Source organism: Equus asinus, chromosome 20 (genome assembly GCF_041296235.1).
Source record: "Equus asinus isolate D_3611 breed Donkey chromosome 20, EquAss-T2T_v2, whole genome shotgun sequence".
Classification (NCBI taxonomy): Eukaryota; Metazoa; Chordata; class Mammalia; order Perissodactyla; family Equidae; genus Equus; species Equus asinus.
In genome coordinates, this window is record NC_091809.1 from 82,935,391 (window position 1) to 83,006,271 (window position 70,881).

Consider the following 70,881-nt stretch of genomic DNA (forward strand, 5'->3'; position numbering starts at 1 on the left):
TGGGGTTTTGTGATTCCACCTCACCTCCTCCTTTTTAGTGGTTGCCGTAGGGTTTACAAAGCACATTTTGGGGTTTTGTGATTCCACCTCACCTCCTCCTTTTTGTGGTTGCCGTAGGGTTTACAAAGCACATTTTGGGGTTTTGTGATTCCACCTCAACTCCTCCCTTTTAGTGGTTGCAGTAGGGTTTACAAAGCACATTTTGGGGTTTTGTGATTCCACCTCACCTCCTCCTTTTTAGTGGTTGACGTAGGGTTTACAAAGCACATTTTGGGGTTTTGTGATTCCACCTCACCCCCTCCTTTTTAGTGGTTGCCGTAGGGTTTACAAAGCACCTTTTGGGGTTTTGTGATTCCACCTCACCTCCTCCTTTTGAGTGGTTGCCGTAGGGTTTACAAAGCACATTTTGGGGTTTTGTGATTCCACCTCACCTCCTCTTTTTTAGTGGTTGCCGTAGGGTTTACAAAGCACATTTTGGGGTTTTGTGATTCCACCTCACCTCCTCCTTTATAGTGGTTGCCGTAGGGATTACAAAGCACATTTTGGGGTTTTGTGATTCCACCTCACCTCCTCCTTTTTAATGGTTGCCGTAGGGTTTACAAAGCACATTTTGGGGTTTTGTGATTCCACCTCACCTCCTCCTTTTTAGTGGTTGCCGTAGGGTTTACAAAGCACATTTTGGGGTTTTGTGATTCCACCTCACCTCCTCCTTTTTGGTGGCTGCCGTAGGGTTTACAAAGCACATTTTGGGGTTTTGTGATTCCACCTCACCTCCTCCTTTTTAGTGGTTGCCGTAGGGTTTACAAAGCACATTTTGGGGTTTTGTGATTCCACCTCACCTCCTCCTTTTTGGTGGCTGCCGTAGGGTTTACAAAGCACATTTTGGGGTTTTGTGATTCCACCTCACCGCCTCCTTTTTAGTGGTTGCCGTAGGGTTTACAAAGCACATTTTGGGGTTTTGTGATTCCACCTCACCGCCTCCTTTTTAGTGGTTGCCGTAGGGTTTACAAAGCACATTTTGGGGTTTTGTGATTCCACCTCACCTCCTCCTTTTTAGTGGTTGCCGTAGGGTTTACAAAGCACATTTTGGGGTTTTGTGATTCCACCTCACCTCCTCCTTTTTAGTGGTTGCCGTAGGGTTTACAAAGCACATTTTGGGGTTTTGTGATTCCACCTCACCTCCTCCTTTTTAGTGGTTGCCGTAGGGTTTACAAAGCACATTTTGGGGTTTTGTGATTCCACCTCACCTCCTCCTTTTTAGTGGTTGCCGTAGGGTTTACAAAGCACATTTTGGGGTTTTGTGATTCCACCTCAGCTCCTCCTTTCTAGTGGTTGCCGTAGGGTTTACAAAGCACATTTTGGGGTTTTGTGATTCCACCTCACCTCCTCCTTTTGAGTGGTTGCCGTAGGGTTTACAAAGCACATTTTGGGGTTTTGTGATTCCACCTCACTTCCTCTTTTTTAGTGGTTGCCGTAGGGTTTACAAAGCACATTTTGGGGTTTTGTGATTCCACCTCACCTCCTCCTTTTTAGTGGTTGCCGTAGGGTTTACAAAGCACATTTTGGGGTTTTGTGATTCCACCTCACCTCCTCCTTTTTAGTGATTGCTGTCGGGTTTACAAAGCACATTTTGGGGTTTTGTGATTCCACCTCACCTCCTCCTTTTTAGTGGTTGCCGTAGGGTTTACAAAGCACATTTTGGGGTTTTGTGATTCCACCTCACCTCCTCCTTTTTGGTGGCTGCCGTAGGGTTTACAAACCACATTTTGGTGTTTTGTGATTCCACCTCACCTCCTCCTTTTTAGTGGCTGCCGTAGGGTTTACAAAGCACATTTTGGGCTTTTGTGATTCCACCTCAACTCCTCCTTTTTAGTGGTTGCCGTAGGGTTTACAAAGCACATTTAGGGGTTTTGTGATTCCACCTCAACTCCTCCTTTTTAGTGATTGCTGTCGGGTTTACAAAGCACATTTTGGGGTTTTGTGATTCCACCTCACCTCCTCCTTTTTAGTGGTTGCCGTAGGGTTTACAAAGCACATTTTGGGGTTTTGTGATTTCACCTCACCTCCTCCTTTTTAGTGGCTGCCGTAGGGTTTACAAACCACATTTTGGTGTTTTGTGATTCCACCTCACCTCCTCCTTTTTAGTGGTTGCCGTAGGGTTTACAAAGCACATTTTGGGGTTTTGTGATTCCACCTCACCTCCTCCTTTTTAGTGGTTGCCGTAGGGTTTACAAAGCACATTTTGGGGTTTTGTGATTCCACCTCACCTCCTCCTTTTTAGTGGTTGCCGTAGGGTTTACAAAGCACATTTTGGGGTTTTGTGATTCCACCTCACCTCCTCCTTTTTAGTGGTTGCCGTAGGGTTTACAAAGCACATTTTGGGGTTTTGTGATTCCACCTCACCTCCTCCTTTTTAGTGGTTGCCGTAGGGTTTACAAAGCACATTTTGGGGTTTTGTGATTCCACCTCACCTCCTCCTTTTTAGTGGTTGCCGTAGGGTTTACAAAGCACATTTTGGGGTTTTGTGATTCCACCTCACCTCCTCCTTTTTAGTGATTGCTGTCGGGTTTACAAAGCACATTTTGGGGTTTTGTGATTCCACCTCACCTCCTCCTTTTTAGTGGTTGCCGTAGGGTTTACAAAGCACATTTTGGGGTTTTGTGATTCCACCTCACCTCCTCCTTTTTAGTGGCTGCCGTAGGGTTTACAAACCACATTTTGGTGTTTTGTGATTCCACCTCACCTCCTCCTTTTTAGTGGCTGCCGTAGGGTTTACAAAGCACATTTTGGGGTTTTGTGATTCCACCTCATCTCCTCCTTTTTAGTGGTTGCCGTAGGGTTTACAAAGCACATTTTGGGGTTTTGTGATTCCACCTCACCTCCTCCTTTTTAGTGGTTGCCGTAGGGTTTACAAAGCACATTTTGGGGTTTTGTGATTCCACCTCACCTCCTCCTTTTTAGTGGTTGCCGTAGGGTTTACAAAGCACATTTTGGGGTTTTGTGATTCCACCTCACCTCTTCCTTTTTAGTGGCAGCCGGAGGGTTTACAAAGCACATTTTGGTTTTTTGTGATTCCACCTCATCTCCTCCTTTTTAGTGGTTGCCGTAGGGTTTACAAAGCACATTTTGGGGTTTTGTGATTCCACCTCACCTCCTCCTTTTTAGTGGTTACCGTAGGGTTTACAAAGCACATTTTGGGGTTTTGTGATTCCACCTCACCTCCTCCTTTTTAGTGGTTGCCGTAGGGTTTACAAAGCACATTTTGGGGTTTTGTGCTTCCACCTCACCTCCTCCTTTTTAGTGGTTGCCGTAGGGTTTACAAAGCACATTTTGGGGTTTTGTGATTCCACCTCATCTCCTCCTTTTTAGTGGTTGCCGTAGGGTTTACAAAGCACGTTTTGGGGTTTTGTGATTCCACCTCACCTCCTCCTTTTTAGTGGTTGCCGTACGGTTTACAAAGCACGTTTTGGGGTTTTGTGATTCCACTTCACCTCCTCCTTTTTAGTGGTTGCCGTAGGGTTTACAAAGCACATTTTGGGGTTTTGTGATTCCACCTCACCTCCTCCTTTTTAGTGGCTGCCGTAGGGTTTACAAAGCACATTTTGGGGTTTTGTGATTCCATCTCACCTCCTCCTTTTTAGTGGTTGCCGTAGGGTTTACAAAGCACATTTTGGGGTTTTGTGATTCCACCTCACCTCCTCCTTTTTAGTGGTTGCCGTAGGGTTTACAAAGCACATTTTGGGGTTTTGTGATTCCACCTCACCTCCTCCTTTTTAGTGGTTGCCGTAGGGTTTACAAAGCACATTTTGGGGTTTTGTGATTCCACCTCACCTCCTCCTTTTTAGTGGCTGCCGTAGGGTTTACAAACCACATTTTGGTGTTTTGTGATTCCACCTCACCTCCTCCTTTTTAGTGGTTGCCGTAGGGTTTACAAAGCACATTTTGGGGTTTTGTGATTCCACCTCACCTCCTCCTTTTTAGTGGTTGCCGTAGGGTTTACAAAGCACATTTTGGGGTTTTGTGATTCCACCTCACCTCCTCCTTTTTAGTGGTTGCCGTAGGGTTTACAAAGCACATTTTGGGGTTTTGTGATTCCACCTCACCTCCTCCTTTTTAGTGGTTGCCGTAGGGTTTACAAAGCACATTTTGGGGTTTTGTGATTCCACCTCACCTCCTCCTTTTTAGTGGTTGCCGTAGGGTTTACAAAGCACATTTTGGGGTTTTGTGATTCCACCTCACCTCCTCCTTTTTAGTGGTTGCCGTAGGGTTTACAAAGCACATTTTGGGGTTTTGTGATTCCACCTCACCTCCTCCTTTTTAGTGGTTGCCGTAGGGTTTACAAAGCACATTTTGGGGTTTTTGATTCCACCTCACCTTCTCCTTTTTAGTGGTTGCCGTAGGGTTTACAAAGCACATTTTGGGGATTTGTGATTCCACCTCACCTCCTCCTTTTTAGTGGTTGCCGTAGGGTTTACAAAGCACATTTTGGGGTTTTGTGATTCCACCAAACCTCCTCCTTTTTAGTGGCTGCCGTAGGGTTTACAAAGCACATTTTGGGATTTTGTGATTCCACCTCACCTCCTCCTTTTTAGTGGTTGCCGTAGGGTTTACAAAGCACATTTTGGGGTTTTGTGATTCCACCTCACCTCCTCCTTTTTAGTGGTTGCCGTAGGGTTTACAAAGCACATTTTGGGGTTTTGTGATTCCACCTCACTTCCTCCTTTTTGGTGGTTGCCGTAGGGTTTACAAAGCACATTTTGGGGTTTTGTGATTCCACCTCATCTCCTCCTTTTTAGTGGTTGCCGTAGGGTTTGCAAGGCACATTTTGGGGTTTTGTGATTCCACCTCATCTCCTCCTTTTTAGTGGTTGCCGTAGGGTTTACAAAGCACATTTTGGGGTTTTGTGATTCCACCTCACCTCCTCCTTTTTAGTGGCTGCCGTAGGGTTTACAAAGCACATTTTGGGGTTTTGTGATTCCACCAAATCTCCTCCTTTTTAGTGGCTGCCGTAGGGTTTACAAAGCACATTTTGGGGTTTTGTGATTCCACCTCACCTCCTCCTTTTTGGTGGTTGCCGTAGGGTTTACAAAGCACATTTTGGGGTTTTGTGATTCCACCTCACCTCCTCCTTTTTAGTGGTTGCCGTAGGGTTTACAAAGCACATTTTGGGGTTTTGTGATTCCACCTCAGCTCCTCCTTTTTAGTGGTTGCCGTAGGGTTTACAAAGCACATTTTGGGGTTTTGTGATTCCACCTCATCTCCTCCTTTTTAGTGGTTGCCGTAGGGTTTACAAAGCACATTTTGGGGTTTTGTGATTCCACCTCATCTCCTCCTTTTTAGTGGTTGCCGTAGGGTTTACAAAGCACATTTTGGGGTTTTGTGATTCCACCTCACCTCCTCCTTTTTAGTGGTTGCCGTAGGGTTTACAAAGCACATTTTGGGCTTTTGTGATTCCACCTCACCTCCTCTTTTTTAGTGATTGCTGTCGGGTTTAGAAACCACATTTTGGGGTTTTGTGATTCCACCTCACCTCCTCCTTTTTAGTGGTTGCCGTAGGGTTTACAAAGCACATTTTGGGGTTTTGTGATTCCACCTCACCTCCTCCTTTTTAGTGGCTGCCGTAGGGTTTACAAACCACATTTTGGTGTTTTGTGATTCCACCTCACCTCCTCCTTTTTAGTGGTTGCCGTAGGGTTTACAAAGCACATTTTGGGGTTTTGTGATTCCACCTCACCTCCTCCTTTTTAGTGGTTGCCGTAGGGTTTACAAAGCACATTTTGGGGTTTTGTGATTCCACCTCACCTCCTCCTTTTTAGTGGTTGCCGTAGGGTTTACAAAGCACATTTTGGGGTTTTGTGATTCCACCTCAGCTCCTCCTTTTTAGTGGTTGCCGTAGGGTTTACAAAGCACATTTTGGGGTTCTGTGATTCCACCTCAGCTCCTCCTTTTTAGTGGTTGCCGTAGGGTTTACAAAGCACATTTTGGGGTTTTGTGATTCCACCTCACCTCCTCCTTTTTAGTGGTTGCCGTAGGGTTTACAAAGCACATTTTGGGGTTTTGTGATTCCACCTGACCTCCTCCTTTTTAGTGGTTGCCGTAGGGTTTACAAAGCACAGTTTGGGGTTTTGTGATTCCACCTCACCTCCTCCTTTTTAGTGGCTGCCGTAGGGTTTACAAAGCACATTTTGGGGTTTTGTGATTCCACCTCACCTCCTCCTTTTTGGTGGTTGCCGTAGGGTTTACAAACCACATTTTGGGGTTTTGTGATTCCACCTCACCTCCTCCTTTTTGGTGGTTCCCGTAGGGTTTACAAAGCACATTTTGGGGTTTTGTGATTCCACCTCATCTCCTCCTTTTTAGTGGTTGCCGTAGGGTTTACAAAGCACATTTTGGGGTTTTGTGATTCCACCTCACCTCCTCCTTTTTAGTGGTTGCCGTACGGTTTACAAAGCACATTTTGGGGTTTTGTGATTCCACCTCACCTCCTCCTTTTTAGTGGTTGCTGTAGGGTTTACAAAGCACATTTTGGGGTTTTGTGATTCCACCTCACCTCCTCCTTTTTAGTGGCTGCCGTAGGGTTTACAAAGCACATTTTGGGGTTTTGTGATTCCACCTCACCTCCTCCTTTTTAGTGGTTGCCGTAGGGTTTACAAAGCACATTTTGGGGTTTTGTGATTCCACCTCACCTCCTCCTTATTAGTGGTTGCCGTAGGGTTTACAAAGCACATTTTGGGGTTTTGTGATTCCACCTCACCTCCTCCTTTTTAGTGGTTTCCGTAGGGTTTACAAAGCACATTTTGGGTTTTTGTGATTCCACCTCACCTCCTCCTTTTTAGTGGTTGCCGTAGGGTTTACAAAGCACATTTTGGGGTTTTGTGATTCCACCATACCTCCTCCTCTTTAGTGGCTGCCGTAGGGTTTACAAAGCACATTTTGGGGTTTTGTGATTCCACCTCACCTCCTCCTTTTTGGTGGTTGCCGTAGGGTTTACAAAGCACATTTTGGGGTTTTGTGATTCCACCTCACCTCCTCCTTTTTAGTGGTTGCCGTAGGGTTTACAAAGCACATTTTGGGGTTTTGTGATTCCACCTCACCTCCTCCTTTTTAGTGGTTGCCGTAGGGTTTACAAAGCACATTTTGGGGTTTTGTGATTCCACCTCACCTCCTCCTTTTTAGTGGTTGCCGTAGGGTTTACAAAGCACATTTTGGGGTTTTGTGATTCCACCTCACCTCCTCCTTTTCAGTGGCTGCCGTAGAGTTTACAAAGCACATTTTGGGGTTTTGTGATTCCACCTCACCTCCTCCTTTTTGGTGGTTGCCGTAGGGTTTACAAACCACATTTTGGGGTTTTGTGATTCCACCTCACCTCCTCCTTTTTGGTGGTTGCCGTAGGGTTTACAAAGCACATTTTGGGGTTTTGTGATTCCACCTCATCTCCTCCTTTTTAGTGGTTGCCGTAGGGTTTACAAAGCACATTTTGGGGTTTTGTGATTCCACCTCACCTCCTCCTTTTTAGTGGTTGCCGTACGGTTTACAAAGCACATTTTGGGGTTTTGTGATTCCACCATACCTCCTCCTCTTTAGTGGCTGCCGTAGGGTTTACAAAGCACATTTTGGGGTTTTGTGATTCCACCTCACCTCCTCTTTTTTAGTGATTGCTGTCGGGTTTAGAAACCACATTTTGGGGTTTTGTGATTCCACCTCACCTCCTCCTTTTTAGTGGTTGCCGTAGGGTTTCCAAAGCACATTTTGGGGTTTTGTGATTCCACCTCACCTCCTCTTTTTTAGTGATTGCTGTCGGGTTTAGAAACCACATTTTGGGGTTTTGTGATTCCACCTCACCTCCTCCTTTTTAGTGGTTGCCGTAGGGTTTCCAAAGCACATTTTGGGGTTTTGTGATTCCACCTCACCTCCTCCTTTTTAGTGGCTGCCGTAGGGTTTACAAACCACATTTTGGGGTTTTGTGATTCCACCTCACCTCCTCCATTTTAGTGGTTGCCGTAGGGTTTACAAAGGACATTTTGGGGTTTTGTAATTCCACCTCACCTCCTCCTTTTTAGTGGTTGCCGTAGTGTTTACAAAGCACATTTTGGGGTTTTGTGATTCCAGCTCACCTCCTCCTTTTTAGTGGTTGCCGTAGGGTTTACAAAGCACATTTTGGGGTTTTGTGAATCCACCTCACCTCCTCCTTTTTGCTGGTTGCCGTAGGGTTTACAGAGCACATTTTGGGGTTTTGTGATTCACCTCATCTCCTCCTTTTTAGTGGTTGCCGTAGGGTTTACAAAGCACATTTTGGGGTTTTGTGATTCCACCTCATCTCCTCCTTTTTAGTGGTTGCCGTAGGGTTTACAAAGCACATTTTGGGGTTTTGTGATTCCACCTCATCTCCTCCTTTTTAGTGGTTGCCGTAGGGTTTACAAAGCACATTTTGCGGTTTTGTGATTCCACCTCATCTCCTCCTTTTTAGTGGTTGCCGTAGGGTTTACAAAGCACATTTTGGGGTTTTGTGATTCCACCTCAAGTCCTCCTTTTTAGTGGTTGCCGTAGGGTTTACAAAGCACATTTTGGGGTTTTGTGATTCCACCTCACCTCCTCCTTTTTAGTGATTGCTGTCGGGTTTACAAACCACATTTTGGGGTTTTGTGATTCCACCTCACCTCCTCCTTTTTAGTGGTTGCCGTAGGGTTTACAAAGCACATTTTGGGGTTTTGTAATTCCACCTCACCTCCTCCTTTTTAGTGGCTGCCCGTAGGGTTTACAAACCACATTTTGGTGTTTTGTGATTCCACCTCACCTCCTCCTTTTTAGTGGTTGCCGTAGGGTTTACAAAGCACATTTTGGGGTTTTGTGATTCCACCTCACCTCCTCCTTTTTAGTGGTTGCCGTAGGGTTTACAAAGCACATTTTGGGGTTTTGTGATTCCACCTCACCTCCTCTTTTTTAGTGATTGCTGTCGGGTTTAGAAACCACATTTTGGGGTTTTGTGATTCCACCTCACCTCCTCCTTTTTAGTGGTTGCCGTAGGGTTTACAAAGCACATTTTGGGGTTTTGTGATTCCACCTCACCTCCTCCAGTTTAGTGGCTGCCGTAGGGTTTACAAACCACATTTTGGGGTTTTGTGATTCCACCTCACCTCCTCCTTTTTAGTGGTTGCCGTAGGGTTTACAAAGGACATTTTGGGGTTTTGTAATTCCACCTCACCTCCTCCTTTTTAGTGGTTGCCGTAGGGTTTACAAAGCACATTTTGGGGTTTTGTGATTCCACCTCACCTCCTCCTTTTTAGTGGTTGCCGTAGGGTTTACAAAGCACATTTTGGGGTTTTGTGAATCCACCTCACCTCCTCCTTTTTGCTGGTTGCCGTAGGGTTTACAGAGCACATTTTGGGGTTTTGTGATTCCACCTCATCTCCTCCTTTTTAGTGGTTGCCGTAGGGTTTACAAAGCACATTTTGGGGTTTTGTGATTCCACCTCATCTCCTCCTTTTTAGTGGTTGCCGTAGGGTTTACAAAGCACATTTTGGGGTTTTGTGATTCCACCTCATCTCCTCCTTTTTAGTGGTTGCCGTAGGGTTTACAAAGCACATTTTGCGGTTTTGTGATTCCACCTCATCTCCTCCTTTTTAGTGGTTGCCGTAGGGTTTACAAAGCACATTTTGGGGTTTTGTGATTCCACCTCAACTCCTCCTTTTTAGTGGTTGCCGTAGGGTTTACAAAGCACATTTTGGGGTTTTGTGATTCCACCTCACCTCCTCCTTTTTAGTGATTGCTGTCGGGTTTACAAAGCACATTTTGGGGTTTTGTGATTCCACCTCACCTCCTCCTTTTTAGTGGTTGCCGTAGGGTTTACAAAGCACATTTTGGGGTTTTGTAATTCCACCTCACCTCCTCCTTTTTAGTGGCTGCCCGTAGGGTTTACAAACCACATTTTGGTGTTTTGTGATTCCACCTCACCTCCTCCTTTTTAGTGGTTGCCGTAGGGTTTAAAAAGCACATTTTGGGGTTTTGTGATTCCACCTCACCTCCTCCTTTTTAGTGGTTGCCGTAGGGTTTACAAAGCACATTTTGGGGTTTTGTAATTCCACCTCACCTCCTCCTTTTTGCTGGTTGCCGTAGGGTTTACAAAGCACATTTTGGGGTTTTGTGATTCCACCTCACCTCCTCCTTTTTAGTGGTTGCCGTAGGGTTTACAAAGCACATTTTGGGGTTTTGTGATTCCACCTCACCTCCTCCTTTTTAGTGGTTGCCGTAGGGTTTACAAAGCACATTTTGGGGTTTTGTGATTCCACCTCACCTCCTCCTTTTTAGTGGTTGCCGTAGGGTTTACAAAGCACATTTTGGGGTTTTGTGATTCCACCTCACCTCCTCCTTTTTAGTGGTTGCCGTAGGGTTTACAAAGCACATTTTGGGGTTTTGTGATTCCACCTTACCTCCTCCTTTTTAGTGGTTGCCGTAGGGTTTACAAAGCACATTTTGGGGTTTTGTGATTCCACCTCACCTCCTCCTTTTTAGTGGCTGCCGTAGGGTTTACAAAGCACATTTTGGGGTTTTGTGATTCCACCTCACCTCCTCCTTTTTGGTGGTTGCCGTAGGGTTTACAAACCACATTTTGGGGTTTTGTGATTCCACCTCACCTCCTCCTTTTTGGTGGTTGCCGTAGGGTTTACAAAGCACATTTTGGGGTTTTGTGATTCCACCTCATCTCCTCCTTTTTAGTGGTTGCCGTAGGGTTTACAAAGCACATTTTGGGGTTTTGTGATTCCACCTCACCTCCTCCTTTTTAGTGGCTGCCGTAGGGTTTACAAAGCACATTTTGGAGTTTTGTGATTCCACCTCACCTCCTCCTTTTTAGTGGTTGCCGTAGGGTTTACAAAGCACATTTTGGGGTTTTGTGATTCCACCTCACCTCCTCCTTTTTAGTGGTTGCCGTAGGGTTTACAAAGCACATTTTGGGGTTTTGTGATTCCACCTCACCTTCTCCTTTTTAGTGGTTGCCGTAGGCTTTACAAAGCACATTTTGGGGTTTTGTGATTCCACCTCACCTCCTCCTTTTTAGTGGTTGCCGTAGGGTTTACAAAGCACATTTTGGGGTTTTGTGATTCCACCATACCTCCTCCTCTTTAGTGGCTGCCGTATGGTTTACAAAGCACATTTTGGGGTTTTGTGATTCCACCTCACCTCCTCCTTTTTGGTGGTTGCCGTAGGGTTTACAAAGCACATTTTGGGGTTTTGTGATTCCACCTCACCTCCTCCTTTTTAGTGGTTGCCGTAGGGTTTACAAAGCACATTTTGGGGTTTTGTGATTCCACCTCACCTCCTCCTTTTTAGTGGTTGCCGTAGGGTTTACAAAGCACATTTTGGGGTTTTGTGATTCCACCTCATCTCCTCCTTTTTAGTGGTTGCCGTAGGGTTTACAAAGCACATTTTGGGGTTTTGTGATTCCACCTCACCTCCTCCTTTTTAGTGGTTGCCGTAGGGTTTACAAAGGACATTTTGGGGTTTTGTAATTCCACCTCACCTCCTCCTTTTGAGTGGTTGCCGTAGGGTTTACAAAGCACATTTTGGGGTTTTGTGATTCCACCTCATCTCCTCCTTTTTAGTGGTTGCCGTAGGGTTTACAAAGCACATTTTGGGGTTTTGTGAATCCACCTCACCTCCTCCTTTTTGCTGGTTGCCGTAGGGTTTACAGAGCACATTTTGGGGTTTTGTGATTCCACCTCATGTCCTCCTTTTTACTGGTTGCCGTAGGGTTTACAAAGCACATTTTGGGGTTTTGTGATTCCACCTCATCTCCTCCTTTTTAGTGGTTGCCGTAGGGTTTACAAAGCACATTTTGGGGTTTTGTGATTCCACCTCATCTCCTCCTTTTTAGTGGTTGCCGTAGGGTTTACAAAGCACATTTTGCGGTTTTGTGATTCCACCTCATCTCCTCCTTTTTAGTGGTTGCCGTAGGGTTTACAAAGCACATTTTGGGGTTTTGTGATTCCACCTCACCTCCTCCTTTTTAGTGGTTGCCGTAGGGTTTACAAAGCACATTTTGGGGTTTTGTGATTCCACCTCACCTCCTCCTTTTTAGTGATTGCTGTCGGGTTTACAAAGCACATTTTGGGGTTTTGTGATTCCACCTCACCTCCTCCTTTTTAGTGGTTGCCGTAGGGTTTACAAAGCACATTTTGGGGTTTTGTAATTCCACCTCACCTCCTCCTTTTTAGTGGCTGCCCGTAGGGTTTACAAACCACATTTTGGTGTTTTGTGATTCCACCTCACCTCCTCCTTTTTAGTGGTTGCCGTAGGGTTTAAAAAGCACATTTTGGGGTTTTGTGATTCCACCTCACCTCCTCCTTTTTAGTGGTTGCCGTAGGGTTTACAAAGCACATTTTGGGGTTTTGTAATTCCACCTCACCTCCTCCTTTTTGCTGGTTGCCGTAGGGTTTACAAAGCACATTTTGGGGTTTTGTGATTCCACCTCACCTCCTCCTTTTTAGTGGTTGCCGTAGGGTTTACAAAGCACATTTTGGGGTTTTGTGATTCCACCTCACCTCCTCCTTTTTAGTGGTTGCCGTAGGGTTTACAAAGCACATTTTGGGGTTTTGTGATTCCACCTCACCTCCTCCTTTTTAGTGGTTGCCGTAGGGTTTACAAAGCACATTTTGGGGTTTTGTGATTCCACCTCACCTCCTCCTTTTTAGTGGTTGCCGTAGGGTTTACAAAGCACATTTTGGGGTTTTGTGATTCCACCTCACCTCCTCCTTTTTAGTGGTTGCCGTAGGGTTTACAAAGCACATTTTGGGGTTTTGTGATTCCACCTCACCTCCTCCTTTTTAGTGGCTGCCGTAGGGTTTACAAAGCACATTTTGGGGTTTTGTGATTCCACCTCACCTCCTCCTTTTTGGTGGTTGCCGTAGGGTTTACAAACCACATTTTGGGGTTTTGTGATTCCACCTCACCTCCTCCTTTTTGGTGGTTGCCGTAGGGTTTACAAAGCACATTTTGGGGTTTTGTGATTCCACCTCATCTCCTCCTTTTTAGTGGTTGCCGTAGGGTTTACAAAGCACATTTTGGGGTTTTGTGATTCCACCTCACCTCCTCCTTTTTAGTGGCTGCCGTAGGGTTTACAAAGCACATTTTGGAGTTTTGTGATTCCACCTCACCTCCTCCTTTTTAGTGGTTGCCGTAGGGTTTACAAAGCACATTTTGGGGTTTTGTGATTCCACCTCACCTCCTCCTTTTTAGTGGTTGCCGTAGGGTTTACAAAGCACATTTTGGGGTTTTGTGATTCCACCTCACCTTCTCCTTTTTAGTGGTTGCCGTAGGCTTTACAAAGCACATTTTGGGGTTTTGTGATTCCACCTCACCTCCTCCTTTTTAGTGGTTGCCGTAGGGTTTACAAAGCACATTTTGGGGTTTTGTGATTCCACCATACCTCCTCCTCTTTAGTGGCTGCCGTATGGTTTACAAAGCACATTTTGGGGTTTTGTGATTCCACCTCACCTCCTCCTTTTTGGTGGTTGCCGTAGGGTTTACAAAGCACATTTTGGGGTTTTGTGATTCCACCTCACCTCCTCCTTTTTAGTGGTTGCCGTAGGGTTTACAAAGCACATTTTGGGGTTTTGTGATTCCACCTCACCTCCTCCTTTTTAGTGGTTGCCGTAGGGTTTACAAAGCACATTTTGGGGTTTTGTGATTCCACCTCACCTCCTCCTTTTTAGTGGCTGCCGTAGGGTTTACAAAGCACATTTTGGAGTTTTGTGATTCCACCTCACCTCCTCCTTTTTAGTGGTTGCCGTAGGGTTTACAAAGCACATTTTGGGGTTTTGTGATTCCACCTCACCTCCTCCTTTTTAGTGGTTGCCGTAGGGTTTACAAAGCACATTTTGGGGTTTTGTGATTCCACCTCACCTTCTCCTTTTTAGTGGTTGCCGTAGGCTTTACAAAGCACATTTTGGGGTTTTGTGATTCCACCTCACCTCCTCCTTTTTAGTGGTTGCCGTAGGGTTTACAAAGCACATTTTGGGGTTTTGTGATTCCACCATACCTCCTCCTCTTTAGTGGCTGCCGTATGGTTTACAAAGCACATTTTGGGGTTTTGTGATTCCACCTCACCTCCTCCTTTTTGGTGGTTGCCGTAGGGTTTACAAAGCACATTTTGGGGTTTTGTGATTCCACCTCACCTCCTCCTTTTTAGTGGTTGCCGTAGGGTTTACAAAGCACATTTTGGGGTTTTGTGATTCCACCTCACCTCCTCCTTTTTAGTGGTTGCCGTAGGGTTTACAAAGCACATTTTGGGGTTTTGTGATTCCACCTCACCTCCTCCTTTTTAGTGGTTGCCGTAGGGTTTACAAAGCACATTTTGGGGTTTTGTGATTCCACCTCACCTCCTCCTTTTTAGTGGTTGCCGTAGGGTTTACAAAGCACATTTTGGGGTTTTGTGATTCCACCTCACCTCCTCCTTTTTAGTGGTTGCCGTAGGGTTTACAAAGCACATTTTGGGGTTTTGTGATTCCACCTCACCTCCTCCTTTTTAGTGGTTGCCGTAGGGTTTACAAAGCACATTTTGGGGTTTTGTGATTCCACCTCACCTCCTCCTTTTTAGTGGCTGCCGTAGGGTTTACAAAGCACATTTTGGGGTTTTGTGATTCCACCTCACCTCCTCCTTTTTGGTGGTTGCCGTAGGGTTTACAAACCACATTTTGGGGTTTTGTGATTCCACCTCACCTCCTCCTTTTTGGTGGTTGCCGTAGGGTTTACAAAGCACATTTTGGGGTTTTGTGATTCCACCTCATCTCCTCCTTTTTAGTGGTTGCCGTAGGGTTTACAAAGCACATTTTGGGGTTTTGTGATTCCACCTCACCTCCTCCTTTTTAGTGGCTGCCGTAGGGTTTACAAAGCACATTTTGGAGTTTTGTGATTCCACCTCACCTCCTCCTTTTTAGTGGTTGCCGTAGGGTTTACAAAGCACATTTTGGGGTTTTGTGATTCCACCTCACCTCCTCCTTTTTAGTGGTTGCCGTAGGGTTTACAAAGCACATTTTGGGTTTTTGTGATTCCACCTCACCTTCTCCTTTTTAGTGGTTGCCGTAGGCTTTACAAAGCACATTTTGGGGTTTTGTGATTCCACCTCACCTCCTCCTTTTTAGTGGTTGCCGTAGGGTTTACAAAGCACATTTTGGGGTTTTGTGATTCCACCATACCTCCTCCTCTTTAGTGGCTGCCGTATGGTTTACAAAGCACATTTTGGGGTTTTGTGATTCCACCTCACCTCCTCCTTTTTGGTGGTTGCCGTAGGGTTTACAAAGCACATTTTGGGGTTTTGTGATTCCACCTCACCTCCTCCTTTTTAGTGGTTGCCGTAGGGTTTACAAAGCACATTTTGGGGTTTTGTGATTCCACCTCACCTCCTCCTTTTTAGTGGTTGCCGTAGGGTTTACAAAGCACATTTTGGGGTTTTGTGATTCCACCTCATCTCCTCCTTTTTAGTGGTTGCCGTAGGGTTTACAAAGCACATTTTGGGGTTTTGTGATTCCACCTCACCTCCTCATTTTTAGTGGTTGCCGTAGGGTTTACAAAGCACATTTTGGGGTTTTGTGATTCCACCTCACCTCCTCCTTTTTAGTGGTTGCCGTAGGGTTTACAAAGCACATTTTGGGGTTTTGTGATTCCACCTCACCTCCTCTTTTTTAGTGATTGCTGTCGGGTTTAGAAACCACATTTTGGGGTTTTGTGATTCCACCTCACCTCCTCCTTTTTAGTGGTTGCCGTAGGGTTTCCAAAGCACATTTTGTGGTTTTGTGATTCCACCTCACCTCCTCCTTTTTAGTGGCTGCCGTAGGGTTTACAAACCACATTTTGGGGTTTTGTGATTCCACCTCACCTCCTCCTTTTTAGTGGTTGCCGTAGGGTTTACAAAGGACATTTTGGGGTTTTGTAATTCCACCTCACCTCCTCCTTTTTAGTGGTTGCCGTAGGGTTTACAAAGCACATTTTGGGGTTTTGTGATTCCACCTCACCTCCTCCTTTTTAGTGGTTGCCGTAGGGTTTACAAAGCACATTTTGGGGTTTTGTGATTCCACCTCACCTCCTCCTTTTTAGTGGTTGCCGTAGGGTTTACAAAGCACATTTTGGGGTTTTGTGATTCCACCTCACCTCCTCCTTTTTAGTGGCTGCCGTAGGGTTTACAAAGCACATTTTGGGGTTTTGTGATTCCACCTCACCTCCTCCTTTTTGGTGGTTGCCGTAGGGTTTACAAACCACATTTTGGGGTTTTGTGATTCCACCTCACCTCCTCCTTTTTGGTGGTTGCCGTAGGGTTTACAAAGCACATTTTGGGGTTTTGTGATTCCACCTCATCTCCTCCTTTTTAGTGGTTGCCGTAGGGTTTACAAAGCACATTTTGGGGTTTTGTGATTCCACCTCACCTCCTCCTTTTTAGTGGCTGCCGTAGGGTTTACAAAGCACATTTTGGAGTTTTGTGATTCCACCTCACCTCCTCCTTTTTAGTGGTTGCCGTAGGGTTTACAAAGCACATTTTGGGGTTTTGTGATTCCACCTCACCTCCTCCTTTTTAGTGGTTGCCGTAGGGTTTACAAAGCACATTTTGGGGTTTTGTGATTCCACCTCACCTTCTCCTTTTTAGTGGTTGCCGTAGGCTTTACAAAGCACATTTTGGGGTTTTGTGATTCCACCTCACCTCCTCCTTTTTAGTGGTTGCCGTAGGGTTTACAAAGCACATTTTGGGGTTTTGTGATTCCACCATACCTCCTCCTCTTTAGTGGCTGCCGTATGGTTTACAAAGCACATTTTGGGGTTTTGTGATTCCACCTCACCTCCTCCTTTTTGGTGGTTGCCGTAGGGTTTACAAAGCACATTTTGGGGTTTTGTGATTCCACCTCACCTCCTCCTTTTTAGTGGTTGCCGTAGGGTTTACAAAGCACATTTTGGGGTTTTGTGATTCCACCTCACCTCCTCCTTTTTAGTGGTTGCCGTAGGGTTTACAAAGCACATTTTGGGGTTTTGTGATTCCACCTCACCTCCTCCTTTTTAGTGGCTGCCGTAGGGTTTACAAAGCACATTTTGGAGTTTTGTGATTCCACCTCACCTCCTCCTTTTTAGTGGTTGCCGTAGGGTTTACAAAGCACATTTTGGGGTTTTGTGATTCCACCTCACCTCCTCCTTTTTAGTGGTTGCCGTAGGGTTTACAAAGCACATTTTGGGGTTTTGTGATTCCACCTCACCTTCTCCTTTTTAGTGGTTGCCGTAGGCTTTACAAAGCACATTTTGGGGTTTTGTGATTCCACCTCACCTCCTCCTTTTTAGTGGTTGCCGTAGGGTTTACAAAGCACATTTTGGGGTTTTGTGATTCCACCATACCTCCTCCTCTTTAGTGGCTGCCGTATGGTTTACAAAGCACATTTTGGGGTTTTGTGATTCCACCTCACCTCCTCCTTTTTGGTGGTTGCCGTAGGGTTTACAAAGCACATTTTGGGGTTTTGTGATTCCACCTCACCTCCTCCTTTTTAGTGGTTGCCGTAGGGTTTACAAAGCACATTTTGGGGTTTTGTGATTCCACCTCACCTCCTCCTTTTTAGTGGTTGCCGTAGGGTTTACAAAGCACATTTTGGGGTTTTGTGATTCCACCTCACCTCCTCCTTTTTAGTGGTTGCCGTAGGGTTTACAAAGCACATTTTGGGGTTTTGTGATTCCACCTCACCTCCTCCTTTTTAGTGGTTGCCGTAGGGTTTACAAAGCACATTTTGGGGTTTTGTGATTCCACCTCACCTCCTCCTTTTTAGTGGTTGCCGTAGGGTTTACAAAGCACATTTTGGGGTTTTGTGATTCCACCTCACCTCCTCCTTTTTAGTGGTTGCCGTAGGGTTTACAAAGCACATTTTGGGGTTTTGTGATTCCACCTCACCTCCTCCTTTTTAGTGGCTGCCGTAGGGTTTACAAAGCACATTTTGGGGTTTTGTGATTCCACCTCACCTCCTCCTTTTTGGTGGTTGCCGTAGGGTTTACAAACCACATTTTGGGGTTTTGTGATTCCACCTCACCTCCTCCTTTTTGGTGGTTGCCGTAGGGTTTACAAAGCACATTTTGGGGTTTTGTGATTCCACCTCATCTCCTCCTTTTTAGTGGTTGCCGTAGGGTTTACAAAGCACATTTTGGGGTTTTGTGATTCCACCTCACCTCCTCCTTTTTAGTGGCTGCCGTAGGGTTTACAAAGCACATTTTGGAGTTTTGTGATTCCACCTCACCTCCTCCTTTTTAGTGGTTGCCGTAGGGTTTACAAAGCACATTTTGGGGTTTTGTGATTCCACCTCACCTCCTCCTTTTTAGTGGTTGCCGTAGGGTTTACAAAGCACATTTTGGGTTTTTGTGATTCCACCTCACCTTCTCCTTTTTAGTGGTTGCCGTAGGCTTTACAAAGCACATTTTGGGGTTTTGTGATTCCACCTCACCTCCTCCTTTTTAGTGGTTGCCGTAGGGTTTACAAAGCACATTTTGGGGTTTTGTGATTCCACCATACCTCCTCCTCTTTAGTGGCTGCCGTATGGTTTACAAAGCACATTTTGGGGTTTTGTGATTCCACCTCACCTCCTCCTTTTTGGTGGTTGCCGTAGGGTTTACAAAGCACATTTTGGGGTTTTGTGATTCCACCTCACCTCCTCCTTTTTAGTGGTTGCCGTAGGGTTTACAAAGCACATTTTGGGGTTTTGTGATTCCACCTCACCTCCTCCTTTTTAGTGGTTGCCGTAGGGTTTACAAAGCACATTTTGGGGTTTTGTGATTCCACCTCATCTCCTCCTTTTTAGTGGTTGCCGTAGGGTTTACAAAGCACATTTTGGGGTTTTGTGATTCCACCTCACCTCCTCATTTTTAGTGGTTGCCGTAGGGTTTACAAAGCACATTTTGGGGTTTTGTGATTCCACCTCACCTCCTCCTTTTTAGTGGTTGCCGTAGGGTTTACAAAGCACATTTTGGGGTTTTGTGATTCCACCTCACCTCCTCTTTTTTAGTGATTGCTGTCGGGTTTAGAAACCACATTTTGGGGTTTTGTGATTCCACCTCACCTCCTCCTTTTTAGTGGTTGCCGTAGGGTTTCCAAAGCACATTTTGTGGTTTTGTGATTCCACCTCACCTCCTCCTTTTTAGTGGCTGCCGTAGGGTTTACAAACCACATTTTGGGGTTTTGTGATTCCACCTCACCTCCTCCTTTTTAGTGGTTGCCGTAGGGTTTACAAAGGACATTTTGGGGTTTTGTAATTCCACCTCACCTCCTCCTTTTTAGTGGTTGCCGTAGGGTTTACAAAGCACATTTTGGGGTTTTGTGATTCCACCTCACCTCCTCCTTTTTAGTGGTTGCCGTAGGGTTTACAAAGCACATTTTGGGCTTTTGTGATTCCACCTCACCTCCTCCTTTTTGCTGGTTGCCGTAGGGTTTACAAAGCACATTTTGGGGTTTTGTGATTCCACCTCATCTCCTCCTTTTTAGTGGTTGCCGTAGGGTTTACAAAGCACATTTTGGGGTTTTGTGATTCCACCTCATCTCCTCCTTTTTAGTGGTTGCCGTAGGGTTTACAAAGCACATTTTGGGGTTTTGTGATTCCACCTCATCTCCTCCTTTTTAGTGGTTGCCGTAGGGTTTACAAAGCACATTTTGCGGTTTTGTGATTCCACCTCATCTCCTCCTTTTTAGTGGTTGCCGTAGGGTTTACAAAGCACATTTTGGGGTTTTGTGATTCCACCTCACCTCCTCCTTTTTAGTGGTTGCCGTAGGGTTTACAAAGCACATTTTGGGGTTTTGTGATTCCACCTCACCTCCTCCTTTTTAGTGATTGCTGTCGGGTTTACAAAGCACATTTTGGGGTTTTGTGATTCCACCTCACCTCCTCCTTTTTAGTGGTTGCCGTAGGGTTTACAAAGCACATTTTGGGGTTTTGTAATTCCACCTCAGCTCCTCCTTTTTACTGGCTGCCGTAGGGTTTACAAACCACATTTTGGTGTTTTGTGATTCCACCTCACCTCCTCCATTTTAGTGGTTGCCGTAGGGTTTACAAAGCACATTTTGGGGTTTTGTGATTCCACCTCACCTCCTCCTTTTTAGTGGTTGCCGTAGGGTTTAGAAAGCACATTTTGGGGTTTTGTGATTCCACCTCACCTCCTCCTTTTTAGTGGTTGCCGTAGGGTTTACAAAGCACATTTTGGGGTTTTGTGATTCCACCTCATGTCCTCCTTTTTACTGGTTGCCGTAGGGTTTACAAAGCACATTTTGGGGTTTTGTGATTCCACCTCACCTCCTCCTTTTTAGTGGTTGCCGTAGGGTTTACAAAGCACCTTTTGGGGTTTTGTGATTCCACCTCACCTCCTCCTTTTTAGTGGTTGCCGTAGGGTTTACAAAGCACATTTTGGGGTTTTGTGATTCCACCTCACCTCCTCCTTTTTAGTGGTTGCCGTAGGGTTTACAAAGCACATTTTGGGGTTTTGTGATTCCACCTCACCTCCTCCTTTTTAGTGGCTGCCGTAGGGTTTACAAAGCACATTTTGGGGTTTTGTGATTCCACCTCATCTCCTCCTTTTTAGTGGTTGCCGTAGGGTTTACAAAGCACATTTTGGGGTTTTGTGATTCCACCTCACCTCCTCCTTTTTAGTGGTTGCCGTATGGTTTACAAAGCACATTTGGGGTTTTGTGATTCGACCTCACCTCCTCCTTTTTAGTGGTTGCCGTAGGGTTTACAAAGCACATTTTGGGGTTTTGTGATTCCACCTCACCTCCTCTTTTTTAGTGATTGCTGTCGGGTTTAGAAACCACATTTTGGGGTTTTGTGATTCCACCTCACCTCCTCCTTTTTAGTGGTTGCCGTAGGGTTTACAAAGCACATTTTGGGGTTTTGTGATTCCACCTCACCTCCTCCTTTTTAGTGACTGCCGTAGGGTTTACAAACCACATTTTGGTGTTTTGTGATTCCACCTCACCTCCTCCTTTTTAGTGGTTGCCGTAGGGTTTACAAAGCACATTTTGGGGTTTTGTGATTCCACCTCACCTCCTCCTTTTTAGTGGTTGCCGTAGGGTTTCCAAAGCACATTTTGTGGTTTTGTGATTCCACCTCACCTCCTCCTTTTTAGTGGCTGCCGTAGGGTTTACAAACCACATTTTGGGGTTTTGTGATTCCACCTCACCTCCTCCTTTTTAGTGGTTGCCGTAGGGTTTACAAAGGACATTTTGGGGTTTTGTAATTCCACCTCACCTCCTCCTTTTTAGTGGTTGCCGTAGGGTTTACAAAGCACATTTTGGGGTTTTGTGATTCCACCTCACCTCCTCCTTTTTAGTGGTTGCCGTAGGGTTTACAAAGCACATTTTGGGGTTTTGTGATTCCACCTCACCTCCTCCTTTTTGCTGGTTGCCGTAGGGTTTACAAAGCACATTTTGGGGTTTTGTGATTCCACCTCATCTCCTCCTTTTTAGTGGTTGCCGTAGGGTTTACAAAGCACATTTTGGGGTTTTGTGATTCCACCTCATCTCCTCCTTTTTAGTGGTTGCCGTAGGGTTTACAAAGCACATTTTGGGGTTTTGTGATTCCACCTCATCTCCTCCTTTTTAGTGGTTGCCGTAGGGTTTACAAAGCACATTTTGCGGTTTTGTGATTCCACCTCATCTCCTCCTTTTTAGTGGTTGCCGTAGGGTTTACAAAGCACATTTTGGGGTTTTGTGATTCCACCTCAACTCCTCCTTTTTAGTGGTTGCCGTAGGGTTTACAAAGCACATTTTGGGGTTTTGTGATTCCACCTCACCTCCTCCTTTTTAGTGATTGCTGTCGGGTTTACAAAGCACATTTTGGGGTTTTGTGATTCCACCTCACCTCCTCCTTTTTAGTGGTTGCCGTAGGGTTTACAAAGCACATTTTGGGGTTTTGTAATTCCACCTCACCTCCTCCTTTTTACTGGCTGCCGTAGGGTTTACAAACCACATTTTGGTGTTTTGTGATTCCACCTCACCTCCTCCATTTTAGTGGTTGCCGTAGGGTTTACAAAGCACATTTTGGGGTTTTGTGATTCCACCTCACCTCCTCCTTTTTAGTGGTTGCCGTAGGGTTTAGAAAGCACATTTTGGGGTTTTGTGATTCCACCTCACCTCCTCCTTTTTAGTGGTTGCCGTAGGGTTTACAAAGCACATTTTGGGGTTTTGTGATTCCACCTCATGTCCTCCTTTTTACTGGTTGCCGTAGGGTTTACAAAGCACATTTTGGGGTTTTGTGATTCCACCTCACCTCCTCCTTTTTAGTGGTTGCCGTAGGGTTTACAAAGCACCTTTTGGGGTTTTGTGATTCCACCTCACCTCCTCCTTTTTAGTGGTTGCCGTAGGGTTTACAAAGCACATTTTGGGGTTTTGTGATTCCACCTCACCTCCTCCTTTTTAGTGGTTGCCGTAGGGTTTACAAAGCACATTTTGGGGTTTTGTGATTCCACCTCACCTCCTCCTTTTTAGTGGCTGCCGTAGGGTTTACAAAGCACATTTTGGGGTTTTGTGATTCCACCTCATCTCCTCCTTTTTAGTGGTTGCCGTAGGGTTTACAAAGCACATTTTGGGGTTTTGTGATTCCACCTCACCTCCTCCTTTTTAGTGGTTGCCGTATGGTTTACAAAGCACATTTTGGGGTTTTGTGATTCCACCTCACCTCCTCCTTTTTAGTGGTTGCCGTAGGGTTTACAAAGCACATTTTGGGGTTTTGTGATTCCACCTCACCTCCTCTTTTTTAGTGATTGCTGTCGGGTTTAGAAACCACATTTTGGGGTTTTGTGATTCCACCTCACCTCCTCCTTTTTAGTGGTTGCCGTAGGGTTTACAAAGCACATTTTGGGGTTTTGTGATTCCACCTCACCTCCTCCTTTTTAGTGGTTGCCGTAGGGTTTACAAAGCACATTTTGGGGTTTTGTGATTCCACCTCACCTCCTCCTTTTTAGTGGTTGCCGTAGGGTTTACAAAGCACATTTTGGGGTTTTGTGATTCCACCTCACCTCCTCCTTTTTAGTGGCTGCCGTAGGGTTTACAAAGCACATTTTGGGGTTTTGTGATTCCACCTCACCTCCTCCTTTTTAGTGGTTGCCGTAGGGTTTACAAAGCACATTTTGGGGTTTTGTGATTCCACCTCACCTCCTCTTTTTTAGTGATTGCTGTCGGGTTTAGAAACCACATTTTGGGGTTTTGTGATTCCACCTCACCTCCTCCTTTTTAGTGGTTGCCGTAGGGTTTCCAAAGCACATTTTGTGGTTTTGTGATTCCACCTCACCTCCTCCTTTTTAGTGGCTGCCGTAGGGTTTACAAACCACATTTTGGGGTTTTGTGATTCCACCTCACCTCCTCCTTTTTAGTGGTTGCCGTAGGGTTTACAAAGGACATTTTGGGGTTTTGTAATTCCACCTCACCTCCTCCTTTTTAGTGGTTGCCGTAGGGTTTACAAAGCACATTTTGGGGTTTTGTGATTCCACCTCACCTCCTCCTTTTTAGTGGTTGCCGTAGGGTTTACAAAGCACATTTTGGGGTTTTGTGATTCCACCTCACCTCCTCCTTTTTGCTGGTTGCCGTAGGGTTTACAAAGCACATTTTGGGGTTTTGTGATTCCACCTCATCTCCTCCTTTTTAGTGGTTGCCGTAGGGTTTACAAAGCACATTTTGGGGTTTTGTGATTCCACCTCATCTCCTCCTTTTTAGTGGTTGCCGTAGGGTTTACAAAGCACATTTTGGGGTTTTGTGATTCCACCTCATCTCCTCCTTTTTAGTGGTTGCCGTAGGGTTTACAAAGCACATTTTGCGGTTTTGTGATTCCACCTCATCTCCTCCTTTTTAGTGGTTGCCGTAGGGTTTACAAAGCACATTTTGGGGTTTTGTGATTCCACCTCAACTCCTCCTTTTTAGTGGTTGCCGTAGGGTTTACAAAGCACATTTTGGGGTTTTGTGATTCCACCTCACCTCCTCCTTTTTAGTGATTGCTGTCGGGTTTACAAAGCACATTTTGGGGTTTTGTGATTCCACCTCACCTCCTCCTTTTTAGTGGTTGCCGTAGGGTTTACAAAGCACATTTTGGGGTTTTGTAATTCCACCTCACCTCCTCCTTTTTACTGGCTGCCGTAGGGTTTACAAACCACATTTTGGTGTTTTGTGATTCCACCTCACCTCCTCCATTTTAGTGGTTGCCGTAGGGTTTACAAAGCACATTTTGGGGTTTTGTGATTCCACCTCACCTCCTCCTTTTTAGTGGTTGCCGTAGGGTTTAGAAAGCACATTTTGGGGTTTTGTGATTCCACCTCACCTCCTCCTTTTTAGTGGTTGCCGTAGGGTTTACAAAGCACATTTTGGGGTTTTGTGATTCCACCTCATGTCCTCCTTTTTACTGGTTGCCGTAGGGTTTACAAAGCACATTTTGGGGTTTTGTGATTCCACCTCACCTCCTCCTTTTTAGTGGTTGCCGTAGGGTTTACAAAGCACCTTTTGGGGTTTTGTGATTCCACCTCACCTCCTCCTTTTTAGTGGTTGCCGTAGGGTTTACAAAGCACATTTTGGGGTTTTGTGATTCCACCTCACCTCCTCCTTTTTAGTGGTTGCCGTAGGGTTTACAAAGCACATTTTGGGGTTTTGTGATTCCACCTCACCTCCTCCTTTTTAGTGGCTGCCGTAGGGTTTACAAAGCACATTTTGGGGTTTTGTGATTCCACCTCATCTCCTCCTTTTTAGTGGTTGCCGTAGGGTTTACAAAGCACATTTTGGGGTTTTGTGATTCCACCTCACCTCCTCCTTTTTAGTGGTTGCCGTATGGTTTACAAAGCACATTTTGGGGTTTTGTGATTCCACCTCACCTCCTCCTTTTTAGTGGTTGCCGTAGGGTTTACAAAGCACATTTTGGGGTTTTGTGATTCCACCTCACCTCCTCTTTTTTAGTGATTGCTGTCGGGTTTAGAAACCACATTTTGGGGTTTTGTGATTCCACCTCACCTCCTCCTTTTTAGTGGTTGCCGTAGGGTTTACAAAGCACATTTTGGGGTTTTGTGATTCCACCTCACCTCCTCCTTTTTAGTGACTGCCGTAGGGTTTACAAACCACATTTTGGTGTTTTGTGATTCCACCTCACCTCCTCCTTTTTAGTGGTTGCCGTAGGGTTTACAAAGCACATTTTGGGGTTTTGTGATTCCACCTCACCTCCTCCTTTTTAGTGGTTGCCGTAGGGTTTACAAAGCACATTTTGGGGTTTTGTGATTCCACCTCACCTCCTCCTTTTTAGTGATTGCTGTCGGGTTTACAAAGCACATTTTGGGGTTTTGTGATTCCACCTCAGCTCCTCCTTTTTAGTGGTTGCCGTAGGGTTTACAAAGCACGTTTTGGGGTTTTGTGATTCCACCTCACCTCCTCCTTTTTAGTGGTTGCCGTAGGGTTTACAAAGCACATTTTGGGGTTTTGTGATTCCACCTCACCTCCTCCTTTTTAGTGGCTGCCGTAGGGTTTACAAAGCACATTTTGGGGTTTTGTGATTCCACCTCATCTCCTCCTTTTTAGTGGTTGCCGTAGGGTTTACAAAGCACATTTTGGGGTTTTGTGATTCCACCTCACCTCCTCCTTTTTAGTGGTTGCCGGAGGGTTTACAAAGCACATTTTGGGGTTTTGTGATTCCACCTCACCTCCTCCTTTTTAGTGGTTGCCGTAGGGTTTACAAAGCACATTTTGGGGTTTTGTGATTCCACCTCATCTCCTCCTTTTTAGTGGTTGCCGTAGGGTTTACAAAGCACATTTTGGGGTTTTGTGATTCCACCTCACCTCCTCCTTTTTGGTGGTTGCCGTAGGGTTTACAAAGCACATTTTGGGGTTTTGTGATTCCACCTCATCTCCTCCTTTTTAGTGGTTGCCGTAGGGTTTACAAAGCACGTTTTGGGGTTTTGTGATTCCACCTCACCTCCTCCTTTTTAGTGGTTGCCGTACGGTTTACAAAGCACGTTTTGGGGTTTTGTGATTCCACCTCACCTCCTCCTTTTTAGTGGTTGCCGTAGGGTTTACAAAGCACATTTTGGGGTTTTGTGATTCCACCTCACCTCCTCCTTTTTGGTGGTTGCCGTAGGGTTTACAAACCACATTTTGGGGTTTTGTGATTCCACCTCACCTCCTCCTTTTTGGTGGTTGCCGTAGGGTTTACAAAGCACATTTTGGGGTTTTGTGATTCCACCTCATCTCCTCCTTTTTAGTGGTTGCCGTAGGGTTTACAAAGCACATTTTGGGGTTTTGTGATTCCACCTCACCTCCTCCTTTTTAGTGGTTGCCGTACGGTTTACAAAGCACGTTTTGGGGTTTTGTGATTCCACCTCACCTCCTCCTTTTTAGTGGTTGCCGGAGGGTTTACAAAGCACATTTTGGGGTTTTGTGATTCCACCTCACCTCCTCCTTTTTAGTGGCTGCCGTAGTGTTTACAAAGCACATTTTGGGGTTTTGTGATTCCACCTCACCTCCTCCTTTTTAGTGGTTGCCGTAGGGTTTACAAAGCACATTTTGGGGTTTTGTGATTCCACCTCACCTCCTCCTTTTTAGTGGTTGCCGTAGGGTTTACAAAGCACATTTTGGGGTTTTGTGATTCCACCTCACCTCCTCCTTTTTAGTGGTTGCCGTAGGGTTTACAAAGCACATTTTGGGGTTTTGTGATTCCACCTCACCTCCTCCTTTTTAGTGGCTGCCGTAGGGTTTACAAAGCACATTTTGGGGTTTTGTGATTCCACCTCACCTCCTCCTTTTTAGTGGTTGCCGTAGGGTTTACAAAGCACATTTTGGGGTTTTGTGATTCCACCTCACCTCCTCTTTTTTAGTGATTGCTGTCGGGTTTAGAAACCACATTTTGGGGTTTTGTGATTCCACCTCACCTCCTCCTTTTTAGTGGTTGCCGTAGGGTTTCCAAAGCACATTTTGTGGTTTTGTGATTCCACCTCACCTCCTCCTTTTTAGTGGCTGCCGTAGGGTTTACAAACCACATTTTGGGGTTTTGTGATTCCACCTCACCTCCTCCTTTTTAGTGGTTGCCGTAGGGTTTACAAAGGACATTTTGGGGTTTTGTAATTCCACCTCACCTCCTCCTTTTTAGTGGTTGCCGTAGGGTTTACAAAGCACATTTTGGGGTTTTGTGATTCCACCTCACCTCCTCCTTTTTAGTGGTTGCCGTAGGGTTTACAAAGCACATTTTGGGGTTTTGTGATTCCACCTCACCTCCTCCTTTTTGCTGGTTGCCGTAGGGTTTACAAAGCACATTTTGGGGTTTTGTGATTCCACCTCATCTCCTCCTTTTTAGTGGTTGCCGTAGGGTTTACAAAGCACATTTTGGGGTTTTGTGATTCCACCTCATCTCCTCCTTTTTAGTGGTTGCCGTAGGGTTTACAAAGCACATTTTGGGGTTTTGTGATTCCACCTCATCTCCTCCTTTTTAGTGGTTGCCGTAGGGTTTACAAAGCACATTTTGCGGTTTTGTGATTCCACCTCATCTCCTCCTTTTTAGTGGTTGCCGTAGGGTTTACAAAGCACATTTTGGGGTTTTGTGATTCCACCTCAACTCCTCCTTTTTAGTGGTTGCCGTAGGGTTTACAAAGCACATTTTGGGGTTTTGTGATTCCACCTCACCTCCTCCTTTTTAGTGATTGCTGTCGGGTTTACAAAGCACATTTTGGGGTTTTGTGATTCCACCTCACCTCCTCCTTTTTAGTGGTTGCCGTAGGGTTTACAAAGCACATTTTGGGGTTTTGTAATTCCACCTCACCTCCTCCTTTTTACTGGCTGCCGTAGGGTTTACAAACCACATTTTGGTGTTTTGTGATTCCACCTCACCTCCTCCATTTTAGTGGTTGCCGTAGGGTTTACAAAGCACATTTTGGGGTTTTGTGATTCCACCTCACCTCCTCCTTTTTAGTGGTTGCCGTAGGGTTTAGAAAGCACATTTTGGGGTTTTGTGATTCCACCTCACCTCCTCCTTTTTAGTGGTTGCCGTAGGGTTTACAAAGCACATTTTGGGGTTTTGTGATTCCACCTCATGTCCTCCTTTTTACTGGTTGCCGTAGGGTTTACAAAGCACATTTTGGGGTTTTGTGATTCCACCTCACCTCCTCCTTTTTAGTGGTTGCCGTAGGGTTTACAAAGCACCTTTTGGGGTTTTGTGATTCCACCTCACCTCCTCCTTTTTAGTGGTTGCCGTAGGGTTTACAAAGCACATTTTGGGGTTTTGTGATTCCACCTCACCTCCTCCTTTTTAGTGGTTGCCGTAGGGTTTACAAAGCACATTTTGGGGTTTTGTGATTCCACCTCACCTCCTCCTTTTTAGTGGCTGCCGTAGGGTTTACAAAGCACATTTTGGGGTTTTGTGATTCCATCTCACCTCCTCCTTTTTAGTGGTTGCCGTAGGGTTTACAAAGCACATTTTGGGGTTTTGTGATTCCACCTCACCTCCTCTTTTTTAGTGATTGCTGTCGGGTTTAGAAACCACATTTTGGGGTTTTGTGATTCCACCTCACCTCCTCCTTTTTAGTGGTTGCCGTAGGGTTTCCAAAGCACATTTTGTGGTTTTGTGATTCCACCTCACCTCCTCCTTTTTAGTGGCTGCCGTAGGGTTTACAAACCACATTTTGGGGTTTTGTGATTCCACCTCACCTCCTCCTTTTTAGTGGTTGCCGTAGGGTTTACAAAGGACATTTTGGGGTTTTGTAATTCCACCTCACCTCCTCCTTTTTAGTGGTTGCCGTAGGGTTTACAAAGCACATTTTGGGGTTTTGTGATTCCACCTCACCTCCTCCTTTTTAGTGGTTGCCGTAGGGTTTACAAAGCACATTTTGGGGTTTTGTGATTCCACCTCACCTCCTCCTTTTTGCTGGTTGCCGTAGGGTTTACAAAGCACATTTTGGGGTTTTGTGATTCCACCTCATCTCCTCCTTTTTAGTGGTTGCCGTAGGGTTTACAAAGCACATTTTGGGGTTTTGTGATTCCACCTCATCTCCTCCTTTTTAGTGGTTGCCGTAGGGTTTACAAAGCACATTTTGGGGTTTTGTGATTCCACCTCATCTCCTCCTTTTTAGTGGTTGCCGTAGGGTTTACAAAGCACATTTTGCGGTTTTGTGATTCCACCTCATCTCCTCCTTTTTAGTGGTTGCCGTAGGGTTTACAAAGCACATTTTGGGGTTTTGTGATTCCACCTCAACTCCTCCTTTTTAGTGGTTGCCGTAGGGTTTACAAAGCACATTTTGGGGTTTTGTGATTCCACCTCACCTCCTCCTTTTTAGTGATTGCTGTCGGGTTTACAAAGCACATTTTGGGGTTTTGTGATTCCACCTCACCTCCTCCTTTTTAGTGGTTGCCGTAGGGTTTACAAAGCACATTTTGGGGTTTTGTAATTCCACCTCACCTCCTCCTTTTTACTGGCTGCCGTAGGGTTTACAAACCACATTTTGGTGTTTTGTGATTCCACCTCACCTCCTCCATTTTAGTGGTTGCCGTAGGGTTTACAAAGCACATTTTGGGGTTTTGTGATTCCACCTCACCTCCTCCTTTTTAGTGGTTGCCGTAGGGTTTAGAAAGCACATTTTGGGGTTTTGTGATTCCACCTCACCTCCTCCTTTTTAGTGGTTGCCGTAGGGTTTACAAAGCACATTTTGGGGTTTTGTGATTCCACCTCATGTCCTCCTTTTTACTGGTTGCCGTAGGGTTTACAAAGCACATTTTGGGGTTTTGTGATTCCACCTCACCTCCTCCTTTTTAGTGGTTGCCGTAGGGTTTACAAAGCACCTTTTGGGGTTTTGTGATTCCACCTCACCTCCTCCTTTTTAGTGGTTGCCGTAGGGTTTACAAAGCACATTTTGGGGTTTTGTGATTCCACCTCACCTCCTCCTTTTTAGTGGTTGCCGTAGGGTTTACAAAGCACATTTTGGGGTTTTGTGATTCCACCTCACCTCCTCCTTTTTAGTGGCTGCCGTAGGGTTTACAAAGCACATTTTGGGGTTTTGTGATTCCACCTCATCTCCTCCTTTTTAGTGGTTGCCGTAGGGTTTACAAAGCACATTTTGGGGTTTTGTGATTCCACCTCACCTCCTCCTTTTTAGTGGTTGCCGTATGGTTTACAAAGCACATTTTGGGGTTTTGTGATTCCACCTCACCTCCTCCTTTTTAGTGGTTGCCGTAGGGTTTACAAAGCACATTTTGGGGTTTTATGATTCCACCTCACCTCCTCTTTTTTAGTGATTGCTGTCGGGTTTAGAAACCACATTTTGGGGTTTTGTGATTCCACCTCACCTCCTCCTTTTTAGTGGTTGCCGTAGGGTTTACAAAGCACATTTTGGGGTTTTGTGATTCCACCTCACCTCCTCCTTTTTAGTGGTTGCCGTAGGGTTTAGAAAGCACATTTTGGGGTTTTGTGATTCCACCTCACCTCCTCCTTTTTAGTGGTTGCCGTAGGGTTTACAAAGCACATTTTGGGGTTTAGTGATTCCACCTCATGTCCTCCTTTTTACTGGTTGCCGTAGGGTTTACAAAGCACATTTTGGGGTTTTGTGATTCCACCTCACCTCCTCCTTTTTAGTGGTTGCCGTAGGGTTTACAAAGCACATTTTGGGGTTTTGTGATTCCACCTCACCTCCTCCTTTTTAGTGGTTGCCGTAGGGTTTACAAATCACATTTTGCGGTTTTGTGATTCCACCTCACCTCCTCCTTTTTAGTGGCTGCCGTAGGGTTTACAAAGCACATTTTGGGGTTTTGTGATTCCACCTCATCTCCTCCTTTTTAGTGGTTGCCGTAGGGTTTACAAAGCACATTTTGGGGTTTTGTGATTCCACCTCACCTCCTCCTTTTTAGTGGTTGCCGGAGGGTTTACAAAGCACATTTTGGGGTTTTGTGATTCCACCTCACCTCCTCCTTTTTAGTGGTTGCCGTAGGGTTTACAAAGCACATTTTGGGGTTTTGTGATTCCACCTCATCTCCTCCTTTTTAGTGGTTGCCGTAGGGTTTACAAAGCACATTTTGGGGTTTTGTGATTCCACCACACCTCCTCCTTTTTGGTGGTTGCCGTAGGGTTTACAAAGCACATTTTGGGGTTTTGTGATTCCACCTCATCTCCTCCTTTTTAGTGGTTGCCGTAGGGTTTACAAAGCACGTTTTGGGGTTTTGTGATTCCACCTCACCTCCTCCTTTTTAGTGGTTGCCGTACGGTTTACAAAGCACGTTTTGGTGTTTTGTGATTCCACCTCACCTCCTCCTTTTTAGTGGTTGCCGGAGGGTTTACAAAGCACATTTTGGGGTTTTGTGATTCCACCTCACCTCCTCCTTTTTAGTGGCTGCCGTAGGGTTTACAAAGCACATTTTGGGGTTTTGTGATTCCACCTCACCTCCTCCTTTTTAGTGGTTGCCGTAGGGTTTACAAAGCACATTTTGGGGTTTTGTGATTCCACCTCACCTCCTCCTTTTTAGTGGTTGCCGTAGGGTTTACAAAGCACATTTTGGGGTTTTGTGATTCCACCTCACCTCCTCCTTTTTAGTGGCTGCCGTAGGGTTTACAAAGCACATTTTGGGGTTTTGTGATTCCACCTCACCTCCTCCTTTTTAGTGGCTGCCGTAGGGTTTACAAACCACATTTTGGGGTTTTGTGATTCCACCTCACCTCCTCCTTTTTAGTGGTTGCCGTAGGGTTTACAAAGCACATTTTGGGGTTTTGTGATTCCACCTCACCTCCTCTTTTTTAGTGATTGCTGTCGGGTTTAGAAACCACATTTTGGGGTTTTGTGATTCCACCTCACCTCCTCCTTTTTAGTGGTTGCCGTAGGGTTTCCAAAGCACATTTTGGGGTTTTGTGATTCCACCTCACCTCCTCCTTTTTAGTGGCTGCCGTAGGGTTTACAAACCACATTTTGGGGTTTTGTGATTCCACCTCACCTCCTCCTTTTTAGTGGTTGCCGTAGGGTTTACAAAGGACATTTTGGGGTTTTGTAATTCCACCTCACCTCCTCCTTTTTAGTGGTTGCCGTAGGGTTTACAAAGCACATTTTGGGGTTTTGTGATTCCACCTCACCTCCTCCTTTTTAGTGGTTGCCGTAGGGTTTACAAAGCACATTTTGGGGTTTTGTGATTCCACCTCACCTCCTCCTTTTTGCTGGTTGCCGTAGGGTTTACAAAGCACATTTTGGGGTTTTGTGATTCCACCTCACCTCCTCCTTTTTAGTGGTTGCCGTAGGGTTTACAAAGCACATTTTGGGGTTTTGTGATTCCACCTCACCTCCTCCTTTTTAGTGGTTGCCGTAGGGTTTACAAAGCACATTTTGGGGTTTTGTGATTCCACCTCACCTCCTCCTTTTTGCTGGTTGCCGTAGGGTTTACAAAGCACATTTTGGGGTTTTGTGATTCCACCTCATCTCCTCCTTTTTGGTGGTTGCCGTAGGGTTTACAAAGCACATTTTGGGGTTTTGTGATTCCACCTCATCTCCTCCTTTTTAGTGGTTGCCGTAGGGTTTACAAAGCACATTTTGGGGTTTTGTGATTCCACCTCACCTCCTCCTTTTTAGTGGGTGCCGTAGGGTTTACAAACCACATTTTGGTGTTTTGTGATTCCACCTCACCTCCTCCTTTTTAGTGGTTGCCATAGGGTTTACAAAGCACATTTTGGGGTTTTGTGATTCCACCTCACCTCCTCCTTTTTAGTGGTTGCCGTAGGGTTTAGAAAGCAAATTTTGGGGTTTTGTGATTCCACCTCACCTCCTCCTTTTTAGTGGTTGCCGTAGGGTTTACAAAGCACATTTTGGGGTTTTGTGATTCCACCTCATGTCCTCCTTTTTACTGGTTGCCGTAGGGTTTACAAAGCACATTTTGGGGTTTTGTGATTCCACCTCACCTCCTCCTTTTTAGTGGTTGCCGTAGGGTTTACAAAGCACATTTTGGGGTTTTGTGATTCCACCTGACCTCCTCCTTTTTAGTGGTTGCCGTAGGGTTTACAAAGCACATTTTGGGGTTTTGTGATTCCACCTCACCTCCTCCTTTTTAGTGGTTGCCGTAGGGTTTACAAAGCACATTTTGGGGTTTTGTGATTCCACCTCACCGCCTCGTTTTTAGTGGTTGCCGTAGGGTTTACAAAGCACATTTTGGGGTTTTGTGATTCCACCTCACCTCCTCCTTTTTAGTGGTTGCTGTAGGGTTTACAAAGCACATTTTGGGGTTTTGTGATTCCACCTCACCTCCTCCTTTTTAGTGGTTGCCGTAGGGTTTACAAAGCACATTTTGGGGTTTTGTGATTCCACCTCACCTCCTCCTTTTTAGTGGTTGCCGTAGGGTTTACAAAGCACATTTTGGGGTTTTGTGATTCCACCTCACCTCCTCCTTTTTAGTGGTTGCCGTAGGGTTTACAAAGCACATTTTGGGGTTTTGTGATTCCACCTCACCTCCTCCTTTTTAGTGGCTGCCGTAGGGTTTACAAAGCACATTTTGGGGTTTTGTGATTCCACCTCATCTCCTCCCTTTTGGTGGTTGCCGTAGGGTTTACAAACCACTTTTTGGGGTTTTGTGATTCCACCTCACCTCCTCCTTTTTGGTGGTTGCCGTAGGGTTTACAAAACACATTTTGGGGTTTTGTGATTCCACCTCACCTCCTCCTTTTTAGTGGTTGCCGTAGGGTTTACAAAGCACATTTTGGGGTTTTGTGATTCCACCTCACCTCCACCTTTTTAGTGGTTGCCGTAGGGTTTACAAAGCACATTTTGGGGTTTTGTGATTCCACCTCATCTCCTCCTTTGTAGTGGTTGCCGTAGGGTTTACAAAGCACATTTTGGGGTTTTGTGATTCCACCTCACCTCCTCCTTTTTAGTGGTTGCCGTAGGGTTTACAAAGCACATTTTGGGGTGTTGTGATTCCACCTCACCTCCTCCTTTTTAGTGGTTGCCGTAGGGTTTACAAAGCACATTTTGGGGTTTTGTGATTCCACCTCACCTCCTCTTTTTTAGTGATTGCTGTCGGGTTTAGAAACCACATTTTGGGGTTTTGTGATTCCACCTCACCTCCTCCTTTTTAGTGGTTGCCGTAGGGTTTACAAAGCACATTTTGGGGTTTTGTGATTCCACCTCACCTCCTCCTTTTTAGTGGCTGCCGTAGGGTTTACAAACCACATTTTGGTGTTTTGTGATTCCACCTCACCTCCTCCTTTTTAGTGGTTGCCGTATGGTTTACAAAGCACATTTTGGGGTTTTGTGATTCCACCTCACCTCCTCCTTTTTAGTGGTTGCCGTAGGGTTTACAAAGCACATTTTGGGGTTTTGTGATTCCACCTCATCTCCTCCATTTTAGTGGTTGCCGTAGGGTTTACAAAGCACATTTTGGGGTTTTGTGATTCCACCTCACCTCCTCCTTTTTAGTGGTTGCCGTAGGGTTTACAAAGCACATTTTGGGGTTTTGTGATTCCACCTCACCTCCTCCTTTTTAGTGGTTGCCGTAGGGTTTACAAAGCACATTTTGGGGTTTTGTGATTCCACCTGACCTCCTCCTTTTTAGTGGTTGCCGTAGGGTTTACAAAGCACATTTTGGGGTTTTGTGATTCCACCTCTCCTCCTCCTTTTTAGTGGCTGCCGTAGGGTTTACAAAGCACATTTTGGGGTTTTGTGATTCCACCTCATCTCCTCCTTTTTAGTGGTTGCCGTAGGGTTTACAAAGCACATTTTGGGGTTTTGTGATTCCACCTCACCTCCTCCTTTTTAGTGGTTGCCGTAGGGTTTACAAAGCACATTTTGGGGTTTTGTGATTCCACCTCACCTCCTCCTTTTTAGTGGTTGCCGTAGGGTTCACAAAGCACATTTTGGGGTTTTGTGATTCCACCTCACCTCCTCCTTTTTAGTGGTTGCCGTAGGGTTTACAAAGCACATTTTGGGGTTTCGTGATTCGACCTGACCTCCTCCTTTTTAGTGGTTGCCGTAGGGTTTACAAAGCACATTTTGGGGTTTTGTGATTCCACCTCACCTCCTCCTTTTTGGTGGCTGCCGTAGGGTTTACAAAGCACATTTTGGGGTTTTGTGATTCCACCTCACCTCCTCCTTTTTGGTGGTTGCCGTAGGGTTTACAAACCACATTTTGGGGTTTTGTGATTCCACCTCACCTCCTCCTTTTTGGTGGTTGCCGTAGGGTTTACAAAGCACATTTTGGGGTTTTGTGATTCCACCTCATCTCCTCCTTTTTAGTGGTTGCCGTAGGGTTTACAAAGCACATTTTGGGGTTTTGTGATTCCACCTCACCTCCTCCTTTTTAGTGGTTGCCGTACGGTTTACAAAGCACCTTTTGGGGTTTTGTGATTCCACCTCACCTCCTCCTTTTTAGTGGTTGCCGTATGGTTTACAAAGCACATTTTGGGGTTTTGTGATTCCACCTCACCTCCTCCTTTTTAGTGGCTGCCGTAGGGTTTACAAAGCACATTTTGGGGTTTTGTGATTCCACCTCACCTCCTCCTTTTTAGTGGTTGCCGTAGGGTTTACAAAGCACATTTTGGGGTTTTGTGATTCCACCTCACCTCCTCCTTTTTAGTGGCTGCCGTAGGGTTTACAAAGCACATTTTGGGGTTTTGTGATTCCACCTCACCTCCTCCTTTTTAGTGGTTGCCGTAGGGTTTACAAAGCACATTTTGGGGTTTTGTGATTCCACCTCACCTCCTCCTTTTTAGTGGTTGCCGTAGGGTTTACAAAGCACATTTTGGGGTTTTGTGATTCCACCTCACCTCCTCCTTTTTAGTGGTTGCCGTAGGGTTTACAAAGCACATTTTGGGGTTTTGTGATTCCACCTCATCTCCTCCTTTTTAGTGGTTGCCGTAGGGTTTACAAAGCACGTTTTGGGGTTTTGTGATTCCACCTCACCTCCTCCTTTTTAGTGGTTGCCGTACGGTTTACAAAGCACGTTTTGGGGTTTTGTGATTCCACCTCACCTCCTCCTTTTTAGTGGTTGCCGTAGGGTTTACAAAGCACATTTTGGGGTTTTGTGATTCCACCTCACCTCCTCCTTTTTAGTGGCTGCCGTAGGGTTTACAAAGCACATTTTGGGGTTTTGTGATTCCACCTCACCTCCTCCTTTTTAGTGGTTGCCGTAGGGTTTACAAAGCACATTTTGGGGTTTTGTGATTCCACCTCACCTCCTCCTTTTTGGTGGTTGCCGTAGGGTTTACAAAGCACATTTTGGGGTTTTGTGATTCCACCTCACCTCCTCCTTTTTGGTGGTTGCCGTAGGGTTTACAAAGCACATTTTGGGGTTTTGTGATTCCACCTCATCTCCTCCTTTTTAGTGGTTGCCGTAGGGTTTACAAAGCACATTTTGGGGTTTTGTGATTCCACCTCACCTCCTCCTTTTTAGTGGTTGCCGTAGGGTTTACAAAGCACATTTTGGGGTTTTGTGATTCCACCTCACCTCCTCCTTTTTAGTGGTTGCCGTAGGGTTTACAAAGCACATTTTGGGCTTTTGTGATTCCACCTCACCTCCTCTTTTTTAGTGATTGCTGTCGGGTTTAGAAACCACGTTTTGGGGTTTTGTGATTCCACCTCACCTCCTCCTTTTTAGTGGTTGCCGTAGGGTTTACAAAGCACATTTTGGGGTTTTGTGATTCCACCTCACCTCCTCCTTTTTAGTGGCTGCCGTAGGGTTTACAAAGCACATTTTGGAGTTTTGTGATTCCACCTCACCTCCTCCTTTTTAGTGGTTGCCGTAGGGTTTACAAAGCACATTTTGGGGTTTTGTGATTCCACCTCATCTCCTCCTTTTTAGTGGTTGCCGTAGGGTTTACAAAGCACATTTTGGGGTTTTGTGATTCCACCTCACCTCCTCCTTTTTAGTGGTTGCCGTAGGGTTTACAAAGCACATTTTGGGGTTTTGTGATTCCACCTCACCTCCTCCTTTTTAGTGGTTGCCGTAGGGTTTACAAAGCACATTTTGGGCTTTTGTGATTCCACCTCACCTCCTCTTTTTTAGTGATTGCTGTCGGGTTTAGAAACCACGTTTTGGGGTTTTGTGATTCCACCTCACCTCCTCCTTTTTAGTGGTTGCCGTAGGGTTTACAAAGCACATTTTGGGGTTTTGTGATTCCACCTCACCTCCTCCTTTTTAGTGGCTGCCGTAGGGTTTACAAACCACATTTTGGTGTTTTGTGATTCCACCTCACCTCCTCCTTTTTAGTGGTTGCCGTAGGGTTTACAAAGCACATTTTGGGGTTTTGTGATTCCACCTCACCTCCTCCTTTTTAGTGGTTGCCGTAGGGTTTACAAAGCACATTTTGGGGTTTTGTGATTCCACCTCACCTCCTCCTTTTTAGTGGTTGCCGTAGGGTTTACAAAGCACATTTTGGGGTTTTGTGATTCCACCAAACCTCCTCCTTTTTAGTGGCTGCCGTAGGGTTTACAAAGCACATTTTGGGGTTTTGTGATTCCACCTCACCTCCTCCTTTTTGGTGGTTGCCGTAGGGTTTACAAAGCACATTTTGGGGTTTTGTGATTCCACCTCACCTCCTCCTTTTTAGTGGTTGCCGTAGGGTTTACAAAGCACATTTTGGGCTTTTGTGATTCCACCTCACCTCCTCCTTTTTAGTGGTTGCCGTAGGGTTTACAAAGCACAATTTGGGGTTTTGTGATTCCACCTCACCTCCTCCTTTTTAGTGGTTGCCGTAGGGTTTACAAAGCACATTTTGGGGTTTTGTGATTCCACCTCACCTCCTCCTTTTTAGTGGTTGCCGTAGGGTTTACAAAGCACATTTTGGTGTTTTGTGATTCCACCTCACCTCCTCCTTTTTAGTGGTTGCCGTAGGGTTTACAAAGCACATTTTGGGGTTTTGTGATTCCACCTCACCTCCTCCTTTTTAGTGGTTGCCGTAGGGTTTACAAATCACATTTTGGGGTTTTGTGATTCCACCTCACCTCCTCCTTTTTAGTGGTTGCCGTAGGGTTTACAAAGCACATTTTGGGGTTTTTGATTCCACCTCACCTTCTCCTTTTTAGTGGTTGCCGTAGGGTTTACAAAGCACATTTTGGGGTTTTGTGATTCCACCTCACCTCCTCCTTTTTAGTGGTTGCCGTAGGGTTTACAAAGCACATTTTGGGGTTTTGTGATTCCACCAAACCTCCTCCTTTTTAGTGGTTGCCGTAGGGTTTACAAAGCACATTTTGGGGTTTTGTGATTCCACCTCACCTCCTCCTTTTTGGTGGTTGCCGTAGGGTTTACAAAGCACATTTTGGGGTTTTGTGATTCCACCTCAGCTCCTCCTTTTTGGTGGTTGCCGTAGGGTTTACAAAGCACATTTTGGGGTTTTGTGATTCCACCTCATCTCCTCCTTTTTAGTGGTTGCCGTAGGGTTTACAAAGCACATTTTGGGGTTTTGTGATTCCACCTCACCTCCTCCTTTTTAGTGGTTGCCGTAGGGTTTACAAAGCACATTTTGGGGTTTTGTGATTCCAACTCACCTCCTCCTTTTTAGTGGTTGCCGTAGGGTTTACAAAGCACATTTTGGGCTTTTGTGATTCCACCTCACCTCCTCTTTTTTAGTGATTGCTGTCGGGTTTAGAAACCACATTTTGGGGTTTTGTGATTCCACCTCACCTCCTCCTTTTTAGTGGTTGCCGTAGGGTTTACAAAGCACATTTTGGGGTTTTGTGATTCCACCTCACCTCCTCCTTTTTAGTGGTTGCCGTAGGGTTTACAAACCACATTTTGGTGTTTTGTGATTCCACCTCACCTCCTCCTTTTTAGTGGTTGCCGTAGGGTTTACAAAGCACATTTTGGGGTTTTGTGATTCCACCTCACCTCCTCCTTTTTAGTGGTTGCCGTAGGGTTTACAAAGCACATTTTGGGGTTTTGTGATTCCACCTCACCTCCTCCTTTTTAGTGGTTGCCGTAGGGTTTACAAAGCACATTTTGGGGTTTTGTGATTCCACCAAACCTCCTCCTTTTTAGTGGCTGCCGTAGGGTTTACAAAGCACATTTTGGGGTTTTGTGATTCCACCTCACCTCCTCCTTTTTGGTGGTTGCCGTAGGGTTTACAAAGCACATTTTGGGGTTTTGTGATTCCACCTCACCTCCTCCTTTTTAGCGGTTGCCGTAGGGTTTACAAAGCACATTTTGGGGTTTTGTGATTCCACCTCACCTCCTCCTTTTTAGTGGTTGCCGTAGGGTTTACAAAGCACATTTTGGGGTTTTGTGATTCCACCTCATCTCCTCCTTTTTAGTGCTTGCCGTAGGGTTTACAAAGCACATTTTGGGGTTTTGTGATTCCACCTCATCTCCTCCTTTTTAGTGGTTGCCGTAGGGTTTACAAAGCACATTTTGGGGTTTTGTGATTCCACCTCACCTCCTCCTTTTTAGTGGTTGCCGTAGGGTTTACAAAGCACATTTTGGGGTTTTGTGATTCCACCTCACCTCCTCTTTTTTAGTGATTGCTGTCGGGTTTAGAAACCACATTTTGGGGTTTTGTGATTCCACCTCACCTCCTCCTTTTTAGTGGTTGCCGTAGGGTTTACAAAGCACATTTTGGGGTTTTGTGATTCCACCTCACCTCCTCCTTTTTAGTGGCTGCCGTAGGGTTTACAAACCACATTTTGGTGTTTTGTGATTCCACCTCACCTCCTCCTTTTTAGTGGTTGCCGTAGGGTTTACAAAGCACATTTTGGGGTTTTGTGATTCCACCTCACCTCCTCCTTTTTAGTGGCTGCCGTAGGGTTTACAAAGCACATTTTGGGGTTTTGTGATTCCACCTCATCTCCTCCCTTTTGGTGGTTGCCGTAGGGTTTACAAACCACTTTTTGGGGTTTTGTGATTCCACCTCACCTCCTCCTTTTTGGTGGTTGCCGTAGGGTTTACAAAGCACATTTTGGGGTTTTGTGATTCCACCTCACCTCCTCCTTTTTAGTGGTTGCCGTAGGGTTTACAAAGCACATTTTGGGGTTTTGTGATTCCACCTCACCTCCTCCTTTTTAGTGGTTGCCGTAGGGTTTACAAAGCACATTTTGGGGTTTTGTGATTCCACCTCACCTCCTCCTTTTTAGTGGCTGCCGTAGGGTTTACAAACCACATTTTGGTGTTTTGTGATTCCACCTCACCTCCTCCTTTTTAGTGGTTGCCGTAGGGTTTACAAAGCACATTTTGGGGTTTTGTGATTCCACCTCACCTCCTCCTTTTTAGTGGTTGCCGTAGGGTTTACAAAGCACATTTTGGGGTTTTGTGATTCCACCAAACCTCCTCCTTTTTAGTGGCTGCCGTAGGGTTTACAAAGCACATTTTGGGGTTTTGTGATTCCACCTCACCTCCTCCTTTTTGGTGGTTGCCGTAGGGTTTACAAAGCACATTTTGGGGTTTTGTGATTCCACCTCACCTCCTCCTTTTTAGCGGTTGCCGTAGGGTTTACAAAGCACATTTTGGGGTTTTGTGATTCCACCTCACCTCCTCCTTTTTAGTGGTTGCCGTAGGGTTTACAAAGCACATTTTGGGGTTTTGTGATTCCACCTCATCTCCTCCTTTTTAGTGCTTGCCGTAGGGTTTACAAAGCACATTTTGGGGTTTTGTGATTCCACCTCATCTCCTCCTTTTTAGTGGTTGCCGTAGGGTTTACAAAGCACATTTTGGGGTTTTGTGATTCCACCTCACCTCCTCCTTTTTAGTGGTTGCCGTAGGGTTTACAAAGCACATTTTGGGGTTTTGTGATTCCACCTCACCTCCTCTTTTTTAGTGATTGCTGTCGGGTTTAGAAACCACATTTTGGGGTTTTGTGATTCCACCTCACCTCCTCCTTTTTAGTGGTTGCCGTAGGGTTTACAAAGCACATTTTGGGGTTTTGTGATTCCACCTCACCTCCTCCTTTTTAGTGGCTGCCGTAGGGTTTACAAACCACATTTTGGTGTTTTGTGATTCCACCTCACCTCCTCCTTTTTAGTGGTTGCCGTAGGGTTTACAAAGCACATTTTGGGGTTTTGTGATTCCACCTCACCTCCTCCTTTTTAGTGGTTGCCGTAGGGTTTACAAAGCACATTTTGGGGTTTTGTGATTCCACCTCATCTCCTCCCTTTTGGTGGTTGCCGTAGGGTTTACAAACCACTTTTTGGGGTTTTGTGATTCCACCTCACCTCCTCCTTTTTGGTGGTTGCCGTAGGGTTTACAAAGCACATTTTGGGGTTTTGTGATTCCACCTCACCTCCTCCTTTTTAGTGGTTGCCGTAGGGTTTACAAAGCACATTTTGGGGTTTTGTGATTCCACCTCACCTCCTCCTTTTTAGTGGCTGCCGTAGGGTTTACAAACCACATTTTGGTGTTTTGTGATTCCACCTCACCTCCTCCTTTTTAGTGGTTGCCGTAGGGTTTACAAAGCACATTTTGGGGTTTTGTGATTCCAACTCACCTCCTCCTTTTTAGTGGTTGCCGTAGGGTTTACAAATCACATTTTGGGGTTTTGTGATTCCACCTCACCTCCTCCTTTTTAGTGGTTGCCGTAGGGTTTACAAAGCACATTTTGGGGTTTTGTGATTCCACCTCACCTCCTCCTTTTTAGTGGTTGCCGTAGGGTTTACAAAGCACATTTTGGGGTTTTGTGATTCCACCTCACCTCCTCCTTTTTAGTGGTTGCCGTAGGGTTTACAAAGCACATTTTGGGGTTTTGTGATTCCACCTCACCTCCTCCTTTTTAGTGGCTGCCGTAGGGTTTACAAAGCACATTTTGGGGTTTTGTGATTCCACCTCATCTCCTCCCTTTTGGTGGTTGCCGTAGGGTTTACAAACCACTTTTTGGGGTTTTGTGATTCCACCTCACCTCCTCCTTTTTGGTGGTTGCCGTAGGGTTTACAAAGCACATTTTGGGGTTTTGTGATTCCACCTCACCTCCTCCTTTTTAGTGGTTGCCGTAGGGTTTACAAAGCACATTTTGGGGTTTTGTGATTCCACCTCACCTCCACCTTTTTAGTGGTTGCCGTAGGGTTTACAAAGCACATTTTGGGGTTTTGTGATTCCACCTCATCTCCTCCTTTGTAGTGGTTGCCGTAGGGTTTACAAAGCACATTTTGGGGTTTTGTGATTCCACCTCACCTCCTCCTTTTTAGTGGTTGCCGTAGGGTTTACAAAGCACATTTTGGGGTGTTGTGATTCCACCTCACCTCCTCCTTTTTAGTGGTTGCCGTAGGGTTTACAAAGCACATTTTGGGGTTTTGTGATTCCACCTCACCTCCTCTTTTTTAGTGATTGCTGTCGGGTTTAGAAACCACATTTTGGGGTTTTGTGATTCCACCTCACCTCCTCCTTTTTAGTGGTTGCCGTAGGGTTTACAAAGCACATTTTGGGGTTTTGTGATTCCACCTCACCTCCTCCTTTTTAGTGGCTGCCGTAGGGTTTACAAACCACATTTTGGTGTTTTGTGATTCCACCTCACCTCCTCCTTTTTAGTGGTTGCCGTATGGTTTACAAAGCACATTTTGGGGTTTTGTGATTCCACCTCACCTCCTCCTTTTTAGTGGCTGCCGTAGGGTTTACAAAGCACATTTTGGGGTTTTGTGATTCCACCTCACCTCCTCCTTTTTAGTGGTTGCCGTAGGGTTTACAAAGCACATTTTGGGGTTTTGTGATTCCACCTCATCTCCTCCATTTTAGTGGTTGCCGTAGGGTTTACAAAGCACATTTTGGGGTTTTGTGATTCCACCTCACCTCCTCCTTTTTAGTGGTTGCCGTAGGGTTTACAAAGCACATTTTGGGGTTTTGTGATTCCACCTCACCTCCTCCTTTTTAGTGGTTGCCGTAGGGTTTACAAAGCACATTTTGGGGTTTTGTGATTCCACCTGACCTCCTCCTTTTTAGTGGTTGCCGTAGGGTTTACAAAGCACATTTTGGGGTTTTGTGATTCCACCTCTCCTCCTCCTTTTTAGTGGCTGCCGTAGGGTTTACAAAGCACATTTTGGGGTTTTGTGATTCCACCTCATCTCCTCCTTTTTAGTGGTTGCCGTAGGGTTTACAAAGCACATTTTGGGGTTTTGTGATTCCACCTCACCTCCTCCTTTTTAGTGGTTGCCGTAGGGTTTACAAAGCACATTTTGGGGTTTTGTGATTCCACCTCACCTCCTCCTTTTTAGTGGTTGCCGTAGGGTTCACAAAGCACATTTTGGGGTTTTGTGATTCCACCTCACCTCCTCCTTTTTAGTGGTTGCCGTAGGGTTTACAAAGCACATTTTGGGGTTTCGTGATTCGACCTGACCTCCTCCTTTTTAGTGGTTGCCGTAGGGTTTACAAAGCACATTTTGGGGTTTTGTGATTCCACCTCACCTCCTCCTTTTTAGTGGCTGCCGTAGGGTTTACAAAGCACATTTTGGGGTTTTGTGATTCCACCTCACCTCCTCCTTTTTGGTGGTTGCCGTAGGGTTTACAAACCACATTTTGGGGTTTTGTGATTCCACCTCACCTCCTCCTTTTTGGTGGTTGCCGTAGGGTTTACAAAGCACATTTTGGGGTTTTGTGATTCCACCTCATCTCCTCCTTTTTAGTGGTTGCCGTAGGGTTTACAAAGCACATTTTGGGGTTTTGTGATTCCACCTCACCTCCTCCTTTTTAGTGGTTGCCGTACGGTTTACAAAGCACCTTTTGGGGTTTTGTGATTCCACCTCACCTCCTCCTTTTTAGTGGTTGCCGTAGGGTTTACAAAGCACATTTTGGGGTTTTGTGATTCCACCTCACCTCCTCCTTTTTAGTGGCTGCCGTAGGGTTTACAAAGCACATTTTGGGGTTTTGTGATTCCACCTCACCTCCTCCTTTTTAGTGGTTGCCGTAGGGTTTACAAAGCACATTTTGGGGTTTTGTGATTCCACCTCACCTCCTCCTTTTTAGTGGCTGCCGTAGGGTTTACAAAGCACATTTTGGGGTTTTGTGATTCCACCTCACCTCCTCCTTTTTAGTGGTTGCCGTAGGGTTTACAAAGCACATTTTGGGGTTTTGTGATTCCACCTCACCTCCTCCTTTTTAGTGGTTGCCGTAGGGTTTACAAAGCACATTTTGGGGTTTTGTGATTCCACCTCACCTCCTCCTTTTTAGTGGTTGCCGTAGGGTTCACAAAGCACATTTTGGGGTTTTGTGATTCCACCTCACCTCCTCCTTTTTAGTGGTTGCCGTAGGGTTTACAAAGCACATTTTGGGGTTTCGTGATTCGACCTGACCTCCTCCTTTTTAGTGGTTGCCGTAGGGTTTACAAAGCACATTTTGGGGTTTTGTGATTCCACCTCACCTCCTCCTTTTTAGTGGCTGCCGTAGGGTTTACAAAGCACATTTTGGGGTTTTGTGATTCCACCTCACCTCCTCCTTTTTGGTGGTTGCCGTAGGGTTTACAAACCACATTTTGGGGTTTTGTGATTCCACCTCACCTCCTCCTTTTTGGTGGTTGCCGTAGGGTTTACAAAGCACATTTTGGGGTTTTGTGATTCCACCTCATCTCCTCCTTTTTAGTGGTTGCCGTAGGGTTTACAAAGCACATTTTGGGGTTTTGTGATTCCACCTCACCTCCTCCTTTTTAGTGGTTGCCGTACGGTTTACAAAGCACCTTTTGGGGTTTTGTGATTCCACCTCACCTCCTCCTTTTTAGTGGTTGCCGTAGGGTTTACAAAGCACATTTTGGGGTTTTGTGATTCCACCTCACCTCCTCCTTTTTAGTGGCTGCCGTAGGGTTTACAAAGCACATTTTGGGGTTTTGTGATTCCACCTCACCTCCTCCTTTTTAGTGGTTGCCGTAGGGTTTACAAAGCACATTTTGGGGTTTTGTGATTCCACCTCACCTCCTCCTTTTTAGTGGCTGCCGTAGGGTTTACAAAGCACATTTTGGGGTTTTGTGATTCCACCTCACCTCCTCCTTTTTAGTGGTTGCCGTAGGGTTTACAAAGCACATTTTGGGGTTTTGTGATTCCACCTCACCTCCTCCTTTTTAGTGGTTGCCGTAGGGTTTACAAAGCACATTTTGGGGTTTTGTGATTCCACCTCACCTCCTCCTTTTTAGTGGTTGCCGTAGGGTTTACAAAGCACATTTTGGGTTTTTGTGATTCCACCTCACCTCCTCCTTTTTAGTGGTTGCCGTAGGGTTTACAAAGCACATTTTGGGGTTTTTTGATTCCACCATACCTCCTCCTTTTTAGTGGCTGCCGTAGGGTTTACAAAGCACATTTTGGGGTTTTGTGATTCCACCTCACCTCCTCCTTTTTGGTGGTTGCCGTAGGGTTCACAAAGCACATTTTGGGGTTTTGTGATTCCACCTCACCTCCTCCTTTTTAGTGGTTGCCGTAGGGTTTACAAAGCACATTTTGGGGTTTTGTGATTCCACCTCACCTCCTCCTATTTAGTGGTTGCCGTAGGGTTGACAAAGCACATTTTGGGGTTTTGTGATTCCACCTCATCTCCTCCTTTTTAGTGGTTGCCGTAGGGTTTACAAAGCACATTTTGGGGTTTTGTGATTCCACCTCACCTCCTCCTTTTTAGTGGTTGCCGTAGGGTTTACAAAGCACATTTTGGGGTTTTGTGATTCCACCTCACCTCCTCCTTTTTAGTGGTTGCCGTAGGGTTTACAAAGCACATTTTGGGGTTTTGTGATTCCACCTCACCTCCTCTTTTTTAGTGATTGCTGTCGGGTTTAGAAACCACATTTTGGGGTTTTGTGATTCCACCTCACCTCCTCCTTTTTAGTGGTTGCCGTAGGGTTTACAAAGCACATTTTGGGGTTTTGTGATTCCACCTCACCTCCTCCTTTTTAGTGGTTGCCGTAGGGTTTACAAAGCACATTTTGAGGTTTTGTGATTCCACCTCACCTCGTCCTTTTTAGTGGTTGCCGTAGGGTTTACAAAGCACATTTTGGGGTTTTGTGATTCCACCTCACCTCCTCCTTTTTAGTGGTTGCCGTAGGGTTTACAAAGCACATTTTGGGGTTTTGTGATTCCACCTCACCTCCTCCTTTTTAGTGGTTGCCGTAGGGTTTACAAAGCACATTTTGGGGTTTTGTGATACCACCTGACCTCCTCCTTTTTAGTGGTTGCCGTAGGGTTTACAAAGCACATTTTTTGGTTTTGTGATTCCACCTGACCTCCTCCTTTTTAGTGGTTGCCGTAGGGTTTACAAAGCACATTTTGGGGTTTTGTGATTCCACCTCACCTCCTCCTTTTTAGTGGCTGCCGTAGGGTTTACAAAGCACATTTTGGGGTTTTGTGATTCCACCTCACCTCCTCCTTTTTAGTGGTTGCCGTAGGGTTTACAAAGGACATTTTGGGGTTTTGTAATTCCACCTCACCTCCTCCTTTTTAGTGGTTGCCGTAGGGTTTACAAAGCACATTTTGGGGTTTTGTGATTCCACCTCACCTCCTCCTTTTTAGTGGTTGCCGTAGGGTTTGCAATGCACATTTTGGGGTTTTGTGATTCCACCTCACCTCCTCCTTTTTGCTGGTTGCCGTAGGGTTTACAAAGCACATTTTGGGGTTTTGTGATTCCACCTCATCTCCTCCTTTTTAGTGGTTGCCGTAGGGTTTACAAAGCACATTTTGGGGTTTTGTGATTCCACCTCATCTCCTCCTTTTTAGTGGTTGCCGTAGGGTTTACAAAGCACATTTTGGGGTTTTGTGATTCCACCTCACCTCCTCTTTTTTAGTGATTGCTGTCGGGTTTAGAAACCACGTTTTGGGGTTTTGTGATTCCACCTCACCTCCTCCTTTTTAGTGGTTGCCGTAGGGTTTACAAAGCACATTTTGGGGTTTTGTGATTCCACCTCACCTCCTCCTTTTTAGTGGCTGCCGTAGGGTTTACAAAGCACATTTTGGAGTTTTGTGATTCCACCTCACCTCCTCCTTTTTAGTGGTTGCCGTAGGGTTTACAAAGCACATTTTGGGGTTTTGTGATTCCACCTCATCTCCTCCTTTTTAGTGGTTGCCGTAGGGTTTACAAAGCACATTTTGGGGTTTTGTGATTCCACCTCACCTCCTCCTTTTTAGTGGTTGCCGTAGGGTTTACAAAGCACATTTTGGGGTTTTGTGATTCCACCTCACCTCCTCCTTTTTAGTGGTTGCCGTAGGGTTTACAAAGCACATTTTGGGCTTTTGTGATTCCACCTCACCTCCTCTTTTTTAGTGATTGCTGTCGGGTTTAGAAACCACGTTTTGGGGTTTTGTGATTCCACCTCACCTCCTCCTTTTTAGTGGTTGCCGTAGGGTTTACAAAGCACATTTTGGGGTTTTGTGATTCCACCTCACCTCCTCCTTTTTAGTGGTTGCCGTACGGTTTACAAAGCACCTTTTGGGGTTTTGTGATTCCACCTCACCTCCTCCTTTTTAGTGGTTGCCGTAGGGTTTACAAAGCACATTTTGGGGTTTTGTGATTCCACCTCACCTCCTCCTTTTTAGTGGCTGCCGTAGGGTTTACAAAGCACATTTTGGGGTTTTGTGATTCCACCTCACCTCCTCCTTTTTAGTGGTTGCCGTAGGGTTTACAAAGCACATTTTGGGGTTTTGTGATTCCACCTCACCTCCTCCTTTTTAGTGGCTGCCGTAGGGTTTACAAAGCACATTTTGGGGTTTTGTGATTCCACCTCACCTCCTCCTTTTTAGTGGTTGCCGTAGGGTTTACAAAGCACATTTTGGGGTTTTGTGATTCCACCTCACCTCCTCCTTTTTAGTGGTTGCCGTAGGGTTTACAAAGCACATTTTGGGGTTTTGTGATTCCACCTCACCTCCTCCTTTTTAGTGGTTGCCGTAGGGTTTACAAAGCACATTTTGGGTTTTTGTGATTCCACCTCACCTCCTCCTTTTTAGTGGTTGCCGTAGGGTTTACAAAGCACATTTTGGGGTTTTTTGATTCCACCATACCTCCTCCTTTTTAGTGGCTGCCGTAGGGTTTACAAAGCACATTTTGGGGTTTTGTGATTCCACCTCACCTCCTCCTTTTTGGTGGTTGCCGTAGGGTTCACAAAGCACATTTTGGGGTTTTGTGATTCCACCTCACCTCCTCCTTTTTAGTGGTTGCCGTAGGGTTTACAAAGCACATTTTGGGGTTTTGTGATTCCACCTCACCTCCTCCTATTTAGTGGTTGCCGTAGGGTTGACAAAGCACATTTTGGGGTTTTGTGATTCCACCTCATCTCCTCCTTTTTAGTGGTTGCCGTAGGGTTTACAAAGCACATTTTGGGGTTTTGTGATTCCACCTCACCTCCTCCTTTTTAGTGGTTGCCGTAGGGTTTACAAAGCACATTTTGGGGTTTTGTGATTCCACCTCACCTCCTCCTTTTTAGTGGTTGCCGTAGGGTTTACAAAGCACATTTTGGGGTTTTGTGATTCCACCTCACCTCCTCTTTTTTAGTGATTGCTGTCGGGTTTAGAAACCACATTTTGGGGTTTTGTGATTCCACCTCACCTCCTCCTTTTTAGTGGTTGCCGTAGGGTTTACAAAGCACATTTTGGGGTTTTGTGATTCCACCTCACCTCCTCCTTTTTAGTGGTTGCCGTAGGGTTTACAAAGCACATTTTGAGGTTTTGTGATTCCACCTCACCTCGTCCTTTTTAGTGGTTGCCGTAGGGTTTACAAAGCACATTTTGGGGTTTTGTGATTCCACCTCACCTCCTCCTTTTTAGTGGTTGCCGTAGGGTTTACAAAGCACATTTTGGGGTTTTGTGATTCCACCTCACCTCCTCCTTTTTAGTGGTTGCCGTAGGGTTTACAAAGCACATTTTGGGGTTTTGTGATACCACCTGACCTCCTCCTTTTTAGTGGTTGCCGTAGGGTTTACAAAGCACATTTTTTGGTTTTGTGATTCCACCTGACCTCCTCCTTTTTAGTGGTTGCCGTAGGGTTTACAAAGCACATTTTGGGGTTTTGTGATTCCACCTCACCTCCTCCTTTTTAGTGGCTGCCGTAGGGTTTACAAAGCACATTTTGGGGTTTTGTGATTCCACCTCACCTCCTCCTTTTTAGTGGTTGCCGTAGGGTTTACAAAGGACATTTTGGGGTTTTGTAATTCCACCTCACCTCCTCCTTTTTAGTGGTTGCCGTAGGGTTTACAAAGCACATTTTGGGGTTTTGTGATTCCACCTCACCTCCTCCTTTTTAGTGGTTGCCGTAGGGTTTGCAATGCACATTTTGGGGTTTTGTGATTCCACCTCACCTCCTCCTTTTTGCTGGTTGCCGTAGGGTTTACAAAGCACATTTTGGGGTTTTGTGATTCCACCTCATCTCCTCCTTTTTAGTGGTTGCCGTAGGGTTTACAAAGCACATTTTGGGGTTTTGTGATTCCACCTCATCTCCTCCTTTTTAGTGGTTGCCGTAGGGTTTACAAAGCACATTTTGGGGTTTTGTGATTCCACCTCACCTCCTCTTTTTTAGTGATTGCTGTCGGGTTTAGAAACCACGTTTTGGGGTTTTGTGATTCCACCTCACCTCCTCCTTTTTAGTGGTTGCCGTAGGGTTTACAAAGCACATTTTGGGGTTTTGTGATTCCACCTCACCTCCTCCTTTTTAGTGGCTGCCGTAGGGTTTACAAAGCACATTTTGGAGTTTTGTGATTCCACCTCACCTCCTCCTTTTTAGTGGTTGCCGTAGGGTTTACAAAGCACATTTTGGGGTTTTGTGATTCCACCTCATCTCCTCCTTTTTAGTGGTTGCCGTAGGGTTTACAAAGCACATTTTGGGGTTTTGTGATTCCACCTCACCTCCTCCTTTTTAGTGGTTGCCGTAGGGTTTACAAAGCACATTTTGGGGTTTTGTGATTCCACCTCACCTCCTCCTTTTTAGTGGTTGCCGTAGGGTTTACAAAGCACATTTTGGGCTTTTGTGATTCCACCTCACCTCCTCTTTTTTAGTGATTGCTGTCGGGTTTAGAAACCACGTTTTGGGGTTTTGTGATTCCACCTCACCTCCTCCTTTTTAGTGGTTGCCGTAGGGTTTACAAAGCACATTTTGGGGTTTTGTGATTCCACCTCACCTCCTCCTTTTTAGTGGCTGCCGTAGGGTTTACAAACCACATTTTGGTGTTTTGTGATTCCACCTCACCTCCTCCTTTTTAGTGGTTGCCGTAGGGTTTACAAAGCACATTTTGGGGTTTTGTGATTCCACCTCACCTCCTCCTTTTTAGTGGTTGCCGTAGGGTTTACAAAGCACATTTTGGGGTTTTGTGATTCCACCTCACCTCCTCCTTTTTAGTGGTTGCCGTAGGGTTTACAAAGCACATTTTGGGGTTTTGTGATTCCACCAAACCTCCTCCTTTTTAGTGGCTGCCGTAGGGTTTACAAAGCACATTTTGGGGTTTTGTGATTCCACCTCACCTCCTCCTTTTTGGTGGTTGCCGTAGGGTTTACAAAGCACATTTTGGGGTTTTGTGATTCCACCTCACCTCCTCCTTTTTAGTGGTTGCCGTAGGGTTTACAAAGCACATTTTGGGCTTTTGTGATTCCACCTCACCTCCTCCTTTTTAGTGGTTGCCGTAGGGTTTACAAAGCACAATTTGGGGTTTTGTGATTCCACCTCACCTCCTCCTTTTTAGTGGTTGCCGTAGGGTTTACAAAGCACATTTTGGGGTTTTGTGATTCCACCTCACCTCCTCCTTTTTAGTGGTTGCCGTAGGGTTTACAAAGCACATTTTGGTGTTTTGTGATTCCACCTCACCTCCTCCTTTTTAGTGGTTGCCGTAGGGTTTACAAAGCACATTTTGGGGTTTTGTGATTCCACCTCACCTCCTCCTTTTTAGTGGTTGCCGTAGGGTTTACAAATCACATTTTGGGGTTTTGTGATTCCACCTCACCTCCTCCTTTTTAGTGGTTGCCGTAGGGTTTACAAAGCACATTTTGGGGTTTTTGATTCCACCTCACCTTCTCCTTTTTAGTGGTTGCCGTAGGGTTTACAAAGCACATTTTGGGGTTTTGTGATTCCACCTCACCTCCTCCTTTTTAGTGGTTGCCGTAGGGTTTACAAAGCACATTTTGGGGTTTTGTGATTCCACCAAACCTCCTCCTTTTTAGTGGTTGCCGTAGGGTTTACAAAGCACATTTTGGGGTTTTGTGATTCCACCTCACCTCCTCCTTTTTGGTGGTTGCCGTAGGGTTTACAAAGCACATTTTGGGGTTTTGTGATTCCACCTCAGCTCCTCCTTTTTGGTGGTTGCCGTAGGGTTTACAAAGCACATTTTGGGGTTTTGTGATTCCACCTCATCTCCTCCTTTTTAGTGGTTGCCGTAGGGTTTACAAAGCACATTTTGGGGTTTTGTGATTCCACCTCACCTCCTCCTTTTTAGTGGTTGCCGTAGGGTTTACAAAGCACATTTTGGGGTTTTGTGATTCCAACTCACCTCCTCCTTTTTAGTGGTTGCCGTAGGGTTTACAAAGCACATTTTGGGCTTTTGTGATTCCACCTCACCTCCTCTTTTTTAGTGATTGCTGTCGGGTTTAGAAACCACATTTTGGGGTTTTGTGATTCCACCTCACCTCCTCCTTTTTAGTGGTTGCCGTAGGGTTTACAAAGCACATTTTGGGGTTTTGTGATTCCACCTCACCTCCTCCTTTTTAGTGGTTGCCGTAGGGTTTACAAACCACATTTTGGTGTTTTGTGATTCCACCTCACCTCCTCCTTTTTAGTGGTTGCCGTAGGGTTTACAAAGCACATTTTGGGGTTTTGTGATTCCACCTCACCTCCTCCTTTTTAGTGGTTGCCGTAGGGTTTACAAAGCACATTTTGGGGTTTTGTGATTCCACCTCACCTCCTCCTTTTTAGTGGTTGCCGTAGGGTTTACAAAGCACATTTTGGGGTTTTGTGATTCCACCAAACCTCCTCCTTTTTAGTGGCTGCCGTAGGGTTTACAAAGCACATTTTGGGGTTTTGTGATTCCACCTCACCTCCTCCTTTTTGGTGGTTGCCGTAGGGTTTACAAAGCACATTTTGGGGTTTTGTGATTCCACCTCACCTCCTCCTTTTTAGCGGTTGCCGTAGGGTTTACAAAGCACATTTTGGGGTTTTGTGATTCCACCTCACCTCCTCCTTTTTAGTGGTTGCCGTAGGGTTTACAAAGCACATTTTGGGGTTTTGTGATTCCACCTCATCTCCTCCTTTTTAGTGCTTGCCGTAGGGTTTACAAAGCACATTTTGGGGTTTTGTGATTCCACCTCATCTCCTCCTTTTTAGTGGTTGCCGTAGGGTTTACAAAGCACATTTTGGGGTTTTGTGATTCCACCTCACCTCCTCCTTTTTAGTGGTTGCCGTAGGGTTTACAAAGCACATTTTGGGGTTTTGTGATTCCACCTCACCTCCTCTTTTTTAGTGATTGCTGTCGGGTTTAGAAACCACATTTTGGGGTTTTGTGATTCCACCTCACCTCCTCCTTTTTAGTGGTTGCCGTAGGGTTTACAAAGCACATTTTGGGGTTTTGTGATTCCACCTCACCTCCTCCTTTTTAGTGGCTGCCGTAGGGTTTACAAACCACATTTTGGTGTTTTGTGATTCCACCTCACCTCCTCCTTTTTAGTGGTTGCCGTAGGGTTTACAAAGCACATTTTGGGGTTTTGTGATTCCACCTCACCTCCTCCTTTTTAGTGGCTGCCGTAGGGTTTACAAAGCACATTTTGGGGTTTTGTGATTCCACCTCATCTCCTCCCTTTTGGTGGTTGCCGTAGGGTTTACAAACCACTTTTTGGGGTTTTGTGATTCCACCTCACCTCCTCCTTTTTGGTGGTTGCCGTAGGGTTTACAAAGCACATTTTGGGGTTTTGTGATTCCACCTCACCTCCTCCTTTTTAGTGGTTGCCGTAGGGTTTACAAAGCACATTTTGGGGTTTTGTGATTCCACCTCACCTCCTCCTTTTTAGTGGTTGCCGTAGGGTTTACAAAGCACATTTTGGGGTTTTGTGATTCCACCTCACCTCCTCCTTTTTAGTGGCTGCCGTAGGGTTTACAAACCACATTTTGGTGTTTTGTGATTCCACCTCACCTCCTCCTTTTTAGTGGTTGCCGTAGGGTTTACAAAGCACATTTTGGGGTTTTGTGATTCCACCTCACCTCCTCCTTTTTAGTGGTTGCCGTAGGGTTTACAAAGCACATTTTGGGGTTTTGTGATTCCACCAAACCTCCTCCTTTTTAGTGGCTGCCGTAGGGTTTACAAAGCACATTTTGGGGTTTTGTGATTCCACCTCACCTCCTCCTTTTTGGTGGTTGCCGTAGGGTTTACAAAGCACATTTTGGGGTTTTGTGATTCCACCTCACCTCCTCCTTTTTAGCGGTTGCCGTAGGGTTTACAAAGCACATTTTGGGGTTTTGTGATTCCACCTCACCTCCTCCTTTTTAGTGGTTGCCGTAGGGTTTACAAAGCACATTTTGGGGTTTTGTGATTCCACCTCATCTCCTCCTTTTTAGTGCTTGCCGTAGGGTTTACAAAGCACATTTTGGGGTTTTGTGATTCCACCTCATCTCCTCCTTTTTAGTGGTTGCCGTAGGGTTTACAAAGCACATTTTGGGGTTTTGTGATTCCACCTCACCTCCTCCTTTTTAGTGGTTGCCGTAGGGTTTACAAAGCACATTTTGGGGTTTTGTGATTCCACCTCACCTCCTCTTTTTTAGTGATTGCTGTCGGGTTTAGAAACCACATTTTGGGGTTTTGTGATTCCACCTCACCTCCTCCTTTTTAGTGGTTGCCGTAGGGTTTACAAAGCACATTTTGGGGTTTTGTGATTCCACCTCACCTCCTCCTTTTTAGTGGCTGCCGTAGGGTTTACAAACCACATTTTGGTGTTTTGTGATTCCACCTCACCTCCTCCTTTTTAGTGGTTGCCGTAGGGTTTACAAAGCACATTTTGGGGTTTTGTGATTCCACCTCACCTCCTCCTTTTTAGTGGTTGCCGTAGGGTTTACAAAGCACATTTTGGGGTTTTGTGATTCCACCTCATCTCCTCCCTTTTGGTGGTTGCCGTAGGGTTTACAAACCACTTTTTGGGGTTTTGTGATTCCACCTCACCTCCTCCTTTTTGGTGGTTGCCGTAGGGTTTACAAAGCACATTTTGGGGTTTTGTGATTCCACCTCACCTCCTCCTTTTTAGTGGTTGCCGTAGAGTTTACAAAGCACATTTTGGGGTTTTGTGATTCCACCTCACCTCCTCCTTTTTAGTGGCTGCCGTAGGGTTTACAAACCACATTTTGGTGTTTTGTGATTCCACCTCACCTCCTCCTTTTTAGTGGTTGCCGTAGGGTTTACAAAGCACATTTTGGGGTTTTGTGATTCCACCTCACCTCCTCCTTTTTAGTGGTTGCCGTAGGGTTTACAAAGCACATTTTGGGGTTTTGTGATTCCACCTCACCTCCTCCTTTTTAGTGGTTGCCGTAGGGTTTACAAAGCACATTTTGGGGTTTTGTGATTCCACCTCACCTCCTCCTTTTTAGTGGTTGCCGTAGGGTTTACAAAGCACATTTTGGGGTTTTGTGATTCCACCTCACCTCCTCCTTTTTAGTGGTTGCCGTAGGGTTTACAAAGCACATTTTGGGGTTTTGTGATTCCACCTCACCTCCTCCTTTTTAGTGGCTGCCGTAGGGTTTACAAAGCACATTTTGGGGTTTTGTGATTCCACCTCATCTCCTCCCTTTTGGTGGTTGCCGTAGGGTTTACAAACCACTTTTTGGGGTTTTGTGATTCCACCTCACCTCCTCCTTTTTGGTGGTTGCCGTAGGGTTTACAAAGCACATTTTGGGGTTTTGTGATTCCACCTCACCTCCTCCTTTTTAGTGGTTGCCGTAGGGTTTACAAAGCACATTTTGGGGTTTTGTGATTCCACCTCACCTCCACCTTTTTAGTGGTTGCCGTAGGGTTTACAAAGCACATTTTGGGGTTTTGTGATTCCACCTCATCTCCTCCTTTGTAGTGGTTGCCGTAGGGTTTACAAAGCACATTTTGGGGTTTTGTGATTCCACCTCACCTCCTCCTTTTTAGTGGTTGCCGTAGGGTTTACAAAGCACATTTTGGGGTGTTGTGATTCCACCTCACCTCCTCCTTTTTAGTGGTTGCCGTAGGGTTTACAAAGCACATTTTGGGGTTTTGTGATTCCACCTCACCTCCTCTTTTTTAGTGATTGCTGTCGGGTTTAGAAACCACATTTTGGGGTTTTGTGATTCCACCTCACCTCCTCCTTTTTAGTGGTTGCCGTAGGGTTTACAAAGCACATTTTGGGGTTTTGTGATTCCACCTCACCTCCTCCTTTTTAGTGGCTGCCGTAGGGTTTACAAACCACATTTTGGTGTTTTGTGATTCCACCTCACCTCCTCCTTTTTAGTGGTTGCCGTATGGTTTACAAAGCACATTTTGGGGTTTTGTGATTCCACCTCACCTCCTCCTTTTTAGTGGCTGCCGTAGGGTTTACAAAGCACATTTTGGGGTTTTGTGATTCCACCTCACCTCCTCCTTTTTAGTGGTTGCCGTAGGGTTTACAAAGCACATTTTGGGGTTTTGTGATTCCACCTCATCTCCTCCATTTTAGTGGTTGCCGTAGGGTTTACAAAGCACATTTTGGGGTTTTGTGATTCCACCTCACCTCCTCCTTTTTAGTGGTTGCCGTAGGGTTTACAAAGCACATTTTGGGGTTTTGTGATTCCACCTCACCTCCTCCTTTTTAGTGGTTGCCGTAGGGTTTACAAAGCACATTTTGGGGTTTTGTGATTCCACCTGACCTCCTCCTTTTTAGTGGTTGCCGTAGGGTTTACAAAGCACATTTTGGGGTTTTGTGATTCCACCTCTCCTCCTCCTTTTTAGTGGCTGCCGTAGGGTTTACAAAGCACATTTTGGGGTTTTGTGATTCCACCTCATCTCCTCCTTTTTAGTGGTTGCCGTAGGGTTTACAAAGCACATTTTGGGGTTTTGTGATTCCACCTCACCTCCTCCTTTTTAGTGGTTGCCGTAGGGTTTACAAAGCACATTTTGGGGTTTTGTGATTCCACCTCACCTCCTCCTTTTTAGTGGTTGCCGTAGGGTTCACAAAGCACATTTTGGGGTTTTGTGATTCCACCTCACCTCCTCCTTTTTAGTGGTTGCCGTAGGGTTTACAAAGCACATTTTGGGGTTTCGTGATTCGACCTGACCTCCTCCTTTTTAGTGGTTGCCGTAGGGTTTACAAAGCACATTTTGGGGTTTTGTGATTCCACCTCACCTCCTCCTTTTTAGTGGCTGCCGTAGGGTTTACAAAGCACATTTTGGGGTTTTGTGATTCCACCTCACCTCCTCCTTTTTGGTGGTTGCCGTAGGGTTTACAAACCACATTTTGGGGTTTTGTGATTCCACCTCACCTCCTCCTTTTTGGTGGTTGCCGTAGGGTTTACAAAGCACATTTTGGGGTTTTGTGATTCCACCTCATCTCCTCCTTTTTAGTGGTTGCCGTAGGGTTTACAAAGCACATTTTGGGGTTTTGTGATTCCACCTCACCTCCTCCTTTTTAGTGGTTGCCGTACGGTTTACAAAGCACCTTTTGGGGTTTTGTGATTCCACCTCACCTCCTCCTTTTTAGTGGTTGCCGTAGGGTTTACAAAGCACATTTTGGGGTTTTGTGATTCCACCTCACCTCCTCCTTTTTAGTGGCTGCCGTAGGGTTTACAAAGCACATTTTGGGGTTTTGTGATTCCACCTCACCTCCTCCTTTTTAGTGGTTGCCGTAGGGTTTACAAAGCACATTTTGGGGTTTTGTGATTCCACCTCACCTCCTCCTTTTTAGTGGCTGCCGTAGGGTTTACAAAGCACATTTTGGGGTTTTGTGATTCCACCTCACCTCCTCCTTTTTAGTGGTTGCCGTAGGGTTTACAAAGCACATTTTGGGGTTTTGTGATTCCACCTCACCTCCTCCTTTTTAGTGGTTGCCGTAGGGTTTACAAAGCACATTTTGGGGTTTTGTGATTCCACCTCACCTCCTCCTTTTTAGTGGTTGCCGTAGGGTTCACAAAGCACATTTTGGGGTTTTGTGATTCCACCTCACCTCCTCCTTTTTAGTGGTTGCCGTAGGGTTTACAAAGCACATTTTGGGGTTTCGTGATTCGACCTGACCTCCTCCTTTTTAGTGGTTGCCGTAGGGTTTACAAAGCACATTTTGGGGTTTTGTGATTCCACCTCACCTCCTCCTTTTTAGTGGCTGCCGTAGGGTTTACAAAGCACATTTTGGGGTTTTGTGATTCCACCTCACCTCCTCCTTTTTGGTGGTTGCCGTAGGGTTTACAAACCACATTTTGGGGTTTTGTGATTCCACCTCACCTCCTCCTTTTTGGTGGTTGCCGTAGGGTTTACAAAGCACATTTTGGGGTTTTGTGATTCCACCTCATCTCCTCCTTTTTAGTGGTTGCCGTAGGGTTTACAAAGCACATTTTGGGGTTTTGTGATTCCACCTCACCTCCTCCTTTTTAGTGGTTGCCGTACGGTTTACAAAGCACCTTTTGGGGTTTTGTGATTCCACCTCACCTCCTCCTTTTTAGTGGTTGCCGTAGGGTTTACAAAGCACATTTTGGGGTTTTGTGATTCCACCTCACCTCCTCCTTTTTAGTGGCTGCCGTAGGGTTTACAAAGCACATTTTGGGGTTTTGTGATTCCACCTCACCTCCTCCTTTTTAGTGGTTGCCGTAGGGTTTACAAAGCACATTTTGGGGTTTTGTGATTCCACCTCACCTCCTCCTTTTTAGTGGCTGCCGTAGGGTTTACAAAGCACATTTTGGGGTTTTGTGATTCCACCTCACCTCCTCCTTTTTAGTGGTTGCCGTAGGGTTTACAAAGCACATTTTGGGGTTTTGTGATTCCACCTCACCTCCTCCTTTTTAGTGGTTGCCGTAGGGTTTACAAAGCACATTTTGGGGTTTTGTGATTCCACCTCACCTCCTCCTTTTTAGTGGTTGCCGTAGGGTTTACAAAGCACATTTTGGGTTTTTGTGATTCCACCTCACCTCCTCCTTTTTAGTGGTTGCCGTAGGGTTTACAAAGCACATTTTGGGGTTTTTTGATTCCACCATACCTCCTCCTTTTTAGTGGCTGCCGTAGGGTTTACAAAGCACATTTTGGGGTTTTGTGATTCCACCTCACCTCCTCCTTTTTGGTGGTTGCCGTAGGGTTCACAAAGCACATTTTGGGGTTTTGTGATTCCACCTCACCTCCTCCTTTTTAGTGGTTGCCGTAGGGTTTACAAAGCACATTTTGGGGTTTTGTGATTCCACCTCACCTCCTCCTATTTAGTGGTTGCCGTAGGGTTGACAAAGCACATTTTGGGGTTTTGTGATTCCACCTCATCTCCTCCTTTTTAGTGGTTGCCGTAGGGTTTACAAAGCACATTTTGGGGTTTTGTGATTCCACCTCACCTCCTCCTTTTTAGTGGTTGCCGTAGGGTTTACAAAGCACATTTTGGGGTTTTGTGATTCCACCTCACCTCCTCCTTTTTAGTGGTTGCCGTAGGGTTTACAAAGCACATTTTGGGGTTTTGTGATTCCACCTCACCTCCTCTTTTTTAGTGATTGCTGTCGGGTTTAGAAACCACATTTTGGGGTTTTGTGATTCCACCTCACCTCCTCCTTTTTAGTGGTTGCCGTAGGGTTTACAAAGCACATTTTGGGGTTTTGTGATTCCACCTCACCTCCTCCTTTTTAGTGGTTGCCGTAGGGTTTACAAAGCACATTTTGAGGTTTTGTGATTCCACCTCACCTCGTCCTTTTTAGTGGTTGCCGTAGGGTTTACAAAGCACATTTTGGGGTTTTGTGATTCCACCTCACCTCCTCCTTTTTAGTGGTTGCCGTAGGGTTTACAAAGCACATTTTGGGGTTTTGTGATTCCACCTCACCTCCTCCTTTTTAGTGGTTGCCGTAGGGTTTACAAAGCACATTTTGGGGTTTTGTGATACCACCTGACCTCCTCCTTTTTAGTGGTTGCCGTAGGGTTTACAAAGCACATTTTTTGGTTTTGTGATTCCACCTGACCTCCTCCTTTTTAGTGGTTGCCGTAGGGTTTACAAAGCACATTTTGGGGTTTTGTGATTCCACCTCACCTCCTCCTTTTTAGTGGCTGCCGTAGGGTTTACAAAGCACATTTTGGGGTTTTGTGATTCCACCTCACCTCCTCCTTTTTAGTGGTTGCCGTAGGGTTTACAAAGGACATTTTGGGGTTTTGTAATTCCACCTCACCTCCTCCTTTTTAGTGGTTGCCGTAGGGTTTACAAAGCACATTTTGGGGTTTTGTGATTCCACCTCACCTCCTCCTTTTTAGTGGTTGCCGTAGGGTTTGCAATGCACATTTTGGGGTTTTGTGATTCCACCTCACCTCCTCCTTTTTGCTGGTTGCCGTAGGGTTTACAAAGCACATTTTGGGGTTTTGTGATTCCACCTCATCTCCTCCTTTTTAGTGGTTGCCGTAGGGTTTACAAAGCACATTTTGGGGTTTTGTGATTCCACCTCATCTCCTCCTTTTTAGTGGTTGCCGTAGGGTTTACAAAGCACATTTTGGGGTTTTGTGATTCCACCTCATCTCCTCCTTTTTAGTGGTTGCCGTAGGGTTTACAAAGCACATTTTGCGGTTTTGTGATTCCACCTCACCTCCTCCTTTTTAGTGGTTGCCGTAGGGTTTGCAAAGCACATTTTGGGGTTTTGTGATTCCACCTCACCTCCTCCTTTTTAGTGGCTGCCGTAGGGTTTACAAACCACATTTTGGTGTTTTGTGATTCCACCTCACCTCCTCCTTTTTAGTGGTTGCCGTAGGGTTTACAAAGCACATTTTGGGGTTTTGTGATTCCACCTCACCTCCTCCTTTTTAGTGGTTGCCGTAGGGTTTAGAAAGCACATTTTGGGGTTTTGTGATTCCACCTCACCTCCTCCTTTTTAGTGGTTGCCGTAGGGTTTACAAAGCACATTTTGGGGTTTTGTGATTCCACCTCATGTCCTCCTTTTTACTGGTTGCCGTAGGGTTTACAAAGCACATTTTGGGGTTTTGTGATTCCACCTCACCTCCTCCTTTTTAGTGGTTGCCGTAGGGTTTACAAAGCACCTTTTGGGGTTTTGTGATTCCACGTCACCTCCTCCTATTTAGTGGTTGCCGTAGGGTTTACAAAGCACATTTTGGGGTTTTGTGATTCCACCTCACCTCCTCCTTTTTAGTGGTTGCCGTAGGGTTTACAAAGCACATTTTGGGGTTTTGTGATTCCACCTCACCTCCTCCTTTTTAGTGGCTGCCGTAGGGTTTACAAAGCACATTTTGGGGTTTTGTGATTCCACCTCATCTCCTCCTTTTTAGTGGTTGCCGTAGGGTTTAGAAACCACATTTTGGGGTTTTGTGATTCCACCTCACCTCCTCCTTTTTAGTGGTTGCCGTAGGGTTTACAAAGCACATTTTGGGGTTTTGTGATTCCACCTCACCTCCTACTTTTTAGTGGCTGCCGTAGGGTTTACAAAGCACATTTTGGGGTTTTGTGATTCCACCTCACCTCCTCCTTTTTAGTGGTTGCCGTAGGGTTTACAAAGCACATTTTGGGGTTTTGTGATTCCACCTCACCTCCTCCTTTTTAGTGGTTGCCGTAGGGTTTACAAAGCACATTTTGGGGTTTTGTGATTCCACCTCACCTCCTCCTTTTTAGTGGTTGCCGTAGGGTTTACAAAGCACATTTTGGGGTTTTGTGATTCCACCTCATCTCCTCCTTTTTAGTGGTTGCCGTAGGGTTTACAAAGCACATTTTGGGGTTTTGTGATTCCACCTCACCTCCTCCTTTTTAGTGGTTGCCGTAGGGTTTACAAAGCACATTTTGGGGTTTTGTGATTCCACCTCACCTCCTCCTTTTTAGTGGTTGCCGTAGGGTTTACAAAGCACATTTTGGGGTTTTGTGATTCCACCTGACCCCCTCCTTTTTAGTGGTTGCCGTAGGGTTTACAAAGCACATTTTGGGGTTTTGTGATTCCACCTCACCTCCTGCTTTTTAGTGGCTGCCGTAGGGTTTACAAAGCACATTTTGGGGTTTTGTGATTCCACCTCATCTCCTCCTTTTTAGTGGTTGCCGTAGGGTTTACAAAGCACATTTTGGGGTTTTGTAATTCCACCTCACCTCCTCCTTTTTAGTGGTTGCCGTAGGGTTTACAAAGCACATTTTGGGGTTTTGTGATTCCACCTCACCTCCTCCTTTTTAGTGGTTGCCGTAGGGTTTACAAAGCAAATTTTGGGGTTTTGTGATTCCACCTCACCTCCTCCTTTTTGCTGGTTGCCGTAGGGTTTACAAAGCACATTTTGGGGTTTTGTGATTCCACCTCATCTCCTCCTTTTTAGTGGTTGCCGTAGGGTTTACAAAGCACATTTTGGGGTTTTGTGATTCCACCTCATCTCCTCCTTTTTAGTGGTTGCCGTAGGGTTTACAAAGCACATTTTGGGGTTTTGTGATTCCACCTCACCTCCTCCTTTTTAGTGGCTGCCGTAGGGTTTACAAACCACATTTTGGTGTTTTGTGATTCCACCTCACCTCCTCCTTTTTAGTGGTTGCCGTAGGGTTTACAAAGCACATTTTGGGGTTTTGTGATTCCACCTCACCTCCTTCTTTTTAGTGGTTGCCGTAGGGTTTAGAAAGCACATTTTGGGGTTTTGTGATTCCACCTCACCTCCTCCTTTTTAGTGGTTGCCGTAGGGTTTACAAAGCACATTTTGGGGTTTTGTGATTCCACCTCATGTCCTCCTTTTTACTGGTTGCCGTAGGGTTTACAAAGCACATTTTGGGGTTTTGTGATTCCACCTCACCTCCTCCTTTTTAGTGGTTGCCGTAGGGTTTACAAAGCACATTTTGGGGTTTTGTGATTCCACCTCACCTCCTCCTTTTTAGTGGTTGCCGTAGGGTTTACAAAGCACATTTTGGGGTTTTGTGATTCCACCTCACCTCCTCCTTTTTAGTGGTTGCCGTAGGGTTTACAAATCACATTTTGGGGTTTTGTGATTCCACCTCACCTCCTCCTTTTTAGTGGCTGCCGTAGGGTTTACAAAGCACAGTTTGGGGTTTTGTGATTCCACCTCACCTCCTCCTTTTTAGTGATTGCTGTCGGGTTTACAAAGCACATTTTGGGGTTTTGTGATTCCACCTCACCTCCTCCTTTTTAGTGGTTGCCGTAGGGTTTACAAAGCACATTTTGGGGTTTTGTGATTCCACCTCACCTCCTCCTTTTTAGTGATTGCTGTCGGGTTTACAAAGCACATTTTGGGGTTTTGTGATTCCACCTCACCTCCTCCCTTTTAGTGGTTGCCGTAGGGTTTACAAAGCACGTTTTGGGGTTTTGTGATTCCACCTCACCTCCTCCTTTTTAGTGGTTGCCGTAGGGTTTACAAAGCACATTTTGGGGTTTTGTGATTCCACCTCACCTCCTCCTTTTTAGTGGTTGCCGTAGGGTTTACAAAGCACATTTTGGGGTTTTGTGATTCCACCTCAGCTCCTCCTTTTTAGTGGTTGCCGTAGGGTTTACAAAGCACATTTTGGGGTTTTGTGATTCCACCTCAGCTCCTCCTTTTTAGTGGTTGCCGTAGGGTTTACAAAGCACATTTTGGGGTTTTGTGATTCCACCTCACCTCCTCCTTTTTAGTGGTTGTCGTAGGGTTTACAAAGCACATTTTGGGGTTTTGTGATTCCACCTGACCTCCTCCTTTATAGTGGTTGCCGTAGGGTTTACAAAGCACATTTTGGGGTTTTGTGATTCCACCTCACCTCCTCCTTTTTAGTGGCTGCCGTAGGGTTTACAAAGCACATTTTGGGGTTTTGTGATTCCACCTCATCTCCTCCTTTTTAGTGGTTGCCGTAGGGTTTACAAAGCACATTTTGGGGTTTTCTGATTCCACCTCACCTCCTCCTTTTTAGTGGTTGCCGTAGGGTTTACAAAGCACATTTTGGGGTTTTGTGATTCCACCTCACCTCCTCCTATTTAGTGGTTGCCGTAGGGTTTACAAAGCACATTTTGGGGTTTTGTGATTCCACCTCATCTCCTCCTTTTTAGTGGTTGCCGTAGGGTTTACAAAGCACATTTTGGGGTTTTGTGATTCCACCTCACCTCCTCCTTTTTAGTGGTTGCCGTAGGGTTTACAAAGCACATTTTGGGGTTTTGTGATTCCACCTCACCTCCTCCTTTTTAGTGGTTCCCGTAGCGTTTACAAAGCACATTTTGGGGTTTTGTGATTCCACCTCACCTCCTCCTTTTTAGTGGTTGCCGTAGGGTTTACAAAGCACATTTTGGGGTTTTGTGATTCCACCTCACCTCCTCCTTTTTGGTGGTTGCCGTAGGGTTTACAAAGCACATTTTGGGGTTTTGTGATTCCACCTCACCTCCTCCTTTTTAGTGGCTGCCGTAGGGTTTACAAAGCACATTTTGGGGTTTTGTGATTCCACCTCATCTCCTCCTTTTTAGTGGTTGCCGTAGGGTTTACAAAGCACATTTTGGGGTTTTGTGATTCCACCTCACCTCCTCCTTTTTGGTGGTTGCCGTAGGGTTTACAAAGCACATTTTGGGGTTTTGTGATTCCACCTCACCTCCTCCTTTTTGGTGGTTGCCGTAGGGTTTACAAAGCACATTTTGGGGTTTTGTGATTCCACCTCACCTCCTCCTTTTTAGTGGCTGCCGTAGGGTTTACAAAGCACATTTTGGGGTTTTGTGATTCCACCTCATCTCCTCCTTTTTAGTGGTTGCCGTAGGGTTTACAAAGCACATTTTGGGGTTTTGTAATTCCACCTCACCTCCTCCTTTTTAGTGGTTGCCGTAGGGTTTACAAAGCACATTTTGGGGTTTTGTGATTCCACCTCACCTCCTCCTTTTTAGTGGTGGCCGTAGGGTTTACAAAGCACATTTTGGGGTTTTGTGATTCCACCTCACCTCCTCCTTTTTGCTGGTTGCCGTAGGGTTTACAAAGCACATTTTGGGGTTTTGTGATTCCACCTCATCTCCTCCTTTTTAGTGGTTGCCGTAGGGTTTACAAAGCACATTTTGGGGTTTTGTGATTCCACCTCATCTCCTCCTTTTTAGTGGTTGCCGTAGGGTTTACAAAGCACATTTTGGGGTTTTGTGATTCCACCTCACCTCCTCCTTTTTAGTGGCTGCCGTAGGGTTTACAAACCACATTTTGGTGTTTTGTGATTCCACCTCACCTCCTCCTTTTTAGTGGTTGCCGTAGGGTTTACAAAGCACATTTTGGGGTTTTGTGATTCCACCTCACCTCCTCCTTTTTAGTGGTTGCTGTAGGGTTTACAAAGCACATTTTGGGGTTTTGTGATTCCACCTCACCTCCTCCTTTTTAGTGGTTGCCGTAGGGTTTACAAAGCACATTTTGGGGTTTTGTGATTCCACCTCATGTCCTTCTTTTTACTGGTTGCCGTAGGGTTTACAAAGCACATTTTGGGGTTTTGTGATTCCACCTCACCTCCTCCTTTTTAGTGGTTGCCGTAGGGTTTACAAAGCACATTTTGGGGTTTTGTGATTCCACCTCACCTCCTCCTTTTTAGTGGTTGCCGTAGGGTTTACAAAGCACATTTTGGGGTTTTGTGATTCCACCTCACCTCCTCCTTTTTAGTGGTTGCCGTAGGGTTTACAAATCACATTTTGCGGTTTTGTGATTCCACCTCATCTCCTCCTTTTTAGTGGTTGCCGTAGGGTTTACAAAGCACATTTTGGGGTTTTGTGATTCCACCTCAGCTCCTCCTTTTTAGTGGTTGCCGTAGGGTTTACAAAGCACATTTTGGGGTTTTGTGATTCCACCTCAGCTCCTCCTTTTTAGTGGTTGCCGTAGGGTTTACAAAGCACATTTTGGGGTTTTGTGATTCCACCTCACCTCCTCCTTTTTAGTGGTTGCCGTAGGGTTTACAAAGCACATTTTGGGGTTTTGTGATTCCACCTGACCTCCTCCTTTTTAGTGGTTGCCGTAGGGTTTACAAAGCACATTTTGGGGTTTTGTGATTCCACCTCACCTCCTCCTTTTTAGTGGCTGCCGTAGGGTTTACAAAGCACATTTTGGGGTTTTGTGATTCCACCTCACCTCCTCCTTTTTAGTGGTTGCCGTAGGGTTTACAAAGCACATTTTGGGGTTTTGTGATTCCACCTCACCTCCTCCTTTTTAGTGGTTGCCGTAGGGTTTACAAAGCACATTTTGGGGTTTTGTGATTCCACCTCACCTCCTCCTTTTTAGTGGTTGCCGTAGGGTTTACAAAGCACATTTTGGGGTTTTGTGATTCCACCTCACCTCCTCCTTTTTAGTGGTTGCCGTAGGGTTTACAAAGCACATTTTGGGGTTTTGTGATTCCACCTCACCTCCTCCTTTTTAGTGGTTCCCGTAGCGTTTACAAAGCACATTTTGGGGTTTTGTGATTCCACCTCACCTCCTCCTTTTTAGTGGTTGCCGTAGGGTTTACAAAGCACATTTTGGGGTTTTGTGATTCCACCTCACCTCCTCCTTTTTGGTGGTTGCCGTAGGGTTTACAAAGCACATTTTGGGGTTTTGTGATTCCACCTCACCTCCTCCTTTTTAGTGGCTGCCGTAGGGTTTACAAAGCACATTTTGGGGTTTTGTGATTCCACCTCATCTCCTCCTTTTTAGTGGTTGCCGTAGGGTTTACAAAGCACATTTTGGGGTTTTGTGATTCCACCTCACCTCCTCCTTTTTGGTGGTTGCCGTAGGGTTTACAAAGCACATTTTGGGGTTTTGTGATTCCACCTCACCTCCTCCTTTTTGGTGGTTGCCGTAGGGTTTACAAAGCACATTTTGGGGTTTTGTGATTCCACCTCACCTCCTCCTTTTTAGTGGCTGCCGTAGGGTTTACAAAGCACATTTTGGGGTTTTGTGATTCCACCTCATCTCCTCCTTTTTAGTGGTTGCCGTAGGGTTTACAAAGCACATTTTGGGGTTTTGTAATTCCACCTCACCTCCTCCTTTTTAGTGGTTGCCGTAGGGTTTACAAAGCACATTTTGGGGTTTTGTGATTCCACCTCACCTCCTCCTTTTTAGTGGTGGCCGTAGGGTTTACAAAGCACATTTTGGGGTTTTGTGATTCCACCTCACCTCCTCCTTTTTGCTGGTTGCCGTAGGGTTTACAAAGCACATTTTGGGGTTTTGTGATTCCACCTCATCTCCTCCTTTTTAGTGGTTGCCGTAGGGTTTACAAAGCACATTTTGGGGTTTTGTGATTCCACCTCATCTCCTCGTTTTTAGTGGTTGCCGTAGGGTTTACAAAGCACATTTTGGGGTTTTGTGATTCCACCTCACCTCCTCCTTTTTAGTGGCTGCCGTAGGGTTTACAAACCACATTTTGGTGTTTTGTGATTCCACCTCACCTCCTCCTTTTTAGTGGTTGCCGTAGGGTTTACAAAGCACATTTTGGGGTTTTGTGATTCCACCTCACCTCCTCCTTTTTAGTGGTTGCTGTAGGGTTTACAAAGCACATTTTGGGGTTTTGTGATTCCACCTCACCTCCTCCTTTTTAGTGGTTGCCGTAGGGTTTACAAAGCACATTTTGGGGTTTTGTGATTCCACCTCATGTCCTTCTTTTTACTGGTTGCCGTAGGGTTTACAAAGCACATTTTGGGGTTTTGTGATTCCACCTCACCTCCTCCTTTTTAGTGGTTGCCGTAGGGTTTACAAAGCACATTTTGGGGTTTTGTGATTCCACCTCACCTCCTCCTTTTTAGTGGTTGCCGTAGGGTTTACAAAGCACATTTTGGGGTTTTGTGATTCCACCTCACCTCCTCCTTTTTAGTGGTTGCCGTAGGGTTTACAAATCACATTTTGCGGTTTTGTGATTCCACCTCATCTCCTCCTTTTTAGTGGTTGCCGTAGGGTTTACAAAGCACATTTTGGGGTTTTGTGATTCCACCTCAGCTCCTCCTTTTTAGTGGTTGCCGTAGGGTTTACAAAGCACATTTTGGGGTTTTGTGATTCCACCTCAGCTCCTCCTTTTTAGTGGTTGCCGTAGGGTTTACAAAGCACATTTTGGGGTTTTGTGATTCCACCTCACCTCCTCCTTTTTAGTGGTTGCCGTAGGGTTTACAAAGCACATTTTGGGGTTTTGTGATTCCACCTGACCTCCTCCTTTTTAGTGGTTGCCGTAGGGTTTACAAAGCACATTTTGGGGTTTTGTGATTCCACCTCACCTCCTCCTTTTTAGTGGCTGCCGTAGGGTTTACAAAGCACATTTTGGGGTTTTGTGATTCCACCTCACCTCCTCCTTTTTAGTGGTTGCCGTAGGGTTTACAAAGCACATTTTGGGGTTTTGTGATTCCACCTCACCTCCTCCTTTTTAGTGGTTGCCGTAGGGTTTACAAAGCACATTTTGGGGTTTTGTGATTCCACCTCACCTCCTCCTTTTTAGTGGTTGCCGTAGGGTTTACAAAGCACATTTTGGGGTTTTGTGATTCCACCTCATCTCCTCCTTTTTAGTGGTTGCCGTAGGGTTTACAAAGCACATTTTGGGGTTTTGTGATTCCACCTCACCTCCTCCTTTTTAGTGGTTGCCGTAGGGTTTACAAAGCACATTTTGGGGTTTTGTGATTCCACCTCACCTCCTCCTTTTTAGTGGTTGCCGTAGGGTTTACAAAGCACATTTTGGGGTTTTGTGCTTCCACCTCATCTCCTCCTTTTTAGTGGTTGCCGTAGGGTTTACAAAGCACGTTTTGGGGTTTTGTGATTCCACCTCACCTCCTCCTTTTTAGTGGTTGCCGTACGGTTTACAAAGCACGTTTTGGGGTTTTGTGATTCCACCTCACCTCCTCCTTTTTAGTGGTTGCCGTAGGGTTTACAAAGCACATTTTGGGGTTTTGTGATTCCACCTCACCTCCTCCTTTTTACTGGCTGCCGAAGGGTTTACAAAGCACATTTTGGGGTTTTGTGATTCCACCTCACCTCCTACTTTTTAGTGGTTGCCGTAGGGTTTACAAAGCACATTTTGGGGTTTTGTGATTCCACCTCACCTCCTCCTTTTTAGTGGTTGCCGTAGGGTTTACAAAGCACATTTTGGGGTTTTGTGATTCCACCTCACCTCCTCCTTTTTAGTGGTTGCCATAGGGTTTACAAAGCACATTTTGGGGTTTTGTGATTCCACCTCACCTCCTCCTTTTTAGTGGCTGCCGTAGGGTTTACAAACCACATTTTGGTGTTTTGTGATTCCACCTCACCTCCTCCTTTTAGTGGCTGCCGTAGGGTTTACAAAGCACATTTTGGGGTTTTGTGATTCCACCTCACCTCCTCCTTTTTAGTGGTTGCCGTAGGGTTTACAAAGCACGTTTTGGGGTTTTGTGATTCCACCTCACCTCCTCCTTTTTAGTGGTTGCCGTAGGGTTTACAAAGCACATTTTGGGGTTTTGTGATTCCACCTCATCTCCTCCTTTTTAGTGGTTGCCGTAGGGTTTACAAAGCACATTTTGGGGTTTTGTGATTCCACCTCAGCTCCTCCTTTTTAGTGGTTGCCGTAGGGTTTACAAAGCACATTTTGGGGTTTTGTGATTCCACCTCAGCTCCTCCTTTTTAGTGGTTGCCGTAGGGTTTACAAAGCACATTTTGGGGTTTTGTGATTCCACCTCACCTCCTCCTTTTTAGTGGTTGCCGTAGGGTTTACAAAGCACATTTTGGGGTTTTGTGATTCCACCTGACCTCCTCCTTTTTAGTGGTTGCCGTAGGGTTTACAAAGCACATTTTGGGGTTTTGTGATTCCACCTCACCTCCTCCTTTTTAGTGGCTGCCGTAGGGTTTACAAAGCACATTTTGGGGTTTTGTGATTCCACCTCACCTCCTCCTTTTTAGTGGTTGCCGTAGGGTTTACAAAGCACATTTTGGGGTTTTGTGATTCCACCTCACCTCCTCCTTTTTAGTGGTTGCCGTAGGGTTTACAAAGCACATTTTGGGGTTTTGTGATTCCACCTCACCTCCGCCTTTTTAGTGGTTGCCGTAGGGTTTACAAAGCACATTTTGGGGTTTTGTGATTCCACGTCATCTCCTCCTTTTTAGTGGTTGCCGTAGGGTTTACAAAGCACATTTTGGGGTTTTGTGATTCCACCTCACCTCCTCCTTTTTAGTGGTTGCCGTAGGGTTTACAAAGCACATTTTGGGGTTTTGTAATTCCACCTCACCTCCTCCTTTTTAGTGGTTGCCGTAGGGTTTACAAAGCACATTTTGGGGTTTTGTGATTCCACCTCATCTCCTCCTTTTTAGTGGTTGCCGTAGGGTTTACAAAGCACGTTTTGGGGTTTTGTGATTCCACCTCACCTCCTCCTTTTTAGTGGTTGCCGTACGGTTTACAAAGCACGTTTTGGGGTTTTGTGATTCCACCTCACCTCCTCCTTTTTAGTGGTTGCCGTAGGGTTTACAAAGCACATTTTGGGGTTTTGTGATTCCACCTCACCTCCTCCTTTTTAGTGGCTGCCGAAGGGTTTACAAAGCACATTTTGGGGTTTTGTGATTCCACCTCACCTCCTCCTTTTTAGTGGTTGCCGTAGGGTTTACAAAGCACATTTTGGGGTTTTGTGATTCCACCTCACCTCCTCCTTTTTAGTGGTTGCCGTAGGGTTTACAAAGCACATTTTGGGGTTTTGTGATTCCACCTCACCTCCTCCTCTTTAGTGGTTGCCATAGGGTTTACAAAGCACATTTTGGGGTTTTGTGATTCCACCTCACCTCCTCCTTTTTAGTGGCTGCCGTAGGGTTTACAAACCACATTTTGGTGTTTTGTGATTCCACCTCACCTCCTCCTTTTAGTGGCTGCCGTAGGGTTTACAAAGCACATTTTGGGGTTTTGTGATTCCACCTCACCTCCTCCTTTTTAGTGGTTGCCGTAGGGTTTACAAAGCACGTTTTGGGGTTTTGTGATTCCACCTCACCTCCTCCTTTTTAGTGGTTGCCGTAGGGTTTACAAAGCACGTTTTGGGGTTTTGTGATTCCACCTCACCTCCTCCTTTTTAGTGGTTGCCGTAGGGTTTACAAAGCACATTTTGGGGTTTTGTGATTCCACCTCACCTCCTCCTTTTTAGTGGTTGCCGTAGGGTTTACAAAGCACATTTTGGGGTTTTGTGATTCCACCTCACCTCCTCCTTTTTAGTGGTTGCCGTAGGGTTTACAAAGCACATTTTGGGGTTTTGTGATTCCACCTCACCTCCTCCTTTTTAGTGGTTGCCGTAGGGTTTACAAAGCACATTTTGGGGTTTTGTGATTCCACCTCACCTCCTCCTTTTTAGTGGTTGCCATAGGGTTTACAAAGCACATTTTGGGGTTTTGTGATTCCACCTCACCTCCTCCTTTTTAGTGGTTGCCGTAGGGTTTACAAAGCACATTTTGGGGTTTTGTGATTCCACGTCACCTCCTCCTTTTTAGTGGCTGCCGTAGGGTTTACAAACCACATTTTGGTGTTTTGTGATTCCACCTCACCTCCTCCTTTTTAGTGGTTGCCGTAGGGTTTACAAAGCACATTTTGGGGTTTTGTGATTCCACCTCACCTCCTCCTTTTTAGTGGTTGCCGTAGGGTTTACAAAGCACATTTTGGGGTTTTGTGATTCCACCTCACCTCCTCCTTTTTAGTGGTTGCCGTAGGGTTTGCAAAGCACATTTTGGGGTTTTGTGATTCCACCTCATCTCCTCCTTTTTAGTGGTTGCCGTAGGGTTTACAAAGCACATTTTGGGGTTTTGTGATTCCACCTTACCTCCTCCTTTTTAGTGGTTGCCGTAGGGTTTACAAAGCACATTTTGGGGTTTTGTGATTCCACCTCACCTCCTCCTTTTTAGTGGTTGCCGTAGGGTTTACAAAGCACATTTTGGGGTTTTGTGATTCCACCTCACCTCCTCCTTTTTAGTGGTTGCCGTAGGGTTTACAAAGCACATTTTGGGTTTTTGTGATTCCACCTCACCTCCTCCTTTTTAGTGGTTGCCGTAGGGTTTACAAAGCACATTTTGGGGTTTTGTGATTCCACCAAACCTCCTC